Genomic DNA, 70,216 nt, shown 5'->3' with positions numbered 1-70,216 from the left:
GGTCTTACGCATTATTATGAATGACTAAGGGAATTTGGCCTGTGTGTTACCTCATATTTATACCCCTGTGAAACAGGAAGTCAGGCTTGAACAATTTCATGTTCCTAGTCACCCTACAAAAAATATATATATATATATCAATGGGAATATACTGTATAGGAAATATATTCTTCTCATATGAATTCATAAAGGTGCCAATAACTGTTGCCCACCAATCTTTACCAAATATTTGTCTTGATAAACCTGTGTTGTGTTTGCGGTTGTTTGATATCCATGAGGGCAGAGTATTTTAGTGACTTTTTTTTTTTTAACAATAGATCAAAAGATTGAACAATAAAGACATTTTTTCACAGCCTTCTTTGATCATATTTACCAAGGGTGTCAATTAGTGGAAAGCACTGTACTCCTTTTTAGTCAGCATTTCTGATGAACAGTTCAGCTTTCGGTACTTTATGCTGATGAATCATAACTTGTTCTACAACAAGTCTTGTTTTTCATGTTCCACTAATTCCTGGTGTGACGGTATAAAGTATAAAGGTCACCTTCTCCACAGGGTAGAAAGATTTAACAAATCATTTACCGATACACTTCAGGGTCACCACTGTGTTCGTCTGGCATCTCGCACTGGAAGGAGAAACAATCAATAAATTTGTTTTACCAAGAAATAAAGCATTTTTTATTGTATTTTATGTATTTTACATGTAATTTACAGTCGCGTAATTACCGTAACTGTTTACTGTATTACTTGATTTGTTGCTGTATGCAATACTTTTTTTTATATATAATATTCATTTATAATATCAAACCATTCTAAAACAAGTAAATAGATGCAACAATGCAATAAATACATAAACACAACTTCATAATACATTAATAAATAAGTAATATAGGACAACCAGGTGAATCTAGATTATTAAAGCACTTGTCTAACGTCTATTTCCTTTTCGTAGTTCTTGGGTCTGTATTTGGTCAAATAGATGGTTCCGGATGTGTAGTAACGGTCATCGATTTATAATTGATTAATTATACAAAATATAGCTAACAGTACATTATATCATTCTAAACGAAAATGAATATAGATTTGCAGTCGCTCCAGGATTTTGCGATCGCAGAAATGAACACGAAATCAGGCAAACGCCGCAATGTTCCGAGGGGCTCGCCGTTTTTTCTAAAACTACGCAGATTTTCTGCAGATTTGGGCCGAGACTTGTCATGTGACATCATCACAACGCACATTCAGCCAAAGCTCCCTTCGATTCACGTGTGTCGAACGTAAGAACGGTTGAAAGGTCTCATTTACCGACAAACACCACTGCGAAAGACAATTCCATGCAATTATGCCAATTCAAAGACTTTTTAAATAGGAGCAAGGAAACTCAGGGAAATCCTGTACGGACTGGATATGGACAGTTGGTCTTTGTTGTTATAATTTATGAATGAACATTGAATAAATTCCCCAGTGACCCTTTTTTGATTCAGTGTTTTTCAGTGTTCCTAGGGAATAGTGGTTGGGCTAACAGACCACGCCCACTTCTGGTTAAAATCCAAATATTAAAAAAATATATTTTAAGCATTAAACCGACACAGAAAGAACAGGGCATGGCCAAATCTCGTTTTAACAAATTAGTTAAGTGAATTATGACTTTTACTCCAACAACAAAAAAAGAATAAAGTATAAGAGTAATTAGAGTTTAAACTGTGAAACAGACCTGTTCGAGAGAGAGCTATGTACAGGCTCAGAGCTGAGTACGTTTGAGTAATCAGATTTGAGGGTCATGTAGCCGTCTCCTGCGCTGGAACCTGGATCTATTGTCCCATAACTAACATAGTCAGAACTGAAACAAGAACAAAAACAATTACACGTCCAAGGAGTCATTCCTAAAGATTTTTCATGACCGAGGCTCCTATCAGATTTCTGAAGACTTCAGACAGGCCATTATTTTATTCATGTTTAGAGATTTTCTCACCTGGAATATCCGATCTCCTTACAAGCTTGCTTCCCAGTGTTGTCGTTCCACCTGTCTGAACACACTACCTTCCATTTTTGGTCTTCGTTTGAAAAACTCTGCAGCATGGAATTAGGACCGTAGAAACGAACTGGAAAAAAAACAAACAAACCGCAGCGCTTATCATTTTTGGAAATTGCCTCCAGATATAACTATTATTCAGTGTTGAATATGAAAATGTGTCCTACAGCACTGGGCCTCGTCCTCGCCTGCTGGACAATCCGTCCGTCCATCACACCACTGCGACGAGCGCACACACGTGCTGCTCTGACCACACGTCCGGCCCGTCACGCACGCTCCGGCTACTGTTTTAAACACACAGACGCCCGTTCAGACAGACTCGGGACTTCTGGAAAAAGTTCGTTCTTACTGACGTGACGACTCGTTACTTACAGAAGTACCAGAGCAACACGGCCGCTATTGCCAGGATGACGAAGACGAAGATAACTGCTGCTGTTATGCACAGACATCGATTTCTGCTGACTTGTATAAGAAAGAAAGTGCAATGAAATATTACACTGGGGACCCATTTTCGGTTTACGCTTTATATGTTTGGCTCGGTCGATCTGATGGACACGAGCGGCCATTTTAAACCATTTTCAAGTCATTCATAATGATATGGGAGATAAAAGGGTTAAAAATGATGGGATTCTGTCATTTAAAACCAAAAAGGTGCAAAAAAAAAAAAAAATGATAAAAATATACAACAACGTTGGTGTTTTGTTTTGGTTTTTTTGAGTTTTCAAGCATTTATTTCTAGAAAGAAGCTAATTTGGCTATAGAATGAGAAAGCTTCCTAATAGTACATAAAAATATACGGCATTAGACTCGGTTACCTTTGCGTGCCGCTGGGGTATGAGGAAACCCGGATGTGACGGTGTAGTGTGTGTTGATGGGTGCAGGTGCTGCGTTCGAGTACAGAGGTACGGTGGGATAAATCGGCGGTGGATATCCAGGCGCTTGTGCGGGAGGTCTTTCTTCTCCATAATGAAATCCGTAGTTTATATGAGAGGGGTTGTTATGCATCTGGAAGACGAGACATGAGAATGAGTCAGCATACGTTTCAACAAACGGTGCCCCCGTCCCAACTTTTTTGAGACGTGTTGCGGCCATCGAATTCAAAATGACCTTATTTTTTTCCTTAAAATGGTACATTTACTCTGTTGAAACATTTGATATGGTTTCTATGTTCTATTGTGAATACCATACAGGTTTGTGAGATATGCAAATCATTGCATTCTGTTTTTATTTACGTTGTACACAGCGTCCCGACTTTTTTTTTTTTGTAAAACAACAATAGGAAGAAACATATAAATGCATCATCAATGAATGGAAACTGAATAAACAGGTGTTTCTTGTTGACCAGGTTCAAACATTTAAAAGCTTGGAATGTCTACTCTTGGTTTGAGCCCTGGGTTTCACCTGTGAACTACTTTGTTGTTTAAAAAAAAAAAAAAAAGATAAACCAACATGAAGACCAGAGAGCTGTCTGTAGGAGAAAAGCAAGCCATTTTGAAGCTGAGAAAAGAGGGAAAATCCATCAGAGCCATTGCACAAGCATCGGGCATAGCCAATACAACAATGTGGAATGTCCTGAAAAAAGCTATACTTATAAAGTCAGCTATATCAATTCTGTTACATCATAGAAATTATAAGTAAAGACAACATCTAATACTTCGAATGCATCGTAGGTATGAATGTTCATTATCCATATGACCTTTGTAAATGTTACCCTGTACTCTTTTATCTTGGATTTATTATTTCTTTATTTTAAATTATTTATTGCTTTTTGAGTTAAAATATATATATATATATATATATATATATATATATATATATATATATATATATATATATATATATATATATATTTTTTTTTTTTAACTGATTTGTCTGTTAATTATTTATTTTTATTTCATTTATTTATTTATTTTTACCTCTAGAGGTATGGACTGACAAACCATACACACTGAAGAATGTGACATTCCCTCACACACAACAATTAAATCATCATTTTGGGTACGTGAAACCACAAGGTAACTACTGAAACCACAGCATGAGTCATTACACAGGAATATGGTGTTATTACCAACCCTGTAATAATATTTAATAATAATATAAACAAAGCCCAGGGCATTATTTAACTAAAATAATTACTTACTATTTTCACCCATGATTTTGCATCTGCGTTGTTAATGGATTAGTCATGAACTTTTACGGTAATAGTTTAATGTAATAATACTGTTCGCCGATACATTAGTTTGGTCTGTAAATATGACTGTTTGTGCTAGGTTAGTTATATTAAAATATTATAATCTTATATATGCTTGGACTCCTGACCATCACACCCATATGTGGTTCTTCAATAAACGGTTACCACAAGATTTGAAGTAAACAAGTGTCTAGAATGAACATTTACGCTGTGATGGCCAGGACGACAGTTGCTATGATAGCTTTCGGCCTGCAGTTACCACAAACAGTTCTCCGTTAGTGAACAGTGGAGAAGTTCAACAAGACAGACTTCATGTAAAAAGTGTAAGGAATTTTCCTGGTTACACAACTGCACTATTTGAGCATGTAGCATCACCCAGATGAGGACGGGTTCCCTTTTGAGTCTGGCTCCTCTCAAGGTTTCTTCCTTATATCGCCTCAGCGAGTTTTTCCTCGCCATCGTCACCACCGGCCCGCTCATTAGGGACAAATTCATACATTTAAATGTATATCCTGAATTTATATATTTCTGTAAAGCTGCTTTGGGGCAATGTCTATTTTTAAAAGTGCTATACAAATAAAGCTGAATTGAATTGAATGGAATGTTTTTGTATGATGTAGCATCGTAGCCTTCAATTGAATCAAACCTGTTCCAGCATGACTACACCTTTGCGCACAAAGCAAGCGCTAATAAAGCATGTATGGCTTGCCAAGAATGTGTGGAAGTACTTAAGTGTTTGTTTTTCAAGAGTCCTGAACTCCTTTGACATGAATTGGGCACCTGCTCTTCTTGAGTAACATCAGTGCCTGACTTCGCTAATGCTCTTGTGGTTGAATTCCCATAACCATGGTCCAAAATCTAGTGGAAAGCCTTCCCAGAGGAGTAGAAACTGTTATAGCAGCAAAAAAAAACAAAAAAAAAAACAACAATTCCATATTAGTTTTGGAATGGGACGCTCAGCAAGTACATACGTGTTTAATAGTAAGGTGTCCACATACTTTTGGTCAAGCTCTAAGTAATTTTATACGGATTAACAAATCGGGACGTTACCTGTGGTATTAATTTTGAGTTAATCCCAAAAATTGTTTACACTCTGACGTCAATTTCGGCCAACAGACTTCTCATTTGTCAAAAACCCAAATTATTTTTTTCATAGCAGAAAAGAACACAACGCAATGACGTATGTTGTGTCCGCTGTTTATGTTTACGTGCCGTGCCAACTTCAGAAGGCAGCTATGATGGGTTTGTCGTTCATTTCATTGCCTTCGTGGCCGAGTTGAAGCCATTATGCACTACTGCCAGGAACTAATAGTAATAAAGACTGTTTGTAATCCTGTAACATACACGTTTGCTTCTTAAATTTTCGCACTGGAGTTGAAAGACTGATGTACCAAACAGAAATTACAGAAGTCAATGACATTTTCCATAAAAAGATGGCTCCATGAACAACGAGTAGCTTGTAAAAAGGTTACGTATTACTTGATTGTCCATATTGAAAAGAAACTAAAAAGCTCCTATTGTCCTGAAAACCAATGAACACTCAGCTCTTTTAAACCAGGCATTACTATTATCTATTATACAAACAAAACATGGATTTTCATGCTATAGGGTTACTGGGACAGCCATCTTGAAAACCCAGAATCTCCGTTTGGCTGTTTGTAAAAAAAAATACAGTGTGTTAGTAAGATGTTGAGCCATGGCGAGCCACCAGAACAGCTTCAATGATCTTTAACTGTAGCCGTTAGAGCGATGAACACGGTTCTTCCAAAGGATCTTCCTAATATTCCCAATTGGTGTGATGGAGAGCAGTGTGCTGTGTAACACATGTTCAGCTGGGTTGAGATGAAGGCCATATGATTTACATTAAATTTATATTACATGTAAATTCATCAGAGAGCACTCGTGCCCTGTGGTTTAAGTCGGGGAGTTCTGGGGGTTGAAGGTGTGGAGTCTTCCTTCGTGGTCAAGAAGAACTTTGTATTGATTTGCAGTGACGCTTCAGTCTAAGGTAATGAGTGGACCCCCACCCCCACCCCAAACCCCAAACCCCAAACAATGACAATACAAAGCCACAGGTTTTTCCTTTTATTCTTTACGTGTCTAGATTTTACGTCCACACAAGATCGACTTTTATGACTTGTCAGCTAGAATAAGCCAGTAGCTTCGGTGCAAAATAAGGAAACAAACCGACAGTGTCTCGGACGATCAAGGACATTTGGTGGACAATTTTTCCAATTTAGTATTCCTTTAAGAATTCATGTAGTCTGGTGTTCCTAAACAACTGGTATACATATACACCCTGAGCTGCCAGTTTCACATACATCTCCTAACGAATAAAATAGTAAAATGGTAGAAGAGTGTAGTTTACAGTGTAACACTCCTACACCTGAGTCATATTCTGTTTCGGTATGTAATATATAATATATACACACCAGGTGTATAAAAATCAGCAAACGGATAAAAGCTGTCTATAAAGAACTTACCTCTGAGTCCTGTTGCTTCTGTTGAGTCCTGATCACCTCTGTCTGTTTCTCTCTGCCTTTCTAACTCCGTGTGTACACCTTTCCTGTATTACTGGTCATGAACAGCCACGGGCCACACCTTTTCCCAGTGCAAGTGCCGGCCTATTAGGCCTCGTACTTCACTTATCGCCTCAGAATAAACATTACAATTTCCTGACTTACACAGCTCAGAAAATGAACACAGCGACCGGAGTCATATAACGACACAAGTGTGAAAATGGCAGTATGGTTGTGTTTGCATTTCTGGCTTTCCTCATACATGCATGTGCTTCTTCATGTGCATTTGATATTCAAATTACATTAGACTGATAGAGTGAGAGAGAGAAAGATTCGCAGGCATATTATAGGATTTCTGCCTGTCGGGAATCCATACATGTCTTTCTGAATTTAATATAAGCATTCTTCTGGAGGGTTGCCAGGTTCATGGTTTTCCATCCCTGCTGAAATATACAGCAGAAACCTTCATAGAATTTGTAATGCTTTTAATGGTTAATTGTACAGGTTTTAATGGAAACTGTAATGGTCCGTGTGGGTCTCTACTGGTCATTTGTTGCATTCGATTGGCGGCATGTTATATCTAGTGGATCCCATTAAGGACCAATAATGGTAATGGTTTTAATGGTTAGCAGATGGTTTGTAATGGTATTTGTAGTGGAAACAATTAGAATGTTTGTGATGGTTTCTAATGTTTGTTGTTGTTTTTTTTTTCCCCCAGCAGGTATGTTACTTGTTTTATTGGATTTTAATTAAAATTATTATTTAATTTACTTCAGTTTTAATTATTTTTTTTAACTTCTGTTTAAATTGAAATTTATTGTCATTTATTTCTTTTATACATTTAAGAAAAACGCCAAGTACAAAATCCCACACTGTATTTCCTTCTTCCCATCATACACAAGGAACGGTGTTATTTATAGTAAACAGTTCCGTGTATGTGGTTAAGCTCGCTTGGTTAAACAGTCTCAAATTGCACTCCTGAGCTCTGCATTTTAGTGGACTTTATCGAGTCAAACCCATATCCATTAACACTAGAATGATACAGAAGAAATAAACACCACGCATTAATCATTCATCAGATTTTACACTGGGCTGCGAGTTTATGAGTTACTAGCTCGGTATGTTTGCATACGCACAGAGTGTATTGCGTATAACAACAGAAACGGAACAAGGTTGTTTTTGGTTTTTTTTCAACACAAACTAGATGTAATATAATCAGGGGCGAAAAAAAATCTTTATCACTCTACTTAAGCACTCAATGTATTTGTTTTACAGTTAATACTCAAGCTGTCTATGAGTCTTATCTACAGGCTGAACGACTTTACCGCTAAAACTCTGAGTCATTCATCTGACAGTGAGCGGTGAATACGTTGCGCTTATTCTTCTTCTTCTTATTCTTCTTCGTTCAGGAAGTGTTGATTCGTTTTCTAGAAACGATATTAACACGCCCATTCGTTATCGGAATACGTGACAAAAAACGTTGGCGTTTTCTGTCGGATGATGTTTGTTTAATATTTATGGAAGGAGTCTCCAGTGCGAGCGCTTCGCATCAGTCAGAGGTAAAGCGGCAACTTCCAAAGACAACTTGAGGACGGAGAAGTTTACGCTTTCCGGGTTTCTCTGCTAAATGCTCATATTTTCTCTGAGACTTATGAGTCACTGAGGGAAGTGTTAGTGCTAGCGTTAGCGTTAGCGGTAGTGTTAGGAACTTGTTTAAGAACAAAACACCCAAAACGGAAAAACACAGCAAAAGGGCTTGGCTTTGTTTAAGAAACTCACAAATCCTGCGTGCTGTATCATGCACACACATACACATACAGACGCTCAAAAGCTCTGACACGCCAGAATTAGGTTCAGGAAATTCAATCCTATTACATGTACAAGTCAAGTGCAGACGTTTGTGTATCCGATAAATATTATCTGCGATCTATCTATATATATATATATATATATATACTGTAAAAACAGAGCGCCTTTCTAAAATCTCCTCATTAATTAGTGTCGGAAATTGTGGCATTCCTTACTTTACCTAATAATCCCTTTCTGCTTTAACTCCGCCCCTTTTCTCCCTATTTTAATATACAGAGGCTACTTAATAGTTGTCTATGGGAACATTTGTTCTGGGTCACAGCCCGTTTTGGGTGCGAGGTCTGTTAAAAGTTGTTGCGAATGGAAGCGTTGGTGTCTGCGCGGGTTACGTGCAATCCGTTTTAATACAAACAAGGTTCCCTCTAGTAACAGCAATATTTCTCCGTCAGTCAAAACAGAGGAAAATGACCAGATTATAAATCAATTTTTTTTTTTTAAAAAAAAAATCAACATTTTAAAGTTTGTACAGTGGTGCTTGAAAGTTTGCGCACCATGGTCTGTATTTCTGCATAAATATGACCTAAAACATCGTCCGATTTTCACACGAGATATGTAATTGGATCGTTCTCCTCAATAAATAAATGAGCGAGTATAATATTTTGTCCCTTTGTTTAATTGGGTTCTCTTTGTCTACGTTTAGGACTCGAGAAATATACGCTCGAAAAGGGTTCGCAAACTTTTAAGCACCATTGTAGTTTTATCGTGTCCCGTTTTGCGGGGTGTTACGCTCAAAACAGCTGCAGCTTTATTCCCAAGCGTCGAATTTCCCCACAATCAGGCGTGATGTGCATCACCCGAAAGTACTCGCGGAGTACTCTTCTACGATAATCCAACATGGCGGATCGCAAGCGTTTTAACAATCTTTGATGTTTGTGTCCTGAATATTTTCAAACTTCCATCCATACATCCATCTTCTATACAGCTTATCCTTTTCAGGGTCGCGGGGAACCTGGAGTCTATCCCAGAGAGCATGGGGCACAAGGCGGGGTACACCCTGGACAGGGTGCCAATCCATTGCAGGGTACAAGATGTTATCTTTGGACCCATATATCTGATGAGAATTTCAGCGTAACAGTGGGAGTGTTCTTCAAAAGGCCTTTTTCTGGAATTTTACCCTCATGGCACAGTTTTCATGGAGTGACCCATGCTTTTTGTTATTCTTTGTGATTCAGGCAGGAACCATTAGGAGAAAGGAGTCAAAGTTCATTTAGATAATGGTTGAAATGTAATCAGAGTCTGGTGTTAATCTGTATCGTATAATTTAGCCGTTTTGTAAAAGTGCAGTTAGAGCGTAGAGACCGTAGATAAGTCGCCGTGGAACAAAAAAAAAAGCTTCTCTGCTTAGTAATCTTGTGTCTTTGAGTCAGGGAACTCTCAGTATGTTCACGCCCTGTTAGTGTTTGACGTGTGTGTGCGTCCTTTACGTGACTAAGAGACAGAACCGTAACAGATGGACGATAGGAAACATGAGTTTGGCCAACATTTTTAGCATCACGTGCATGGATAAAGCACACGGATCCTGATAGAGTAAATAATTTCGTGTGACACTCCCCTTTGAATGACTTGCATGTCTGGAGGATTTGGCAATACAGGAATTCTTGCAGTAATAGAAACTCGAGCTTCCAGTTTTTGGTTCCTGCTCGAGATAATAATTAAGCTTATTCATGAGGGGTGGGGTTAGCAACATTGCTTGTTGCTGATTGGCTGTGTATACTACATCACACCTGTGATTCTTATACACAAGCATTGCATCTACTGTTTATCTCGAATCACGTACGACAAAATCACCATGTTACTTACGTGAACTGTGGTTATTCTTATGCTAGCTATGGTAAACCGTAACACTACTACGGGTTTACTACAGTGTTTAGGTTAAACCGTGCTATTGACAGATACTAGATCGGTCATTCATTCATCTTCAGTAATCACTTTATAGTAGAGTCCACCTACCTGTGTGATTTGCACACGTGATGGGAGGAAACCAGAAAACTCAGAGGAAACCCACACAGACATGGGGAGAACGTGCACAGACATTAAACCAAGCTCAGGATCAAACCCCGGGTCCTGGAGCTGTGATGCGACAACACTACCCACTGCAGAACGGCTCTTTCCTTAACTAAAACATGTTTACTATTAGGATTAGCAAGGGCACGAACACACTTAATGATACAATAATGAAAGGATAGCAGTTACTTTTACCTGTTTAACTCAGGGGAAATAAACAATCTTTAAACATCTCCTTTCTGGTTTTCTCAGTAGGCTGGACACTGAGAACTTCCTGTTCTGTAAAGGTCAAGCTCAGGTTCTCTAAAGTCAAGCGCTGGATCTCAATACACCGTTGAATCACACTGCATGTTCATGCTTTAATTTTTAAGTGCTTCTGATTCTCCAGGTCAACACTGCTCACAAATGATCCCTAGTTCAAAATTCTCAAGAGCTGCACTGAAACACAAAACTGTAGCGCTTTACTTTGATCAAAAGCTGCACCTGTTCCGAATGAATGATGAGACTGAGTTGCATGGCGATGGCGCCCTCTGCTGGTCATTGTGTGGAACTTCAAGAAACAGACCGTTCCGTCCAAGGGACTAGTTAAGTGATGGGAATTCCGGATCTTTTCCGCGAGTCAGATCATTTAGCTCACCAGTAAGAGCCGACTCACCAACAAGGGTCGACTCAGCAATAAGAACCGGCAATTTTAGCTACCATTGCTTTTGAGCAAATGAAACAGAACAAAGATTACAATATGTTCGATACCAGTTATCATTCTTCTTTGTTGAAATTGTGAAATATTACTCGTGAATCAGATCATTCGGCTCGAGTCGATTCACCAGAAACAGCTGATACTTTCAGCAGCCAAACGGCTCTTTCACCTTTTTATAAAACTATATAAATTTTACAATATTAATGATACCAGTTATTGTTCTTTCCTGTCTAACTATGGCTAAAATTGTGAAATATTACTCGTGAATTAGATCATTCAGCCCACCAACAGGAGCCGAATCACAAACAAGAGTCGATTCACCAGTAAGAGCTGATTCTTTCGGCTGCCAAATGGCTCTTTCACATTTTCTATAAGTCAAATAAATATATACATTATTTACAATATCAGTTATTGTTCTTTACTGTCTAACTACGGAATTGTGAAATATTACTCATGAATCAGATCATTTGACTCACCAATAAAAGGTGACTCGCCAACAAGAACAATGACACAGAGGGGCCAAAAACAATAACTCAGGAATTACAAGTCGACTCTAATTGGCGGTCAACTTTTGGGCAATTCACAATTCGGCAGTTGTCATTACCTGAAGATGATGCAGGATTGTCGGTAGACACTTATCACACTTTGCAAGCTTTCACACATTGCCATTTTGTTTATTAGATAAAAATGGCTGATTGCAGTGGTTTATCTAATCCTCATAATTCCCATTTGGAAGATTGGAACACCATCTACACCACGAACGAGTGCACCATGTAACCTTAGTTTTTCCTCAAGTCACTTTAAATAAAAGCTTCTACCAAAAGAAATAAACGTAAATGTTTAATATTACTGACTAAACACAAACCAACTAAAATGACTGGTGACCTCTTTTACTGTAACTTCAGCATTTTTTTTAAATAACCTCCACACTGGAAAACACAAATCAGAAGAAACTTTAAATAATGCTAAACATAATCATAAATATGCAATTTGATAAACATTTAAGGTGTTCAACGACGACAGCACAAAAAAAAAAAAGGACAAATTAAGGGAGTGACCTATTCTGGAGTGACTGTAACCACAAATTGTGAGTTGCGGTCGTGGAGTTGTACTGTCTGGTAATTTGACCTTAGAGATGTTAGCTTAAAAATTCGACATTAACAAGCAGTCTACAATTTCTGGATGAGAACAGACGAGGCTCCGCCCCCACCATTGCAGATGCCTGCCAGGCCGTATTGCCCGGGCTGCAGATGGTGCACCATGTGTCCGACGATCCTCGTCCCAGACATTCTGGAGGAAAAAACGAAAACAATCATGAATCAGGAAGCAAGTAAACTGCAGTTATGAACCTGAGACAATATTTTTTATAATAGTGTGACTGCACTGTCCACCGAGATGAATAATGACAACATATATGAACTGAGCTGCTTTCTATTAAATGATCCTTACCCGATAGGATGGCCGAGAGACACCGCTCCACCGTTGACGTTCACTTTGCTTGGGTCGATGTCCAGCATCTTAACGTTGGCCAGAACAACCACACTGAAGGCCTCGTTTATTTCCCACATGGCCACGTCCTCTTTCTTCACTCCGGCCGCGCCGAGCACCTACACCAGAACAAGACTCAATCCAGAGCTCAGAAACACGTTATCACGACTCTCTGACTGAAAAACAAACAGCGGCTCACCTTGGGCACGGCGAAAGCTGGAGCTATCGGGAAGTCGATAGGAGCCACGGCAGCATCGGCAAACGCTAAGCATTAAATAAAGATGGGTTTAATAAAAGAAATGCAGTGCGGTAAAACGATATATAAAAGAAAAACAATTCGACAGATGGTAACCATTACATCCGGTTAATAAGATCATTCATGTTAGGTTAAGATACTTGAAATCCCTCACCTACAATCCTCGCCAGTGGCGTGACGTTAAGTCTCTTTGCTGCGTCTGCCGTCATGAGGACAACCGCAGCCGCGCCGTCGTTCAGAGTGCTAGCGTTAGCCGCCGTCACCGTGCCTGCAAGTCTCACACACACACACACACACACACACACACAATTAGCATTTGCATATCAACTGCACGATATAAAACATTTTTCAGACAATAAAATCACTACATTTTGTCTGGTATAAAAATGAAAAATAGAAAAACTTCATTCGCTTTATAATTTTAACGGGACAATCTGGACAAAATTCAAATTCAAACAATTTTTCCTCAAATGGAAATAATCAGCCAAGACTCGTTTGGTGTCCTAAGAGTTCAACTATAAGGATAATAATAATTAAGAAGGAGTAAGGACAAGGAATGGAAGCTTATGATGAACAGATCAACGGTCTTATGGGTTTGGAACGACAGGAGGGTGAGTAATTGGTGACAGAATTGTCATTTTTGGGTGAATTATCCCTTTAAACCAGAGGTTGAGAACCTTTTCAGCTAGCAGAGCCATAAAAGCAAAATAAAAATAAAAATAAAAATAATAATTTTTTTTAAAAAAAGGAGATTTTTTTTCTTTAAGGAGCCGGATAAAAGTTACCATATTTTTTCGATGTTTTCATATTCATATTATTATTATAATCTTTACTATTATTGCATAATCATAAAAAGGCCAGTTCACATTTTGCGTGATTTTGACCTAATAGCCTGCACTTCACCAAATAGGCCTGTAGGTGGCATTGGACTTTACTTAATTCAATACAAGATGTAGTATGTACTTGAACACTACAGTACTTACTATTAATACGATTTCCATTCCACCTTTGTTTAAAAAACTGAAAAGACTGGCTGTGTAGTTCTCAACCGATTTATGAGTTAGACCGGGAAATTACCCTGCTCCATATTGAAATTTGAGCTTGTTACCTCACATCGTGATTGGTCGGTGTATACATGACAAATGTGCATCAATTACGAATTATGTAATAATCTAAAATATGTAGAGTTTTGTTTCAGTCGACACACTAGCCTTTGTGATTTGTGATTGTTTTTACTTATTTTTCCCCCCCATCGTTCAGCCACGGGTTCCCGACCCCTGCTTTAAGCATTATAAACAGCAATTGTTGAGGCACATTAGTAGTAAGGGGAATTCTATATGAATTTCATACTTAGCAAAGTTATTTTCCTAAATGTTACAGACATTAGTTTTAACCCCCAGTCACTGCTGCTACGATTTTTACTTCCTCTACCAAAGCTATCAGACACTCAAGGTCACGTTAGTGTCAAACTTATAGTACCCTACTGTGACTTTCCTATAACAGCTGAGGAGCACAGCTAACATAAAACACCTACAAATCACTATATTATAATTAATGTAATGCAAAAAAAAAAAAAAACGAGTTCTTACCGTTCTCTTTCTGAAAGACGGCCTTCAGTTTGGGCACTTTGCTAAAATCCACCTTCCTCCACTCTTCGTCCTCCTTAACCACAACGTCTGGCTTGCCTGGATGAAAACATACAATGTCACACCGTTCACATGGACCGGTTACCTTAAAGGTGCAGTCTGCAATTTTTTTTTAAAGAAGTGATTATGTTTAAAGGTATGTGATAATCACAGAACTTCATCTTCAATGAAAATACTCATTTGCAATTAAAGAATAAGGATTTTGTTGGTGGTGATTCGAGCTTTTGTAAATATCTTTCTGGCCCGGAAATGAGCTCCTTAGCTCCACCCCAAGCCACAGAGTGTCTGAACTTGTGCTCCTTTTAGAATTGTAAGGAACTTCCGAGATGTATATAGTTTCAACTGATGGGTCGGTCGTGAATGCAGTTCAACTGATAGGGCTAAAAAAAAAAAATCTACCAAAGTAAAAAATAAAAAAAAATCTAAATTACAATCTGCACCTTTAATGCCATTCCACGTATCTGGAGATGTCTATGAAACATAAACAGGCGGTCTAAACTGGTCTAATCGAAATTTTAATAAGCAAGTCAGCTTCTAATTTAAGCAAGTAATAAATCGATGTTTACTGGAGACTAAAGACTCTCTGATTTCAAGTATATGAAAGTATCCTCATAAAGTTGTGGTGCAGTAATAAGCAGTATGACCTTTTTGTGGGATGCTGACTGGAACCACCTCTTTGGCCAGGATTCCTGACTCCCATGCTGCTTTGCTGCGCGTGTACGAGTTAATGGCGTAGGCGTCCTGCTCCTCTCTGGAAAAGCCGCTTTTCTTGGCTGTGTTTTCTGCGCAGTTCCCCTTAAACACCAAACGCAGAGGTCATGAAGGATATGTATCGAAGTTAAACTCAATAAACCAGGAAGGAAAATACCATGTGAAATTTGTTGTAGACATCCGTAAGGCCGTCCTTCACGATGAGATCCTCCAACTTCACCCCGCCATAGGGAGGCGTCTCTCTCGCCATCACATAAGGAACCTGAGACATGCTCTCCATGCCACCTGCTACCATCACGTCCTAAAAACGACATTACCCGAATAAACCTTTCTGGTTATTCTGGTAGTAATTCTGTTGAGACGATTACGTCAGTGTGTTTTGGACGAGGATAATCATTTAGTTAATATGGACTGGTTTTAGGACGGGTTACCTGGTGCCCACACATCAGACTCTGTGCGGCCATCATGATGGACTTCATTCCGGAGGCACAGACTTTGTTAATCGTCGTTGCTGGAGTGGACAGAGGCAGACCTGCAAGGTGAGGAGCAAAGAAATTATCATCAAGTTCACGTATTGCGCGGAGGATAAAAAATAAATAAATAAATAAAATTGTATTTTATGATTTCAATCTTACGTATTTCATGCCACCTTGCTGTAACTGTGTTTTTGTGATTTATTTTTCAAGTTCGCATGATGATTGTTAGAATCCTCATAAAACCATTCTACAAATCAAGATCTTTAATACATAAATGGTCTATCAAGATTTTGGAAAGAAGGTTAAGGAATTATTAATATGTTCTTAACATGTTATAGAACACAGATATTTTACACCAAAATATTAATTAAAAGTATTAACATTCATCTGCTTTGACTTATACCATACTTACTTTATACTTTACTTATACCATATAAACCCGACGTCTTAGACTCTCTGGCAGCTAAACGATGTTATTGTTATTAGCATGAGATTAAACCAATAAAAGGCTGTAGAGAGTTCAAAGACTTGACGTGTGTGTGTGTGTTAGCTGTTTTGCGATGTCCTTTTGCATATCAGTCGTACCGGCGCCTAGAAGAGCTTGTCGCGTTGGAGCTTGCCCTTCACCTGCCTGCAGCACGTTGCCCATGTACACCTCCTTCACCTCCTCAGGTGGGATTCCTGCAACCGGAAGACGACAAATCTCTACCTCAGCCTACTCTACAGGAGTACGGATCATTCACGTGCGACTTCGGAACAAACACTACGCAAAACACGTCCTTGTCCCATTACTCATTTGGTGAAAATAAGCAGTGCTAACAGGTGTTAGATTTCACTAGGTCTTTACCTGCCTGCTCGATCGCTCCTTTAATGGCAATGGAGCCCAGCTTGGTCGCAGGAAGCGCAGAGAGGCTGCCCTTAAACGACCCCATAGGGGTGCGGACTGCACTGACAATGACAACTTCCTATCGGGGTGCAAAAATATAATATTTCTTTAACATCTTTCCTTATACAGAAGATAAAAAGGTGCAGTTCTGTGACTTCTTCATGCACAAAAAACAAAGTTTGAATCCAATTATTTTTGGTAAATCACATGACAATCAAGACACAACTGTGCTTAACAGCAATGTGTGTATTGGTTTTAACAAAATATGTATGTATTACAAAATATAGACATTATATAAAAAGGTATTTAGTCAATAATATTACAAAATGTATAATGTAATATAGTTTGTTTTTCCTTTAAGGTCACTAAATCGCTGATGCTATTTAGGCGGATAACGAGTACGTCACTTCCGTACAAATAAAAACTGCTACCGGAAGTTTATGTGATGTTATTAATATTGAGATTTTTTTTTTAATAATATGTATATTCTTGTCCATACAAAAACTAGAAAAAAATATTTACAGTGTATATACACATTATTGTTTTGTTGTTGTTTTTAAACCGCATATATTAGCTGTGTTGCCATGGTAATTTAATGCAAGTATTTGATTGGACAATTGCAAAACCGGAATTTTACTTAATATTTGCAGCTCACGTTAAAATATACTTGGAATACCGAAATACTCCCCCACCACATAAAAAAGCAAATATTTATAAATAATTTATACATTCATATTCAGGAACTCACATTGAGAGTCGGGCGTGAGGTGTAGGTCCTGGACACATACTTGTGTGCCTGTAAAAACATTCCATATTCCGTATTCCAAAATATTTATGAAAAAAAAGCATGCTTTGGTGATGAAAGCTATCATCTATCACGTTTGTGCATTAAATGGGAATTCAACAATTCACTCATACAAAGCTACAACTGAAATAAAACTTCAGTTAGAAAGCTAGAGGCCTGAAATGCTATCAAACACAGGCTGCATCCCAAACCGCGCCTTCCTGTATACATAGTGCACTCCGTATAGTGCACGCGCCATTTCTTCCTCCGCGTATGAAGTGCACTTAATCAGGCAGCACAGTGCCGTTTGGGATACAGCTCCGGCTAATATGGACCTGATTTAACTGTGGAATAAACGCTCATGCTAGCTGACTATACACTCTCCTGTTGACTAAGGGGGACCAAAACAAAGTTCAGAAATCGACTGAACTTGTACCACTGTTTAATTTTTTACTTACCAGCCGTCGGCAGAGGTGACTGTGTGTGCTGAAGAGTGACATCGCGGTTAGAAATCGCGTTTCACCTTCACCTCGGCGGAAAAAAAACGCTTTCAGAGAGAACAACCAATCATATTGGGAGGTGTGGTTGTGTCACGCCTCCTCACAAGAACTGTGGGTAGTGTAGTTTTATTTGTGCTTTGGCTTTGTAGTCATACAAGCCTGCGTTTCTTGTATTAGTGTATTTCCCCCTGCGCGTGCGCGTGTGTGTTTATTACATCATTAAAGACGTTGGAATGTTTAAAATGAATTTTATTTTGTATTTTTTTCACTTACAGAAAGTTTTATTTAGAAAAAATATATATTTTAGAGGTGCATTGTGTAATGTTGAAAAAATATATATATATATATATATTTATACATGTAATACTCATATACTGTCTTTAGAAAAAAAAAAAAAAAACCTTTGAAAATTTAATTCCAAAATGAATTAGAACGCACATGTTTAGTGTCTTCATTTCAGGATTTATGGTTTTTCTGGCCCGGAAATGAGCCCCACCCATGCAGGAACACAGCTGCTTGGCTCCACCCCTTTATTTAAATCAAGACAACTCCACTATTCCATAGAAATATATCTTTAAAGGGATTATAGGTCTTTACGTTTGTTTGCTTTTTTTTTTTTTTGCTTTTTGAAGTGGAATATTGCAACAATTCCACAAAAAAAAAATGCTCCAAGTCAGTTCCATAATTTTCTTCATCTTCAGCTGTCTAACAGAGGTCTGCAAGTTTTTGTGCCAAAATAGACTGGTATTTGGAGCTATCCATGATCCCGTCTATCTTAACTAGAGTCCCAGTCCCAGCTGAAGAGAAGCAGCTCCATAGCATGATGCTGCCACCACCATGCTTTACTTTACACCATGCATGGTGTACTCTGGGTGTTTTTGTGCCAAACATATCTTATAGAATGATGCATAACAAGTTCTACCTCGGTCTTATCAGAGCGTGACACATTTTGTCACATGGCTTTTTATTATTATTATTATTATTATTATTATTATTATTATTATTATTATCTAATCATCCTATCCAATAGCTCAGATATGTGAAGAATGTTAGAAATCGCCAGATATTCCTGCAGCTCCTATAACGTTGCTGTAGGTCTCTTGGCAGCCTCCCTGCCTGATAAGTTTTCTTCTTGTCCTTTCATCAATTTTGAAGCAACATCTTGTTCCTAGTGATGTCACCGTAGGGCGCGATTTTCTCAGTGGGGTCGAGTTCAGGGCTCTGTGCAGGACACTCGAGTTCTTCCACTCCAACCTTAACTCTAACACGCCATGTCTTCATGGAGCTGGCTTTGTGCACACTTTGTGATACTGGACCAGGTTTGAGCCTCTTAGTTCCAGTGAAGGGAAACTGTGATGCTACAGCATACAGATGCGTTCTAACGCCTACAACTGTAGGCAAATGAACCCATTCGTATGTAAAGTCACAAATATTTAACAGATGGGGTTAGACGTCATCTTGAAGGACAATCAGTCTTGACAACGTCTTTATATACACAATGTCCTGGAACTCTCCTGTAGAGAATTTATACATGTCGAATACCTACATTTGTAAACATGTGTTATAAAGTATAAAGTCGTTAGTAAAATGTCAAGTGAGGCTGCACCAAGAGGAATGTATAACTCCACCTCAGGGGGACAAAAGCAAAATTCAGAATTTTTTTTATTTACAGTAGGAAAAAAAAATAGCTTAGTTTAGAAATGAAAACATAAGAAAATTAGTATTCGTATACAATACATATGGTTTGTTTATGGTTTAGGATTAACCTTTTTCTGGCCCAGAAATGAATTTTGTCCACACGGAAACACAACTGCTCAGCTCCATCCGGTTTTCTTTCAAGGCAACTCCAAAATGTCTGAAATGGTGCCCTGCTAACTATTCTATACAAATATATCTTTAACTGTGTTAAAGTGCATTATGGGTGCATTGTAAATATTCTGTATCTGTTTGTATCTGTTAACGACAGTAACATATTACAGGGCATTATGGGAATTCATACATTCACTATGCTGTTGGAATATAAAATGGCAAAACTCCAATATAGTGCACTATGTAGTCAATAGGGTGTGGTCTCAGACACCGAAGAGAGGGACTGAAAATTACATACTGCCCCTTTAAGGCCCACTGATTTTATGAACATTATGATAACAAAATATCCTCATATCGCTCATACATTTAGGTACGGATCTATAGATGTACAGTTATGAAATATTTATATCAAAATCATAAAATGAATATTTAATTCATGACATTTCGCTCAGTAGCAGTTCAGCCATCCGTAGTTCAGAAGCACGCGATTCACAGTTCTGGTCCTGTACTTGTATTCTGTTTGTCTGGCTCCATCAGAGAAATACAGGAAACCTGCAGAGTAAAAGGAAAACGCTTTAAAAACAAATGACATGAGCCTGTATTTGTACAGATTAAAACATGCATATGATCCAGGGCTAGTTTTAATTCCATCCCATCCAACCATTTTGCCTATCCAGGGGATTTCGGTGCACAGGGCATGGCACACACATTCACACACTATGGGCAATTTGGAAATGCCAATCAGACTACAGTGCATGTCTTTGGACTGGGGGAGGACAACAGGGTACCTGGAGGAAGCCCTGAAGCATGGGGAGATCGTGCAAACTCTACCCCCAATTCCGGAGGTGTGAGGTGCTAACCACTAAGCCACCGATCCCCCTGTAATTTTAATAAAGAAGAGCGTGTGTTTACCGTAGTTTTCAAAAGCAGCGTCCACTTTGGAGCCGATACCCGGGAAATCTACGTGAATGGGTTTGGGGAAACCAGCGTCCATCTTTCCAGTGTTCTCATTAAAACTGAACAAAAAAATGGCATTAATTATTTTTTTTAATGCATCAATTAATCAATTAACTCACATACTTTTGTATAATAATAATAATAATAATAATAATAATAATAATAATAAATCTTAATATGTTATTATTATTATATAAATTACCTCCAATATTTATCACCAATAAAGAACAGAGTGCGCTTCGTCGAATCCACGTGCACCGCAGAGTCGATCTTCGTGACTGACGCCGGAAAGCCGAACTGTGAAATGTGCTTCGGATATCCGGCTAAAATGGAGGTCGCTGTCACGCCCCAGTAGTACTGACCTGCACGATGGCACACACACACACACACATTTACACTCCATGAATATCTGCTGTGTGAATGCGAGAGTGTTTAAGGTGTGATAGATTGAAAGTCGAACCGTTGAAAAAGAAGCTGATGCGTTTTGCCCTGAGCTCGTAAGCTGCACTGACAGACGTGATGGAGGGCCACGTGGATCTGATTAGAGTCTGTGGAATTCCTTTCTGTAGGCTGCTTTTCTTCCAGTAATAGCTTGTAAGAAGAGAAGATAAACTTTAGTGAACAAATCTCTCTATCTATCTATCTATCTATCTAACTAACTACAGACAACTCCAGAAATTCCATAGGAATTTGTTTTAAACAATCTTTTCGATTTAAAACAACAAACATGCATGGCAAAATTATTGACACCCCTAAACTATGTTTACGCAAACAGTGGTGTGCAGATTGATCGCATTTTGCAAGCTTACTATGTATTGAATACAAAAGAAGCTTGATTGCATCTGCCAGGAGGTGAGGAGTGGCCTTAAGTAGTTTGTTTAAATTATTATTATTATTATTATTATTATTATTATTATTATTGTGTCCACAAATATACCTCCAAACCTCAGTGTCGACATCTGAACCCTGAAAAATTGCATTAGATTACAACTATAGAGCATCCCCCATATATTTAAGCTGTGATTATGAAGGGTGCCAATAATTATAAAGATGGCTGTAGCTATCATTCAATACTGTCTTACTTATTCTTGAAGAAGTAAAGCTCTCCTCTTATGCTGGTTGCGGCATCAAACACCAAGTCCCGATTGCATGGCGCTGGTGGTTGTGCTCCTGGTTGTGGATTTGGTTGAGGCTGTGGTTTGGGTTGAGGTTGAGGCTGTGGTTTGGGTTGTGGTTGAGGATTTGGGGATTTACGAGCACCTAAGAAATCAAGTAAAAGGAAATTGTAAGAACGTCTACTGTATTGATATTCCTCCCCGTGATCTTGTCTGATCTGCTATTATACGCACCATAGAGCGCCTGGATTCCTTGTTTATCGTCCAGAGGCAGCTGATATCCCTGAGTGTTGACGTATTTGTATGTAGGGTACATGAGAGCGGAGGGATCTTGTGAGTGATCCAGTCCTAGCGCATGGCCGAACTCATGGGCAGCCACCAAGAGCAAGTTCACACCTGAAGCACAATGTGTTTAAACATTTGAGTATATTTGACATCTGTGTATCTGTGACTGGACTCTATGGGCTCTAGGAAACAACCTACAACAGACACTTAAAAAGTAAGACCGCATTGCTCTTTCCTTGGAGTGAATCTTCCATTTATTTCCACTATGAATGCTATGTATCTATCTGCTTTACCTGCTGAGCTCAGAGTCCATTTCTCATCCTCATCAAAGTGCGCATCGCCTCCGTCATTAGGACCAGGAGACATGGCGTGAGCCAGGACACCGCCCTGCCCATCGAATGGGTAAAAATCTCCATGATCTGGAGAAAAAAAACAAATGAAGCTTATAGAATTCCAGGAATATGTCCTAAACTTCACTGCATAGGCCATGTGTTATTATCAAATGGCATTTCAGGATTCAAAATAAAGAACTGACTGCAAAGAAAATAGTGCACTATCTAGGAACTAGGGTGTGTTTTGCTGTTTTGGAGAACACCTACTTCGGGCTTTGAAGAGAATCATGATGTCGGCCGTGCCGCCGTAGATCTGCTTAAAGTCGAGCAGAGTAACGTCGCTGTAGAGCTTGAACGCTTGAGCGATCGTGCCATCCACTTCCCTCTGGCTCAGATCTGGCGTGTACTGGGTTATTCTAAAATGTGAGCAAAAGAAAAACAGTGTGACATGTGGGAACAATAATGAATGCCATCGCTCTCTATTGTGATCTATTATTTCTGGAAATTTGGGTCGTTGATGGCTAATATGTACTTCCTCCAAAGACATTTACAGCCAGACGCATCTTTTCAAACTACTGCTCATGCAAGAAGAGTTGCCAGGGTTACGGCTTTTACGCCAAATTGGGCTGGTTTTGGAACAGAGAGAAAAGAGCAGGTCTACAGGGCAAATCAGAAATGTGTGTGCATTACAGTGAACTTGTTTCCAGGTAAAGGCAAACTGAAGAAAGTTGGGTCTTTAACGCTTGATAGTGGGATCGTAGGGTTAGACGGTTGCCCCTGCTCCTCCATTTTTCATGATATCATCATGTAACTGAGATCAACAGCAAAACATGAACATTAGCCTATAACGTCTTCAGATTTCGTTAGCACGGTGTACTCTAATTCCAGCTTATCTCCACGCCCCTAAACCGCTAGACTCCATCAAAAGCAGTCTGTACCTGTATGTAATGGTCTTCTTATCCCATTTGGGCTTGCCATTGAAATGTCTGAAGTTGGAAACGTCGGAAACACCGCAGCGTGGCTTCTTCATCACCTCGATGGTGTTCGTGTCTAGCTTTCCCGTCACCTGGAGCCCAAAAAACTCCTGCATTTTCTTCAGGATGGTCTCAAAGTCCTGCACTTTCACTCGTCTCCCGCTGATGGACGGAGCGTTGGGATCCGAGTAGAACTGCTTCAGATATTCCTGAAGAAACAAGACAGAAAATCATCAAAGCGGAGAAGCAGAGAAGCCACGTAGGGATGAGCTTCACCCATTTTTAACTGGGACTAACAGGAAAAGATGTTGTTGTTGTTGTTGTTGTTGTTGTTTTAATGATACAAGCAACTAAAAGAGATTATTAGTGGTGTTTGGTTCATGTGGAGGAAAGACAGAATGGCAAGCTGATGTCTTAAATTATAGAGACCACCCATGGTATGTCAGACTTTATATATTCGTAACGGTTTACCTCAGCTTTCTCCTGATCCACTGTGGACGTCGCAGGGGCGCCACTGCAAAGCGCCAGACATGCTGTGAGCACCAGCACGAGAACAGCTGTGTCCCTCATTTCCAAGCTGTCTTCTTCTGGAGTCCTGGAGGGTTGATGGTGAGTTTATATCTGCTCCATCAACCCACGCCCACCCTCTTATTTACAGCCACTCTGCTTGCCTTTTCCTCAAAGCAGAGAGCAGAATTCTGGGAAAGATGAATCGTATCTTGACAACCGTGTAATCCGAATAAAACAGGGGCTTTTAGTTTGCGACGCAGTCCAAAGAAGACCATGCACGTGTAGACAAGTTATGTCCTTGATATGGAACGTGAGATAAAAGATACATGGATTTGAATGTATTTTGAATCAGAAATGTGGAAAATAAGCCGGTCTTGCCACCTTTGAACAGCATTTGTTATGCTTTACATCTGACATCTGTCCAATCTTTAGATTAAAGGTCAAATCCTCTATGTAGAGAGTCTTAGAAAAGACAGTAGGTGACAGCAGAGCGGGCGGGGGGGGGGGTATTTAATTACGCAAAGAGTGAAAACAAACCTAACCAAACGGCAAACAAAGCAAGTATTAATTTTGCTCTGTGCTCAGGACATAAACTAATAAGTGTCAAAGTGCTCTACGTGGTCCGGTTTCTATTCCAAGGGTTCAAATCCCAGCCTTCACCTGCATAGCTCTGGTTTGATTGGGTTTTACTTCATTTTGTAAGCTACTTTTAACTATTAAAACTATTTAGGTTGTACTTTTAAACTGAGCAGTCGCTTTCAGAAGTGATACGGCTCGTATGTAAATTCACAAATTCTTAACCAGTAAGGGTTAAAGGTCATCTTGTAGGACAGTCAAAGCAAAGCTTTCAGGTCTGATGTCTATGTAATGGTCCTTTAAAATGGGCGATTTCTATGCTAATGACATGAACCAAAAGCCCATGTAGAAATGTAAATTGGCACAAATGTTACAAATGTCAAATGTAAATGTAGATGTAAATGACCATACTGGGGTTAGAGACTGAGTGCTATTTGTCTTTATATAATGACTGTAAGCGATAGAACAATCTGGAGCATTAAATAGAAATATACATTTTGGACACAATGTCCTGGAATTTTCCTAAATAGGTTTTTACAGGAATTAAATACTTCGACTCATAAGCAGATATGTTCTTGATTTGTCAGTAAGGGTCTTAATTTACGTCAACTGGTGCTGCTCTAACAGGAATGTACTGTATAACTGAAACTTACACACACACACACACACACACACACACACACACACATACATACAGCTGACATGTTCCAGCATGCTGGAGATACAGATGTATGGGGGTTTTTTTTTGTTCATATAAGGTCATGAGCTCCATTTCAGAAGTACTGAAGGCCCAGTATCTACTGAATACTGTCACTAATTCAATCATTTTAGTTTCTATTGTTACGATCCATCATTTATTCTTTTACGTTGATTTCTCTCTTTAATCTGAATATGATTGCCAAAACACGGGCATTTTATTCGATTTGAGATGTTTGTTATGTTTGACATAGAACCTTAAAAGGTCAAAGGACAAATGACATTTTTCTGTGCGATCTTTATTCTTCATTAAACAACAACAGATCTCAAAAACGAATTCTTATGATAGTAAAGATAAATAAATACAATAATACAGTAAACTATACATAAATGTAATTTGTTATATGATCAATTAAGGATTATATTCTCCATAGCCCAGATCCAACATTGGGCACTGGGTCCAAAAAAAAACAAAAAAGGAAAGAACCACTAGCACTTCAAGAAGTAGTTGTTATTTAGCGTACGCAACACCTTCTTGGTAGAAGTGCTGTACTCAAAAACATTCGTACCGCTGAAGAGGTAGGTGAAACCTGAAACAAAGGATTGACATAATATCAAACCCAGCAAACCTTTATATAATTGTAGAGCAATTAAGAAGATCACAATATTCAAAAGGATAACTGTGTTTATAAAAATACTGACCCCTGTACTGGAAGGCAGCAGTGATTTTCCCAGTGATCCCCGGGAAGCCACGTTCGACCAGTTTGGGGTATCCGGTGTCCATCTTCCTCTTGTTTTCATCATAACTGAGATAATATTCGAGTTGGTTAGTTCCTCAGAAACCCTTATTAATGGTCAATATTTATATTACTACAGCACTGTTAATGCTTAAATCTACCACGCTATTTGTTTTCTTGGCAACATGACAAGCTAATCAATTAGTCTAAAATGGTTAGACTTATAAATTCCTCATGAATGAATTATGAATTCCTCCAACTGATTGTTGTAGCTGTGCCATCTGTATATTTAATGCCAATCTAGCAATGCCATGTACTTCCTACCTGTAGTAATTGTTGTCCACGAAGTACAACGTCTTGCCAGTGCTTTGGTCGTAAAATGCAGCGCTGACCTTCACCTGGGCAGGCAGACCCAAGCTGCTAAGGCTCTTGGGAAATCCACTCACAAGGTCATAAGCACTGAAAGCCCAGACTGTCTGATCTAAAGAGCACAAGTTCACATGGTTATCTCAAGCTGCTTTATGATTAATGGCATTACAAATGATCATTTAAAAGCGATTATGAAAGTTCAATCACCTTTGATGAGGTACAGTCTGTCTTGCACAGTGTTCTCAAATGCAGCATCGATATTATCTGGAGCCTCGGGCCAGAAGCGCTTGATCAGCTGCTGCTGGACCGAGTTGGTTCCAAATAAGCGCCAGAAGAAGCTAAAGGAGACAAATACATGGTCAAGAAGTGAAAATGATATCTCAGTGGGAGTTTTAACGTAGCTTATGGAAAGTTTTTTTTTTTTTTTTAAATCAGTGTGTACCCATCCTTGAAGAAGAGCCTCTCTCCACGCAGGGTTGCCACAGCGTCGAGGACCAGCGTGCGGTCACAGGCGCTCGGGGTGACTGGAGGTGGATTGGGGTTACCTGTATTTGGGCCTGGTGACATGTTTGTAAAGCAAATGTTAGAAAAATGAGATATATTCTGCAAATAAAAGGAGGCATTTGAGCTGTTCTCACAGTTTGAAGAAGCAGTGTGGGAGTGTGTGTGTGTGTGTGTGTGTGTGTGTGTGTGTGGAATTCTAGGAAAATATTTACAGTACTGGAAAATTACATAATGCATTTGAGTATTTCCGAAGAACTTATTATACAGTTAGCGTAACACTCATTAAATTTTACTTCATGTTGGCTTTTTTCCATTTTGTGTCTAAAATTTTGACAATAATATTAGCAAACGAGGGTAAGCAGAACCATTTTCAAATTCAAATTGATTCTTATAGATGGCAACACTAGCTACCAAACTAGCTACTCGGGAATAGCGATGTGAATTGAGTCAGATCATATGAATCAGCTAATCAGGCAGAGCCGACTCTTTTGGCTTCTAAACGGCTCGTTGCCGTTTTTGTTCAAGACCAGATAGTTTGCGTTATTTTGAGCACCGAGAATTAAAATAAATTAATAAATTAATAAATTACACTAGCAGTTTAACGGTGTACGCTTACAACATAAAAGAAGAAGAAAAGAAAATGGCTAATCCAGGCAATCGGCTCTCAACGTTCACCTAAAAGAGCCGGTTGAACGAACCGAATCATTCACAAACGACACATTACTACTCTTTTTACTTAATTGATTGAATTTAAAACGCAGTGTATATTTGGTAATAAATAGTTAAAACACCAATGTAAGTGTAGTGTTTTTATGGCAATATAAGTTACTATATTCTGTTTAAAAATATGGTGCAATATGCTACTGTAAACAAGTGTTACATTATCAGCGTTACATTATTATATAATTGAAATGTATTCATTTAAATAATTCAAATGTATAATTTAAATGTAAATTAACTGGTATTTTCTCCCCGTGTGTGCTTACCATAGAGAGACTGAATGCCTTTGACGTCATCTGCAGACAGAACAAATGTGTTTGGGTTTCTGTAGCTGTACGTCGGGTACATGAGGGCACCGGGGTCGCTGGAGTGAGACAGACCCAGAGAGTGACCAAACTCATGGGCGGCCACCAGGAACAAAACAAATCCTGAAGAAAGAAGACATGGTCAGTCTTCATGGTTAAGCTGTATGACTTAGGTTTATTACAGTGTTATAGTTTCAGTGTCTCACCACTGGTAGAGGTGAAGGTGAAGCTTTCATCTTCATCAAAATGTGCGTCTCCACCAATGCCACTAGATGGGGCAAAGGCATGAGCCAGCGTGCCAGATGTTCCATCAAACGGGTAGGCATCACCATGGGCTATGAGAAAGAGCCGGGTTTTAATGCATGCATTACATAGTTTAACACAATATTTCGAATATTTCAGGAGCATGTGTGCTGAAATTCTTGCATGTCTAGTCAACAGCCTTAACCCCTGCTAGCGTAAACAGGATTGGTCAAACTTTCTGAAGGAACTTACATCCTCTCCCGAAGGAGATCATGATGTCGGCTATACCGCTGTAGATGCGGGTGAACCTCAGAGGAGTGACGCGAGCCCAGACTTGCAGCGCTCTCTCGATAGAGTCGTCCACTTCAGCCACAGACATGTCGGGAGTGTAATTCTCAATCCTAGCAGAGAAAAACAACATTAACTTTAATCAGGCTTACGTATGGAAGGATTTGCAGCGACGCCTTTACTGAGATCTCTGCATTCCATGACACACTTTGTTGTGGTTCTCACCTGTAGGTCAGCTGGCTTGTTTGCCATTTAGCGTCTCCGCCGAACGTGGAGTACGCACCTACATCGACAACTCCACACCGTGGCTTCTTCATCACCTCCAAGGTTTCGGTGTCCATTGTCCCTGTCACGGTGAGTCCAAAAAACTTCTGCATGGCAGCTAGCTTGAGACTCATCTCACTGAATCTTCCTTTATTAGTGGGTGTCGAAGTGAGGTTGTAGAATTTCTTCAGGTAAGCCTACAGACAGAAATGAAATAAAAGTGAATAGTGTTGTAAACAGATCCCTGGGCATTGTGGAATGTAGAATAAAGATACATTACCTCCGCAAAAGCATCATCTTGCTCTGCTTTCTTTGGTATTGGACCTGACTGAACGGCAATCAGAAGAGCAACGAGAAAGCAGGTTGTGTAGTACATCTTCATGTTTGTCTCCTCCTCGAGGATCTTCACCACGCTGGTTTGCACTCGGAGGCTGAGAGGTTTATATACTCTTCAGATGCAGACATATTGCGTAACGGATTTAATCACTGGCTTAATAGATCGTGCAGGAAGAATCCGGATTTAACAGGAACGTTTACACCCAAATCAGTAAACAAGGCAATCTTCCTTATTCCTTATTCTTTCTTTATTCTGCCTGCTTTCATTTTTTTTATTTTTATACTACAATTATTGATAGTTGTCCTTGCAGCCACGCATACATACATACATACATACATACATACATACATATGTACATACATACATTAAAGATTAGAGGCAGATTAGAGGCAGATTAGAGAATGAATAAGGAAGGAAGATTGCCTTGTTTAATGATTTGGGTGTAAACATATCCATCAAATCCATATGTATGTATGTATGCCCATAAGGACAATTATAAGTAATTATAGTATTTTAAAAAAAAAATTTTTTTAATGAAAGCAGGTAGATTGAAGAAAGAATAAGGAAGGCAGATTGCCTTGTTTAATAATTTGGGTGTAAACATTTCCGTCAAATCTGAATTTTTCCTGCTTGATCCATTACGCCAGTGATTAAATCAATTGCGCAATAAGTCAGCACATGCGTGTTTTCTTATGTGTGTATAAATGTGTTTACACTGGAATGTGCATATGTATATATATTCTCCTTATCATTCTTCCTGTGTTCCTGTGCTTTTGTGTTATTGTAACGTTTTTATTACTGTTAAACGCACGTATGTATCGCTATCTAACTAGGAAAACGCTTTTATCTTTAATGCTGTGATATTCATAGTCATTGTGACCTACTGATATTAATCTGATAAACTGTATAATCATTTTTGTATTCCTGTGACTTCTTGGGTTCTGCATTTCTGTTCAATTCGTATTGATAAAATTCATCTCTGTGTGATGATTTTCTTTTTTTTCTATTTGTTCCCATAAATCAAGAATTTCTTTAATAATTGTTTTTTTTTGTTAAATAATAATTGTCTTTAATAAAACTTTTGTTACTCATAGTTAAATTCTGTCAAATCGATTTTAGTATTTTACACCAGTAGAGTTCTGGTAATGGGTGACACACACACACACACACACACACACACACACACACACACACACACACACACACACACACACACACACACACTAAACTACGTATGTATAAACAGATAAATTATTATTGTTGCATTATTTGTCCATTTTTAAGTTTTGTGTTGTGTGACCAAAAAAAAACAAATTGTTCTGATGAAATATCTCAATATTATTTAGAAATATATTACAAATTATATAAAATGTATATACAATTATCTTTTTTAAAATAAATAAATAAATGAACAATTACAGTAAAGGACACGTTTGTCTCCATTGTGTCAGTATTTCTTTGCATTGATTGGGTTTTGAATTTAAAAAAAAAAAATGATCTGCACATTTTACAAGTTAAGTGATTTTAATATTTGTGTATATGTGCATTAATGTTCAAATTAAGTCGATATTTAAACCTACACATTACAGGTCTAGATAAGAATAGTTTCATGTCATTTACTGCTAATAAATCATGAATGATATGGATTTATGTTATTAATATTACGACTAAAAAGGAAACATTTAAAATGTATTAATAAAGGAAAATAAAGGGAAATACAAATCATTTGTATTTCTAAAGTAAAACGCATGTCCCAACAGTTGCCACAAATAATAATAATAAAAAATGTATTAAAAAAAAAAAAAAAAAAAAAATCAATTATTACATGAAGTCTATTAGAAGCCAATTATCATGACTTAATATAATGGTGAAGATTGGTAACAGTAGACGTGCTGCAGTCTTATTGAAACATGTTGAAAGTATGCACGCAAGCCCGTGCATGTCCGAGCTGCACGTTCAGGGAAATGACACAGATGTTTTCGGAAATGCTATACCTGAGTCACAACTGTCTCTCACAATTGCCATACACACAACAAATCATCGATGACGTGTGTGTCGGGTTTGTAGTGGATATAGAGTAAAGGGCCAGGATTCCTCTCTAGAGGAAGTGACCTTTTTTGGTCTTCTCAGCACCAGAGGATGAGGTGAAAGAAGCTTTCAGTAGAATTATATTCATTTCATTTAACATTTTATTTTAATCTTCGGTTGATTATTTTTCATAGAAATGTGAATTTTTTGGAAATGAGGGATATAACACAATACCGCTCCCTGTATCTGTATCTGTTTAGAGCACACTATCTGGCCATTCTGAATAATATTTTCGTACTCGGTTACATCCGTATTGCAAAGTTGCAATCGTGAGGTTGTGTCTCCTCATTGTAAAAAAAAAACAACCTGGTAAATTTACAGGAACTGAGCATCTGCAGATTTTGTACTTTGTATATTATATAATGTATAGTACTGGAAAAATAAATAAATAAATAAATCTAGCTTTACCACCAGGGCAACATGGCACATACCATACTTTGTTTAAATTATGGATGCACTGATACTGGTATCGGGTGTGATACCGTCCTCATTTATCCGTACTCATAAAAAATCCTCCAATACTGTCAAATATTTTCCCAGAATACCAAACAGGCTGCAGTATCAAACATCCCTACAGTATTATAGCTACACTAAACACAGTTTACACCGTATTTTATTCTAGAAATTCTTCACAGTGTGAAATTTCCCGTTCGAGCAGGTTCTATACTAGTCTGTGTAGCCAGTTCAATTCATCGGTTATTCATCAACAATGTGTATCGAAGACGTTTTGTCACATGTCGTAAACAAAGGGAAGTTCCCCAGCATTTAAACACGTGTGTGATTCAGCTCCGTGACGTTTTAAGGTGACACTTGGATCTGAAAGTGTAAAACTGTCAGGGAGGACATGTCAGGACAGCTTTGGAGGTTATAGTTTCCAAACCGTATAGCAAAGACATTTTCTGCCCCAGAGCTCAACGCATCATCGCAAAAGGAACAAAGGTCTGAAAAACAGAAAATCCTCTAGTCATCAGGATTAAATCCTCATCTGACGCTGTCGTGACACAGAATCATAACACCGTTCACACAGGAGCAGCTCATCTTTCTTCTAGATAGTTAAATAAACACTTATACTTTGGTGTCTGGGTGAAAAGATTAAAAAATGCACCTCTAGTCGACAGTCAAAATGCCATTGAATTATTTCATTTCTACCGAAAATCTATAGCACGGCCTAAACATTACTGAATCATGTCGATTAGTCAACTTAAAAGGATTGCGGCCCTGTTTGCATTTTAAGTTATAAATTTTAAGTCATCATAATTACCAATAACAACATAATAGGCCTACAGCAGCACTTAAATAATACAACCAGCCAAGCAATTGTGTAATGTTGTAATACTGAATATTAACAATACTGAATCATCTCGATTAGTAAGCTTAAAAGGATTGTTTGCTTTTTCGTTGTTCCCTGTTTGCATTTTAAGTTAACTGTTTTAAAACTGAAATGAGAATAACAGTCAGAAATAACAGAAAATGTGAACCTTTTAGAGAGCTGGGAAAGGGATAAATAGAAGAATAAAAGTATGAAGGATAAGTATAAGAAGTATAAGAAAGATACTGTTGCCGTTAATGAAATAGACACAAAGTCACGATGAAAGAGTAAAGAAAAAAAAACAACAACTGAGAAACAAAAGAAACTGCTAGACAAATTTGCAAAAAATCCAAAAGCAAGACCAAGACTATGTTTATATTACATTTTTTAAAATATCATCTGGTTGTTTCTGCATTAACAGTAGTGAATTACTTATAATTTTGGCTCCAGGAATCTTGGATTTTATTGGAGTTTTATTTTTGTTTGTTTGTTGGTTTGTTTTGCCGTTATAGCTTAGCGGTTAGCATGACTGCGCCTCACACCTCCAGGGCTGGGGGTTCGATTCCCGCCTCCACCGTTACATTTTCTCCCTGTGCTTCGGGGGTTTCCTCAGGGTACTCCGGTTTCCTCCCCCAGTCCAAAGACATGCGTCGTAGGCTGATTGGCATCTCTAAATTGTCCATTGTGTGTGAATGGTTGTGTGAATGTGTGCGCAATTGTGCCCTGTGACGAGCTGGCAGTCCCCTGGGATAGGCTCCAGGCTCCCCGTGACCCTGTGTAGGATAAGCGGTACAGAAAAATGGATGGACGGATAGATGTTTTGGGATTAAAATGGCAAATTTAATCAACCTACAAGATTGCGCTCTTTAGTTTCCTTCCTCTTTCCTTCCTACAGCTCCTGGTGAAGACAGTGTAGATGATGTAAACCATATAAACTACATTTGAACAGAATTTCAAGGCATCTCTCCAGACAGCCATCTTCCCTGCACGTGCAATGGGCATGTCGCTCTGGGCCAATCAGGACTCGGCAATACAAAATTATGTAAATATTTTATCTTGTTTATCTTGCTCAGTTCAACTGATTTACATAGAGTTTTATGTTTTTGCGGAGATAGAATAACAATAACAACATCATAGGTCTACAACAGCAGTTAAATTTACAACCAGCCAAGCAGTTGTGTAATATAGTGAGTCATGCTGTTACACTAATTGGTAGTATTTTTAACTATGTTTATGTATGCGCATGCGCTGTAAGACTGTCTGAGTCCTTGTATTAGAGTGCCATCTAGTGACTTTAACTGGTATTGCTAGCTGCTCTCTACGTGTGCTGTAGTACCTGTACAGGAATGGATACAGGTTGAGGGGCAGGGACGAAACAATTCCAAAAGGCAGGACCAGATGGCACTTCATCTTATTTTCTCTCATATAGGAGCACCTATAGGGCACTGCATTTCATTTTCTCCACTTCTCCACTTTTCTCCATTTCTCCACTGCACCCGTTAGGGTATTTCATGATGTTTCTTTGCATGTCGCAGAACCCTTTAGGGCATCGTATTACCTATTCTACATTGGACGGGCATTCAAAAGGGCATTTCATTGTGCTTTCTGGCATGTAGCGGCACCATAGAGGGCATTTCATCATGTTTTCACCACTGCAAGCGCACCCTTGAGGGCAGCCTAGGTTGCACTTTCACTGCCTTTTTTTTTTTAATACTGTGGGGTCCTATATAGAAAATTAACACTTTCTGACCAATCAGATTTGAGAATTCAGCAGCACTTTGGTATAAATGTTCTTAGCAGCCTAATGAGGTTCTACCTGATATGAAAAGACTAATTTGTGAGGTTCAACAATGAATTTAAGGGTCAAAACAGGGGGTTCTAGTTCTAGTAACATTTTCTTCTTCTTCCTCAAGGATCGTTGTCTTGTGCACAGAGCGCCACACTTTTCAGCACCGGAGAAACATCAGCTATCATCACCACCAAACGGATATGAAGCCTCTGCATTTTAATGCGTTTCATTACTATAACGAAACGTCCGGACATATGTCTAATTAACCAGTAGCATCTCACGGTAGCATTTACATTGCATCCGAAGTTTATTTTGAAAGTATGACATCAGGATTGCAATTGCCCAAAAAGAACCAAAAGAATCAGATTAAATAGTCAACACTTTGATTTAATAAATAGTTTCCACTATAAAGAATGTTTGCACGTTCTGCACTTTCACTCATGACAGATAAATATAAAAGGCATCAAAGGCTAGCACTGCAAGAAGTAGTTGTTTCCCAGCACGCGCATCAGCACTGTTTCACTAAACTCGAATATGCTTGTTCCACTGAAAAGGTAGGTGAAACCTGAAAAGCATGAGGCGAACAAAATCAGTATAGAAAAAATAAATAACTAGGCTGAAATTAGTCCAGACGATTAAGAAACGTTTAGTAATGTATTAAATACTGACTACTGTACTGGTAGGCTGCAGTAACATTTCCTGTCATTCCTGGGAATCTCTTTTCCACCAGTTTAGGGTAACCCTTGTCCATCTTCTTCTTGTTTGTGTCATAGCTTTAAAATATTTCCATTCGTTAAAGTAAAAAAGGAAATATCATCTCGTCTTCTTTCATTGGTATTTCTTTTAAATAACAATGCACTGTGACATACCTGTAGTATGATTTCCCGACAAAGAACAACGTCTTCCCAGTAGATTCATCATAAACGGCAGCGTTGATCTTCTTCACTTTAGCCGGCAACCTGAAGCTACTGAGATTCATGCGATTCACGACGTCATAACCACTGAGGGCCCAGACCTTCTGACCTAAAGATCATGAGCATGAGTTAACGCAAATTCTTATGTAATGACTCTAGAAGTTGAAAAAATACAGCGTTTTACCTTTAAAGATGTACACCAAGTCAGCTGATGGATCCTCAAAAGCAGCATCGATATCATCTGGAAGCTCGGGCCAGAAGCTCTTTATCAGAAATTGTTCCTTTTGAGGGATCTGAGGGTGGTGGCGCCAGAAAAATCTGAACAGATTGATATGCATTAAATGGTTAGAACCCTTAAAAACAGTCATTTAGAAGGTTTTAGAAGATTTTTTATATTCATGCATACTTATTTTTGAAGAAGTACGTCTCTCCACGCAGGGTCATAACGGCATCCAGGACCAGACTGGGGTCACAGGCATTAGGAGTGGACGGAGGTGTGGGCTCGGGCTTATCGGGTATTTCAGGGTTTGAGCCTGTTGAATTCATTTAACTTTGTTTTAACGGCTTTTCTAGACAACTTGTCACAAAATGCCTAATTCCAGAAGCTTACCATAGAGAGCCTGAATTTTCCTGACGTCGTCTCGGGGAAGGACGAAGCTGTCGACATCTCTGTAGGTGTACCTTGCGTTCATGAGAGCTCCCGGATCGGTGGAATGGTCAAGGCCCAGGGCGTGTCCAAATTCATGCGCAGCCACCAAGAACAAGTTGTATCCTGTGGTTCCTCGATAAAGATAAATGTGCATGGTTTTTTATTTATTTATTTGCATCGTGCATACTGCATCGTCGTATCTTTCAAGTTTGATGAAATATTTACCATTCGGAGATTTGAAAGTGAAGGTCTCGTCGTCATCAAAATGAGTATCTCCGCCGAGGCCATCAGCGGGGCCAAATGCATGAGCCAAGAGATTATTAGGTCCATCAAATGGGGAGCCATCACCATGATCTAGAAACGGAAAACGTATTCTATTAACATCAATATAAACTGTAGCATTTTTTTTTTTCCAGTTTATACCAGGCTTTGAGTTCTGAAGACTGCAGTACACTGAAGGGCTCATGGTAAAACCTGAAACAGCTAACTGCCTGGCATAAAGGTTCACTAAAGTCTACATAATCTCTTGATCACTCATTGACAGTATTTCTGAATGGTGCCTTATGAAATTATTCAAATGCTGTCTTTCATCATTTCTAACTTACCCAGTCAATAAGAACATGTTCAACATTATATATAAATTCTACAGGAAAGACTTCAAGGCAGGCTGTGTCAATCAGAAAATGGTACCAATGCCACTTGATGAAGTGAGAACCTCACCTCCGACAGCAAACGAGATCATGATGTCGGCTATCCCGCTGTAGATGCGTGTGAACTTCAGAGGAGTGACTCGAGCCCAGACTTGCAGCGCTCTCTCGATAGAGTCATCCACTTCAGCCACAGACATATCGGGAGTGTAATTCTCAATCCTGACGAATAAAATAACACTTAAAGCGTAACTAAATTTGTTACGTTTGTTTGGTTTTAAACAAGAAGCTAGAATACGTTAAGTACCTGTAGGTCAAGTTCTTTGTAGACCATTTGTAATTTAAAACTCTGTCTTTGTATGAAGCGACATCTGGAACGCCACAGCAAGGCTTCTTCATCATCTCCATCGTTTCAGTGTCCAGAGTTCCTGTCACGTTTAACTTTAAAAAGTCCTGCATCTCACTGACCTTGCGCCCAGAGGACGGCGTGTTGTCCTCGTCCATTCTGGATAATCTCTTCAAGTAATTCTGGTTAAATAGAAACAATCTACAGTTAGAAACCCGGCTAAATAAAATCCAGTGGTAATTTTAAGTTGCACAATGGAATGCCATTCCTACCGTTGCTAATTCTTCATGATCCTTCCCAGTAGATGACAGTATTGGACCTGAGTGAACCCTGAACGTCAGGGCAATGAGGACACAAAACTGGTAGTAAGTCTTCATCTTGCTTCTCCTCCAAGAAACTGATGCAGTTTGGGTTTTACTGCCTACTTTTATATATGGTAAGGGATGGCATATTGAGCAACAACCTGAGTCATGTGATAGTTAATAACAGAGATCCAGTGCATCAGCCACATGTATAGTTCATCGGGAAATAGCGATAGTAATCTTGTATTCTGAAGTTTCATTTGGTTTGTCACTCTGTGGAACAAATGTAGAACACCCAACTAAGGTTTTATTTTCAGAACTATTAGTAGAGCCATTAACTCATCTAAATGATCTTTGACGAACTCCCCTTTTTTAAGCGTATCAATTTCAAAATGTAATTTTATAGACACAAAACAATCCCACAACATAACGGCCTTCCATTTTACAAGATCCCCAGTTTTGTTTTTTTTTTATTGCTATAAATTATGATGGACAATGCTTTCAACATAACTTAAGTAGTATTGGTCAGATAATACAAAGTCAAGTTGATTTTCTCTTGTCCTATGCACAACATATATTAATAGCAAACATAAATTAATATTTCAGTGTCAAATATGAATGTTACTAATCCTTATATTTTTCCAGCTTATTTTCCGTTCCCAACGTGACATGGCTAAAATTTCAAATAACATATCGATTTATGTTGCCTTGGATCATTTTCTAATGAGATATGCAGTAGGTTTTGAAAGTGTTCCATTCCAATCCCATTCAGTTTCAGTTCAATTCAGCACATTTTACTGTGTTACAGATTTGATTTCAAATGGATTGAACCCAATAGCCACGCTAACAGAGCTTCAGAAGTTCGATGCAGGGGTAGAACCTGCCAGAAGGACAACCGTCTTAGAAACCCTCCATCGATCAAGCCTTCATGGTGGCATGACTAGACGTAAGCCAAAGAGGGATATTGGAGGCACTGTAAGAGTAAGAGTAATTTGTCGGGCACATAAAGCACTTTAAGGGGAGCATTATGAAATAGATTATCTGGTCTTATTATAGCCTACGAAAATCGATCTCTTTGGGTTCTTTGTGCTACGTGCGCTGAAAACCAGGTACTACGCTTGAACTGGTAATACCATCCCTAAGGTGAAGCATGGTGGTGGCAGCATTGTTCTTAGTGGCAGGGACTGGGAGACTGGTCAGAATTGAGGTAAGAATGAATGCAGCAAAATACAGAGAAGAAAGCATGCTCTAGAGTGCACACGGACTCAGACTGGAGCAAAGGTTCACCTTTCAGCACATCAAACCGAAGCAGTGGAGTGGCTTCAATACAATGTCGTTGAGTGGCTCAGCCAAAGCCCAGAACTCCATATAGAACATCTGTGGAGGCACCTAAAGATGGCAGACTCTCCCCATCCAATCTGACTGAGCTTGAGAGAATCTGCCAGGAAGAATGGGAGAAACAGCCTAAATCCAGGTGTGCAAAGATTTTAGAGGCTGACTCAAGAAGGCTCGAAGCTGTAATCGCTGCCGAAGATGTGTCTACACCGTACTGATCTGAATACTTACCTAAATAAGGGATTTCGTTTGATTTTTGATTTTTGAAACTCAGGGAAAATGTCTGCAAACTTGTTTTCAATTTTGTCGTTACGGGTTATTGTGTGTAGGTTCATGACCAAAAAAAAAAATCATTTCATTTTATATAAAATCTACAGTATGACCAAATGTGCAATACCTGACGGGGTTCGAACTCCCTGTACAGCACTTGATCCATTTGGCTGTTGTAGGGTTGTATTTAAAACAATTTTATGATTTGTTTTAGATGGAAAAAGTCCAGCAAACAGTCTGTGTGGGTTTTTTTTTTTTTTTTTTTTTTCGTGAAGTGTTATTGGATGACTTCTTGCTGACCGATTCATGATGATTTAAATAGACACTTCCCCAGCTGATGTTCAGCCATATGCTTTACTAAATGACTGCTCCATCCAAACCAAGCCACGTAATACCTTTTAAGGCAGGATGTTGACAAATACCGTTAGCATTATTTCCACTGAATCTCCAGGAAAAACGGTTTGCATTCTTGTGCAGTTTGGTTTCCATTAAAGGTAAATGATCTGTAAAAAAGCAGTCAAATTCAGACATGTTCCTTGTGCTCTATCTGCCATCTTCAAGGCTGCTGTATTTCAGTACTAATAACCTGTATCAGATAACACAGTCGATTCAATGAAAATATCTGGGTGAACTGTCGGTTTCTTGTAGTGGCAAGTTACTTTGTAATTTGTAATTTTGCTTGAATAATGCCATTCTTACGGATAAAGCATCCTGCACTAGCATTTATTATGATCTGCCTCTCACGATTCACCAGAATCCATTACTTATGACTCATTGCCTGCTGTACAAATAAATATCCTCTGTTTACTGCAAACACTTCCAAAAAACTATTTACGCCTTTGATTCATCTTCCAGCTTCACTGGTTCTCAAGAAGTAACAGTTTTCTAGAAACTGTCCTGCTTCCAGGATTCTGGCCCACAGTCACACTCACGCCATTTCTGTTGTTCTTTCCAAGTAATCATTACGGATGTACAAAAGCAAGGTTTTCTGCAGGTTCAGTAATGGAATAGGATTATTTACAGTATGCCAGCTGTTAGGAGTTTGGGAGGACAAATGCGTCTAACGTAATCAAAAATATAACATACAAATTATTTTGAATCTAGTAACTAGTTTATTCATTTGTTTGTGTGTGTGTGTGTGTGTGTGTGTGTGTGTGTTCCACACTGGTGGAATCCTCACCTGTCAGGATTGGCATCTGGAGAAATTATCTGAGGAAACCCTTGAGATAAGACTCGCTACAAGTCAGATTAATGACTGTGTAGTAAATATTTTATTGTTGAATATCATTATCATGAGCTTTTTAACGGAATTTGAATAGCTAATTCTTTTTTTCGCACTAATTCAACTGTCTAAAAACAAATTATATATTCACACTGGGTGTTTACTTCTGAGAGAACCACGACATTTTAGAAAACAGATTCTGCTTTGCTGTTCAAATCCACTACCCATTTTCACAATGTTTTTGCAACCACAGCTGACATCAGAGGGATGTGTCACGACCGACACGTCACTGCTCAGGAAATCTAGTGAAATCACTTGACGGCTTTATTCAATGGATTTTATCAAAAGTTTCGGTAGGATTCTCGCCTAAAATGTTTTAAATGTATATCTGGCAATACAGGAGTGAAATTCGCAGTGTAACGGTAAAGTTCCAATGGTGATGTTGATTGTAATATACTGTTAACAATATGCAGTACTTTTTGCACTCTATTTCAAATACATTTCAATATACCATTACTGCTATAAATACTGTATTAACTGCAGTGAATACCTGGCAACTCTGCATGTCATTTTGATACTGTAGATGTACAGGGTAGTTTTTCACAGTGTGTGTATGTGTGTGTGTGTGCTCACTACAGAGCATCTGAATGACATTTACATCAAATGACGGCAAAACAGATGTGTTCGGGACTCTGGAACTTACTCCTCGGAAAAAATTGGCAGCCACCGGGAACAAAAACACTCCTTTCTTAAGAAAGAAGACGCATTCCTGGTGGATAAGCTGTAGGATGTAGGTTTATTATATTATAGGTTCAGGGTCTATTTTGTCTCGCCACTAGAGGTGAAGCGTTCATCTTCATCAAAATGTGCATCTCCACTAGTCCCACTAGATGGGGAAAAAGCATTAGCCAGAGTGCCAGATGGTCCAACAAATGGGTAGGTCTTGTCATGGGCTCTGAGAAAGCGCAATAAATTTTAGCAGGTAACAGAGTGAGTTAGAGAAACCTGGGCATTTCTGAAAATTATTACTATGCACAAATTTTCCCTATAGATTCATTTCACCCTTCTTCTTGTTGTTTCATAAAGGTGTTGTTTCATAAAGGTGTATAGAGGAAAACAATTAGTGGTTAAAGATGAAATAAAGTGCTGATCTGCATTAAAATTAAACATCAAATGCCTAAGGAAAAACACACACACACACACACACACACACACCCACACACACACACCATAAAAGAGCATTTATAAAATTTTTTTTTTTTTTTTAATGTAAAACTGTGACATTTTATATATAATATAATATGTAAGAAATAAACCACTTGGGGGCATGCTGTTATAGTGAAATAATATATGGTATGATTATGTTCGTATAACAGCAGGAGTGAAAATATTTCTTTCAGAGCATGTTTTTTTTTCAGTCAGTCAAGTGACATCATCAGTTCTCCTAAATATGAAAGGGAAAGGAAGTTCCCCAGCATTTAAACACGTGTACGATCCACCCCTGTGACGTCTTAAACTTAACGTGACACTTGGATCTGAAAGCGTGAAACTGTCGGCCTAAACGCGTCAGGACAGCTTTGTAGGTTATAGTTTCCAAATATTATAATAATAGGAAATTTTCTGCCAAGGAGCTCAAACAAAGCATCATCAACAAAAGCAAATAGGCGGTAAATCCTCTAGACTAGAGGTTAACAAACTTTTCCAGGGCAAGGCCCCTCAAATGGCATTAACATTTGACCGAGGCCCCCCTTTTGCAAGATGTCTTTAAAACACATTAAAAATACAGACTTCTGAATATATCCCCCCTTTTTTTTATTAATAATTACTTCTTTCAATTTACATTACATTACCCTAGGAATTGATTGTGTGTGTGTGTGTGTGTGTGTGTGTGTGTGTGTGTGTGGTTGCCTGAGAGTGAGAATCATGTATTTATTTATTTTTCACACCAAGTTGTTGAGACCCCCCGGGCGCCCCCTGGCGGCCCCCACTTTCATAACCACCGCTCTAGATATCCGGATTAAATCCTCACATGACTCTTTCGTGCAAACACACAGCCCGCATTTCGTCTAGACGATTAAATAACCACTTGTAAATTTTAGGGGGAAATGTACCTCGTGTTCACATTCTATCTACAAAACAAAATTCCACATTCATTCATTTATTTATTTATTTTCCCATTGAAAATCTGTTTACTTTATGGGTGACATATTACATAAGCTAAAATTGCATTCCGATTACCCCGCTATACTTAAATATTTATTTGAATCTGCTTCTTTAAGGCATCTAATGTGTTATCAGTGTAACAAACTGCTTTGAGTCTAAATTTCGACACACAATGAACAGTGGCGTAAATACACAGCATGATGTAAGGACACCACTGTGTACTGAAATAATGATATGGTTTTTTTTTGTTTGTTTGTTTGTTTTTTTCACTCTTGTGAGTGTGATTATTCCTAGTTAGTTCTCATGTTACTGGACAATGAACTTCATCTGGAAGCCCAAGTTCTGTTTGGGTTCCGCTCTTGATGGTTATTGTTTCTAAATGTGGAAAAGAAACCCCTTAAAATACAATAATGGTAGAGATGTACCCTGTTACTTCACATCATCACCAAACAAACAGAAGGATGTGGGTTGTGTTTCATTTGCTGTAGCCTGTTCGTTTCCAATAACGAAGCATCTTGAGTCTTGTCTAATAAAAGAGTAGCTTTCAATTAGCATGAGAATTTTTATTGAGGAAGTACAACTTAAGGAATAACAGTTTCTCAGAAAATTTCCTTGCAAATTAAATAACAATTTACTCTTTGATTCGTTACACAGTTTACAGTATTATCGGCATGTTCACTGTCTGCACGACAGATAAATATAAAAGGCATAAAAGGCTAGCATTGCAAGAAGTGTTTGTTTCCCAGCACGCGCATCAGCGTTGATTCGTTAAACTCGAATACGCGTGGTCCACTGAAGAGGTAGGTGAAACCTGCAGAAACATGCGGTGTGAATAAAGTCAGCGTTTTCATACAGCTAGGTCCAAATTAGCCCAGATTGTTCAGGAAATGTATTAATTGATTAAATACTAACCGTTGTTCTGGAAGGCGGCAGTCACTTTTCCTGTCATTCCTGGGAATCTCTCTTCCACCTGTTTAGGGTAACCCTTGTCCATCTTCTTGTTGTTCGTGTCAAAGCTTTAAAAAAAAATACATTTTTATTAGTAAATACCTTGAAAAAGAATGAGCATCCTGTCTTCTTTCTTTTTCTTTAAACATAAGGAAACACTAAGATGTACCTGTAGTATGATTTCCCAACAAAGAACAACATCTTTCCAGTAGACTCATCATAAACGGCAGCGTTGATCTTCTTCACTGTAGCCGGCAACCTGAAGCTACTGAGACTCTTGCGATTCACGACGTCATAACCATTGAGGGCCCAGACCTTCTGACCTAAAGATCATAAACACAAGTACACACCAGATCATATGTCAATTATGTAGATTTTATATTGTTATTGGTATTGTTAATCACAATATATTACAATTCAATCAATACATAGTTGAAAGTATTTTTACCTTTAAAGATGTACACCAAGTCAGCTGATGGATCCTCCAAAGCAGCATCGATATCACCTGGAAGCTCGGGCCAGAAGCTCTTTATCAGAAATTGTTCTGTTTGAGGCATCTGAGGGTGGCTGCGCCAGAAAAATCTGAACAACGGAATTAGGCATGAAACGGTTAGAACCGTAAAAGACACTCGAAAATGTTTTGGTTTTTTTTACATTTATTTAGGTTTTAGAAGATTTTTTATATTCATGCATACTTATTTTTGAAGAAGTACGTCTCTCCACGCAGGCCCGTAACGGCATCCAGGACCAGTCTGGGGTCACAGGCATTAGGAGTGGGCGGAGGTGTGGGCTCGGGCTTATCGGGTATTTCAGGGTTTGAGCCTGTTGAATTCATTTAACTTTGTTTTAACGGCTTTTCTAGACAACTTGTCACAAAATGCCTAATCGCAGAAGCTTACCATAGAGAGCCTGAATTTTCCTGACGTCGTCTCGAGGAAGGACGAAGCTGTCGACATCTCTGTAGGTGTACCTTGCGTTCATGAGAGCTCCAGGATCGGTGGAATGGTCAAGGCCCAGGGCGTGTCCAAATTCATGCGCAGCCACCAAGAACAAGTTGTATCCTGTGGTTCCCCGATAAAGATAAATGTGCATGGTTTTTATTTTTGTATCCTCCACACTGCTTTGTGTATGTTTCAAGTTTGATGAAATATGAGAATATTTACCATTGGACGATTTGAAAGTGAAGGTCTCGTCGTCATCAAAATGAGTATCTCCGCCGAGGCCATCAGCGGGGCCAAATGCATGAGCCAAGAAACCATTGGGTCCATCAAATGGGGAGCCATCACCATGATCTGGGAATAAGAAACATGCATACGCATAGCTTAGTATTGCCGAATACTCGATTAGCATCGGAATACATTTGAAAGATTTTCAGTCGAAATCAGGCTTTGAGTTGTGAAGCCTGGAGAACACCGTTTTCAGTTGAGCTCATGTCATAAATGTGCATGTGCTGACCGTTAACAGTGTTTCTGAATGGTGCTGTGCGCTATGATATGTTCAAATGCTGGTTTTCACAACCGCTAATCTACCCCATCAACAAAAAAACTGTTCAACATCAAGGACAGGGTTCTGTGTTAATTAGGAAATGATACTAATGCCACTGGATAAAGTGAGAACCTCACCTCCGACAGCAAACGAGATCATGATGTCGGCTATACCGCTGTAGATGCGTGTGAACTTCAGAGGAGTGACTCGAGCCCAGACTTGCAGCGCTCTCTGGATAGAGTCGTCCACTTCAGCCACAGACATATCGGGAGTGTAATTCTCAATCCTGACGAATAAAAATAACGCGTGTGACCTACTAAATCAGTTCATGCGTTTGATACATAAAGCGATAGGCTAAGACCAGTATGCTGCTCGTACCTGTAGGTCAATTTGTTGGTGGGCCATTTGTTACTTGAAGAGTCAGCCCTGTACGCAGCCACATCTGGAACGCCGCAGCGAGGTTGCTTCATCATCTCCAGCGTTTCAGCGTCCAGAGTTCCTGTCACCTTTAACCCGAAAAACTCCTGCATCTCACTCAGCTTCAAGCTCATCTCACTGACCTTGCGCCCAAAGGACGGCGTGTTGTCCTCTTGCATGGCGTACAGTTCCTTCAAGTAATTCTGGTTAAATAGACAAAAAAAAAATGCACAGTTAGAAACTTGTCTAAATAAAATAAAATAATATAAAAGCAAAATAAAGAAATCCTGCAATGCAATGGCATTCTTACCTTCGCAAATTCTTCATCGCTCATGTCAGTAGACAGTGGTACTGAGCGAACCCTGAACACCAGGGCAATGAGAATGCACAACCGGTAGTAAGTCTTCATTTTACTTCTCTTCTAATGAACTGATGTAGTTTGGGATTTACTCCCAGCCTTTATAGGTAAAAGGAAAGGATATTGAGCAACAATGTACGTCAGTAGACGATGAAAGATTACAGACCTAGGAAATCAAGGATGACACTATATCCTAAATTACCACAACCCCCCAACCCCCATATATATATATATATATATATATATATATATATATATATATATATATATATATAAAAGTGTATGATCAGTCAAATGCTTCAAATATGTTAGCTCCATTAGGCTGTTATGGAATGGTATCTTTGAATCACGTTAATGATATGTCTTTAGTTAGAATCAGCGTAGATTCTGTGGTTTGTGTGTGTGTGTGTGTGTGTGTGTGTATGTGTGTGTGTGGTGTTACTGATGAGAAATTACAGGCAGATTCCTGCTCTCTTCTGCTTTAAACTGGGTCTTCGCCAGATGTTGAGCCATTCACTATAAAACGCTTGCTCAAGGCAAAACAAGCCACACTGCATCTCTAAAGGCAGGATGTTGACAAATATTACTGATGTGGGTTTTTCAGCTTGATTGTGTATCTGTTGATATCATCATCCATTTCCCTTCAACGATTGTCTAATTTTGTCAACCTGAGGAAATTGGTTTACATTCTTGAGCAGTTTGGTTCCCATTCAAGTTAAAGCCATCTCCAAAAAAAAAAAAAAATCCCAGACTGTCCAATTCTGGAAAATTGCTTGTGTAGGATAGGTGCTTTCCAGATATTCCAAAGCTTGGGCATTCCAGTACTAAGAGCTAGTTTCATGTATGAATAAGATAGTAGTCTTTCGTTCAAACTGCCTGAATTGTTGTTAGCTTGTTGCAGTGGAAATATAGTTGATGTATAACAGCCTTACCCGTTAAAAATACCATGCTGTTGCAGATGCTCTCATAGGCAACATCCATGTCTATAATGTTTAAAAAAAAAAAAAGTGTATTATTTCAGGGCTTTTTATTATTATTATTATTATTTTTTTTAAACATACTTGATTTCAAGATGTATCAACAGATACAGTCTTTTAATCAACGGCTGACTTTTTCAGTAGCTTGGTGTCACGATTGGGAGGCGGAAACGGTTGCAAGTGCAGATTTTCAGTTTTAAGTAATACCAAAACAAAACAAGAACTATGAATAGGAAGTTAAACACTAAGGCAAAGAATGACCGTGAAACAAAGTCCATAAACACAGCAACAGCAACGAAAGACAAACACAAGACAACCAGTGTGGTGCAAACTGTGGCTATAAATACCAGTAAGTGCTCGTTAACACGAATGAGCTTCAGGAGCAGGTGAACACGTGGCAAGCTGTTAAAAAGTAGCTACATTATTTACATGTGCACATTAAGATGTTGCCTGTTTATTAGAGCCATAGAACCCATGGAACCCATTTTTGATCAAAATTGTTGCTAGATTCAGAATTGCCATAATAATAAACCTTGAGATCGTTTGTAAATCGTCACCTAGCTGCTAAACTCGTACTTGCAGAGGAACCACATACATAGCATATTTCAGTCATATATATTGATATATATTGACTATATATATTTTAGTACAGTACTGAAACAGCACTGGGTAAAGTAGTAAATTACATATGCCTTCCACCTGATTATCTTTCTTCTCAGTGCAGGTTTTGCTACCATATGTCACAATATTCCTCTAGAGGAACTAAAAAGTGTGAAGAGCCCTTGCTTGGCACAGATCCTATCTATCTAACTGCCATTTATTCGTTTGTAAAAGGTCATGGTGACTCCTCTATGCGTACCAAAGTAAAGTTTGATGTCGGCTCATATCTGGCTTAGATCTGATCTGCTCCTGTAATACCTAATAATCTATTCTGTCTGTCAAGCTGTCCAATGTGATGCTGGTGCCAGATTCTGTCATGCTTTTGTAGGCCAAAGTGTTTCAAACACCTCATGCACCTGAGAAAAGTTCTGGAGGCACTGCATACAGCTGGACTGACTAGCAGTTCAAAGACGTGACAAGTCAGTCGTAGGAAATTGAAGCCCGCAACAAAATGTATGTGACTATTCTATACCATAATATTTAACTTTCTCAACCAACTGATGCAGAGTGCTGTCACTGAGCCAAATGACGAAGGGCCTAACCTCTGATCTAGAACTTCTATGGTCACACTGGGGCTGGGAGAAATCCTCGCTTACCCTTTCATATCTTCAGTGTGAAAGACGAAAACTACGTCGTCGCTATGCAGTTACAGTTACATATTCCACATACTGTATTATATTACTTCACAAGACTTGACCAACTTTCTTTGTTAATATTTCTTAACATTTCTTGCATACTGTCACTGCCGTGAGAATATATTAGCGGCTGGACATGAAGCAATGTCTTTTCCTTCTCCAGAAACCCTCAGCGGCATTTTCATCATCGTTTGCTTGTGATATTTTGATATTTCGACAGGACCTCTAGCACCTCTGAAACACACAACAATGACCCAATCTATGTATGTAAACCACATAGACGATACTATGGCTTTTTATGCTTGGTAAATTGATCCCTTTCAGTTGTTATTACAATAGCAGCTAGAAAAACTCTACTGACATATATTTTGATTATTTGAACATGGAGAGCTTCTGTGTACGTAAGTTCTCTCCATATCCGTGTAGGTTCCTGAGAGTGGATTCAAGTTGCCAGCGAGACAAAACAAGCAAAGTTTGAGGAACTTTGTGGAGCAAAGTTGGATGAAATTGGATTTGATTGAACAGTTTGGGGTACATCTCGATGCCGGATCTAGCTAAAGGCTGGTGTTCCCTGAAACTGTATGCTAAGTGGATTATGGCAGTACCACATCCTACTCCATCCTACATGGAGTGCCTGCAATTTTCCAGTGGTTCGTGAATTTCTTAGTTTAATTTCAAATACCTCATACACCTGAGAAAGGTGTATGAGGTGTTGGAGGCAGTGCACAGGGTTGGACTGACTGCTAACGCTTTGAATTGACTTCCCTGCAGGTCTTTACCTTTCCAGCATCATTCCAGGATCTTAAAGAGTGGCTCTTAAAGAAGACTGTTGCTACTATTTCTCTGATATGTACATTGTACTATGTGTACTAAGCATGTGGGGCAATATCAATGTCTTCTGTGGAAACGTCCACCACAGAAACCTCAACCACCATGGTGAAACACAACAATGACACAACCAATATATTTTCAATCTACTGAAGTTTTGAAACTGTACAGACCTTATTATGGGATTTTATGGTTAGTAAATTTGTCCTGAGTATTACAATGGAAGTTAGAGGTCCAAGAAACAAATGTAATCGGGTTACCCTAAAAAAGGTTATTTACATACAGTAGTGATATATATTTAATCCCTTGTTTCATATCACCTCCAAACAGATTGCTGTGTACTCTTGTCTTAGCTTGTTTACTGCCTTTCATTTGCAAATACACTATGTGGCCAAAATTTTGTGGACACCTGACCATTACATTCATATGTGCTTTTTGAACATCCCATTCCAGATTAAGTCCCCCTTTGCTATTATGATAAGCTCCACTCTTCTGGGAAGGCTTTCCACAGGATTTTGGAGCGTGGCTGTGGGGATTTGGGGTTGAGGTTAGATTTCTGTGCAGATCACTCAATTTCTTGCACTCCGAACTTGGCAAACCAGGTTTTTAAGTGCACAGGGGTGCTGTCATGCTGGAACTGGTTTGGGCTTCTTAAATCCAGTAAAGGGAAATTGTAAGGCTACTGCATACAAAGATATTCCATACACTTGTGTGCTTCTATCTTTGTGGCAACAGATCGGGGACGAACTACATATGGGTGTGATGGTCATGTGTCCACAAACTTTTGTCCATATACTGTACATCTAGACAACGGTCTAGTAAAGCAAAATCTCGTAGAAGGTTTAGATAACCATGGATTGTTTCATTTTAAATTAAATAGCTTCGAAAAGATTAACAAATCTAACTGGAAGAATTTTTCAAATAACCAGGCCATTTTAATCCATGTTGGCGAATTAGATTTTTCATGGGTTTCTTTGTATTTATTAAATACTTCTGTCCGTGAAAGCCGCAGTAACTTTTCCTGTCATTTATTCGATGCTCTGTCTCACAAGGTTGGGTTAACCTTAGTCCATTTTCTTGTTAGGTTTGGTTTTTTGTTTTTTTTTTTTTCTTCAATAAATCCATTTTTTGTAATGCATTTTTTTTTTTATCAGTTTAATGTAACTGGCACAAATTCCTCCTCTCAGACGATGGGTGGGGTTCAAAACTTCTTTACTGTACCATTTGTCTTTGTTTTAATTCTGGTCCTGTCTTAGCCTCTGACCTGTCGTTGGTCTGTTCCCTAATGTGTGTGCCTGTTAATTAGTTTGTTCATTTATACCCCGTTGTGTCTTTGTTTTGCTGCCAGGCCTTAATGTGCCTATCTGTGTCCAAGTCTTCTTTTTAGTTCCAGTTCTGTGTGTAGTATTTCCTGGTTTTGATCCTCACCTGTATCCCTCATTTATGATTACGGATTGTCTCCATGTTCCTTGACCAACTCTATGGACTATGACAATGATTTGTGGCTTGCCCATGATAAATATCCTGCTGCTTGCATCCAGCATCCATATGACCACAAATTACAGTAACAGTACACTATGACTTATTATGTAGGCTTTGTTTTGCCCTTTACGAGCTTACGAGCTCTATTTGCTAACTATCTCGCCGGAAGTTTTTGAACCGCTACTGCTTATATTTCTACATTTGTAACAGTGTAAAAAAAAAAAAAAAAGTTCATTGTTCTTTCGTTGTTGGCGGATTTCACCATGTCTCACTTAGTGTCTTTAATTTCCAATTGCATAGACATTTTTAACAAACACATTTAGATATAGCATGTGTCTAATGAAGCAGCATCACAATCGGCTGAAATTGCTAGAAAAAGATTTTATTTCAAAAACACAACTTCAAAAAATGACAGTAACTCACAAAAATCCAAACAATTACAAGCGCAATAAAACATGAGAAAGAAGTTACTAAAAACATTAATACTACTCAGTTATAATGCTTTGTAAATTATTAAATAAATCTCCACGAGGTCCATGAGGCAGGGAAATATGAAAAACTAGCACCGCAAGAAGAAGTTGTTTTTCAGCACATTCACCAGCCTTCCACTGTTGTACTGGAAAACATTTGGACCACTGAAGAGATAGGTATTACCTGCAAAACATACAGTGTGTCACTTTAGTCAAAATTGAAGACTCGTATTACTCAGGAATTTTGAAATCTATTTTAAATACTGACCATTTTCCTGCAAAGCTGCAGTCACTCTTCTTGTCATTCCTGGGAAGCTTTGTTCCACTCGTTTCGGGAAACCCCGGTCCATCACCTTCCCGTTCACGTCATAGCTTAAAAAAATGGTACAAGTTACTTTACACCTTGAAAAAGAAAGAGTATGTATTTAATGACTTTAATATAGCTACGCAATAAGAATTACCTGTAGTAAGACCTGCCAAGGAAAAACAATGCCTTTTCAGTATTCACGTCATAAACGGCAGCGTCAATCTTCTTCACTGTATCTGGCAACCCGAAGCTACTGAGACTCATGCGTTGCACGATGTCGTAACCGCTGAGAGCCCAGACCTTCTGACCTAAGGATCATAAGCACAAGTTAACACCAATTTAATATATAATACCACTAGTAGATAATAGGTATTGTTTGCGACGTAAAGCTATGTTTTACCTTTAATGATGTACACCAAATCATCTGATGGATTCTCAAAAGCAGCATCAATATTATCGGGAAGCTCTGGCCAAAAGAACTTGATCAGATATTGATCGGTTTCGGTGAGCTGTGGGTGGCTGCGCCAGAAAAACCTAAACAACAGATATCAGTATTAGATGATCAGAGCTCTAGGAAATGGATTCGAGAAAAGGTTAATGAGATTAATGTTACTTTAGGGTCCATGTGTACCTGTTCTTGAAGAAGAGCTTCTCTCCACGCAGAGTTGTAACAGCATCCAGGGCCAGATTGGGGTCACAGGCATTAGGGTTGACTGGAGGTGTGGGCTCGGGCTTATCGGGGTTAATGGGTTTGTCCGTGTTTGAGCCTGTTGAAGTCATTTCACTTTGTAAATTACAAGCTGGCGAATTTACAGAAAGCTTTTCTACACTTGTCAATAAAGTATTCCGGGAACGTACCATACAGAGCCCGAATTCTATTAACATCATCTCTGGGCAGAACGAACGTGTCAGGATTGGTGTAGCTGTACGTTGGGTACATCAGAGCACCAGGTACGTTGGAATGCTCAAGGCCTAAAGAGTGTCCGAATTCATGAGCAGCCACCAAGAACAAGTTGTATCCTGTGGAAGAATATGACGTTGTTTATTTTGCCGATTTCATATTGTATCGTGTATGTTCTTTTAATGAAATGTGAGCATAATCACCCCTAGTGGATCTGAAGCTGAACGTCTCATCGTCATCGAAATGAGCGTCTCCACCGATGCCAACACCGGGGAAAAATGCATGAGCCAAGAAACCATTAGGTCCATCAAATGGAGAGCCATCACCATGATCTGGAAATGGAAATTCACAATTTATGTGTTTATAATGCTAAAACTTTCGATTTTATCCAGCTACATAAAATTCTTAATAAAGGTCCTAACAGGTACCTTTACATGCATATTCATTAGTGATGAGTTTATGGCTATAAACTTGACGATTTGAAGCGGTTATGTTTTGTCTATCATGTTACAACCGGTGTGACTAGAGGCAGGGATTCATGATGATCATTAGCTCATGGCTAAACCTGAAGAAGTCAACTGCCTGTCACACGGGTTCTCTATGTGTTGACCATCTCTAATCTACATGGTCAACAAGAACCTTTTCAATATTCTGCAGGAAAGACGTTTCGGTACAGGGTTCTGTGTTAATTAGGAAATGGTACCAATGATCTCAATAAAGTGAGAAACTCACCTCTGACAACAAAAGAGATCATGATGTCGGCTATACCGCTGTAGATGCGTGTGAACTTCAGAGGAGTGACACGAGCCCAGACTTGCAGCGCTCTCTGGATAGAGTCGTCCACTTCAGCCACAGAAATGTCGGGAGTGTAATTCTCAATCCTGACGAATAAAAATAACAAGTGTTAATTTTGTTCTAAATTTAAAATCTATTCGACTGTTTGTTTCGTGAAATTAGAAAGGGTTCACTTAATGCGATACACTGCTCTGGTACCTGTAGGTCAAGCTGTTTGTAGTCCATTTGTAAGTTAAAGCTCTGGCTTTTAATGCCGCTACATCTGGAACTCCACAGCGAGGCTTCTTCATCATCTCCATCGTTTCAGCGTCCAGAGTTCCTGTCACCTTTAACCCGAAAAACTCCTGCATCTCAACCAGCTTCAAGCTCATCTCATTGACCTTGCGCCCAGAGGACGGCGTGTTGTCCTCCTCCATGTTGTACAGTTTTTTCAAGTAATTCTGGTTAAACAGAAACAATCTAGAGTTAGGAACCTGGATACGTTTAGGGTAAGATCCTGTGTAATTTTATGCTGCACAATGCAACGCCGTCCTTACCTTTGCAAACTCATGATCATCCGTCTCAGATGGTGCGACAGGACCTGAGTGAGCCCTGAACACCAGGCCGATGAGGATGCTGGTAGTAAGGAACTGGTAGTAAGTCTTCATCTTGCTTCTCCTTCAAGAAACTTGTGTAGTTTGGGCTTCACTACCTGCTTTTATATAGGATAAAGGATGAAGTATTGAGCAACATCTTGAGTCATGGACTGGTGACATAAGATAAGGAAGGAAATTACGGATGACTCCATGTGGTGAATTTACATTATCTAGAGCTGAAAATACTTGGACCACAGAATTTGATCTAATCATGAATGTTTTATGCCTGGAAATGTTTGAAAAGTTTTACATTATAATGGTGTCACAAGAGACATTAACCAAAGAGATTTATTTCTCTTATCTTATGTCAATGATCAACGTAGATGACTCATTTAATGAAACGTTAATATAAACATCATATTTTTTATCTTTTCCTTCCAGTCTATTTAAACAAACTGTCCTGCAATTGATCGTGTTCCGATGACGCGGAAATCACACGGTACATTAGGTTGTTTTTGGTGTTGTGTGTAGGATTCTAGTTATGAATCATATTAATGACGTGTGTGTGTGTGTGTACATCCTGTGTGTGTGTTTTAGTTGATGATGTAATCATGGCCATGTCTATTATTCTGGCATGTCTGGAAGAAAAACTGACCAATATACGATTACTCAACACGCGATGATTAACATCACGTCTAGAAGGACAGGATATTAAACAATACCACTATTTCAACTACCCCTGTCCCACATACCGCTATATCAGGTACCACTGTCTCATATACAGCTACCACGCATATCATTGTATAAACTATCCCTGTCCCAAGTATTCCTTTATGAATTACCACTGTACCAAATACCACTATCTTAAATATCACTGTACTAAATACCACTGTACCTAATTCCACTGTCTTAAATACCACCATCCTAAATACAACTGTCCAGTGTACCACTGTATCAAATACCACTGCCCCAAAATATTACTGTTACATACTACTGTCCCAGATAGCACTGCCTAAATGCCACCATCCCAAATACATCTGTGTCAAATACCGCTGTCTGAGGTACAGTACCACTCTATTAAATACAACTGTTCCAAATACTACTGCCTGACATACCACTCTACCAAATACTGTACCACTGTCCCAAATTCTACTGGCCCAAGTATCACGCTATCAAATACCACTGTTCCGAATATTACTGAATCCAGTACTACTGTTCCAAATATTACCGTCCTAAAATATCACTGTCTCAAATATATGCTCCAGGAGCAGATGAATATGAGAGACCTAAGGCATGTCTGAACTTGTGAAAAGCATTATGAAACTTGTGAAAATTATAGCCTTCAGGAAAAAAGGGGTGGGGGGGGGGACTCAGTGTAGTGAAGTGTAGTTACATCTCATTCAATATCCTCTCTTAAAATACCTTTATTTAAACACCTGCTTTACGCCTGTTCTTGACAACGTGAGGCAAAAAATAAACTCCAAACGAATTGGATTAACTTGATCTGTATGTGATTATTATTTTGAAAATCATGCCAAATTTAGCTTGTCCAGGGGTTTAGTAGTATGTGCCTTGATCAAGATACTTTAATTTAAAAATGTGCATTTTTTTTTTTTTTCCAACTGCAATTGGAAAAAAATTTTCCAAACATTTCCAAGACAGGGCGAAATCTGTTGGATATTACTTTTACAAAAATCTAGAAACGTGACCCATGCTGACTCTGATCTTCACCCTATGCTTAGTTTCCATAACCTTAACTAAATGTTATAGGAATTCTCAGTCGTGAAACCGTGCTCAAAGTTAATGGCATGCAGAGTTGGACATTTACAAAGAATTCCTCAGAATTGTCGGATACCCGTTCATCAATGAACCAAGTTGAGTCATTTCAAACCGAAAACCAAGCAGAATCGTTTAATACCGGTAGAACGTACTGTGTCTATAGTATAGGTCTAATTGCGAAGAGATCAATTTGCAGTACATACACTAATACACTAATACACTAACTAAACTAATTCTGTTCAAATTGACTTCTTCTACTTGCCACTACAACAGGCTGCCTGTTATCTAAAACAAAGCTCCAAACTACAATTTCTAGACGCACAAAGCGAACAAAACATGTGCAAATGTAATGCGCAAGTTGTAGTAAAGCCAAATGCGTTTAATATGAAGGTGTATAAACCATCTGGCAAACAGACAGCATCTGAGCAAATCCCTTACAGCATTTGCAAGTCATTGTATATAAACATAGCTTTGTGAATACTTGGAACTTCCATATGGCGACACAAAACCACAAACCATTCTTGCATTGTCTGCTTATGCAAGTTTTGGTGACTTCCTTTTATTTACACATTAATATGTGTGTCAACAGTTACTATGTGATTTGATAATTATTGATAGGTTGTATCCCACACTGGTTTCTTCGAATGATCATGAGTCTAACGGATCAGAAATTGTACTCTTCAATTATAAGTGTGAACCACACATGATACCACACATTTGAACCACGCATAAAACTATAAAAGCATTCCCAAAGCAAAGCGTCTTCAAGATGCATCACTGAAACCTCATGATAATAGGATATGGAGTAGGCTTAGTAGGTTTATGATTACGTGAACGAGTGCAGGAATATATCCAGATAAAAGCTGAGTAAACAGAATGGATCAACTGAAACCGAAACACAATGTTTGGAGTATGTGCTAGAAATAATCCATCCATCCATCCATCCATCCATCCATCCATCTTCTATACCGCTTTATCCTTCTCAGGGTCACGGGGAAACCTGGAGCCTATCCCAGGGAGCATCGGGTACAAGGTGGGGTACACTCTGGACAGGGTGCCGATGCTAGAATAATAATAATAATAATAGCAAAATTGGGAAATCAGACGTTTTGTGAAAACAAGGAGATTTAAAGCAGTCCTTCATGATGTAAACCACACACAGCTGATGAAGAACTTGCACCTGAAACATCCGGTTACTCAAGAACCTTTTTAGCGCAACAGCAGATTTTTTATTTTCCCAGCCTTTCCGGTTCTCTCTACAGTATTTTAAGAGCAACAATAACAAGTAAGGAATAAAACACTTCAGGACATGCTATTATAGCAAACTAATCAACAATGCGATGGTGTGATGCTAGTATTTCTTATCAATGCATTATGTCTTTAGAACGAGTTTTATTTTGCATGTACTATACGTTTGCTACATCCTGGAACACTTAACTCTCTTCCTTTTCATTGTTTTTTCCCTCCCTAACGGCTCTAAACAATGATTTACTCTATGAACTCCATTCCTTCTGCTCATACACAGCCCACTTCTGACCATGTAAGGCAATGTCATTGCACCGAAAGCCCAAGCGTGAGAAATCTGAAGTTCCGTTCATGAATATTACAGCGCTTCTCCTTTATGAACTTCTCAAATATTTCTAGTGTTCCTTCATAACGTATTTCGTCTTGCATAGGCTGTTATTGCATAAAATTTCCACAGAAGATTCAAATCTCTTTCTTGAGCATTAGCTACTGATGGTGAAAGAGTTTGTTTTTATCATTTAAAAAAATATATATATACATTATTCGGTACTAATAATGCAAAATATTCATGCATTAAGATGATTAAGGGGAACAAAATGGTGATGAACGTGAGAGTAAATGAAGCCAAATGAATTTGGCTACGTGCTTGGTCTACCCCTTCCATACTTAATACAATACTTATATGATAACGTCAATGCACGTTGAATAATACGCTCGAATCGAAATTTGGTCAGAAAGCATCGATTCATTTCCCATAACAACACAGCTGTATTTCCAGCTGCAAGGTAAATCCCAAGGACATATTTTATAACGCCAGTAATAACAGTAATAACGCCCTGTCTCAACAGCAGATTGTGTCACGTAGTATTATCCTTTCGTGGAGAATTTGCTTATGCTTTTCGAACATAAAAATCCTCCAATTTTGGCAACAACTAAATCAACAAATCTCCGAAAAAAAAACAAAAAAAACAATATGTCTCTAAATCTACGTTTAACAGCCGCTCTAAAGAAGTATGCAAGAAAGCATTGCAGCAGTTCCCTGTTCATCTTTGCTCAGCACTATCTCTTGATTTATCTTCCTGAGCACGTCCGAGCGTGTGAAGCGTAAACCGAACGTCACGACGGTTTATCAGGGAATGTGGTTTCAGTCGATCTGTTAGTTTAATGAATCGTCAATCAATCAGTAAAACAAAAGGCACAAATCAAATACAAAGCCATTTATGTTTTTTTCCTCAATAAATTCGTTTTTTTTTTTTTTATAAAAAAAAAACATTAAAAAATTCAATCATGTGAATGCTCTTCTATCATGTGAAAGAACTATAAACCAAAAAACTTTTAACATTCAAGTATGAAATATTTAATACTGATGATTAAAATTATACAAAATATAATTATTGAACAAAATATAGCAATATTCTTACGGATGGTGCAGTAAAAATTTATTTGAAGTTTTTTGTTTTAGGTAAAGTATTAATTGGAGTCTGGGACAAAAATATTTTTTTTAATTTCATTTGGGATTGAGAAAGATACATTTACATACATATATTTATATATATACATATATATATATATATCAACAGAAATGTTATGTTCAGTTCTAAATGATACATTAAATTGTAGTAGCGTCTCAGTAAAATCCATATGTGTGTATGAGAGGCTTGAACGTTCGAACACATTTCTCAAAACTATACAACTATACACACATACTATACATACACACATATTCTTATCTATTGTGAGAACCACCGTCTCTCTGCTAAATGCAATATTCACGTTGAAATGCCACAAGACGTTTTGTGTGCTGCTGAATTTTATTTGCGTAGAAATTGAATGAGCTATTTATTGTTTGAAGACGTATGCATTTATTTTAGCTTTAAGGTTTTCGAGGAAGAACACATAACGGGAACACCTCTAACATTTTTAGAATTGCATGTAAGAGTTTATCACTAAACTTTGTGCATAGAATCAAAGCACCGTGGGAAGTGTTTTGGGAGAATGACATTAATTTGGGGTGAGATTTTTATTTTTTTTCCCCAACAGCTGCTTTCGAAAAAGGGAACCGAGCTTTCAGGCGTTGAGAAATCTCCCAGCAGCATGCAACGCCCGTGTGTGTGCATCACTGTAAAAACGCATACTCTTGAATTAGCATCTACGTCAAAGCAGACGAGTCTTTTAAAGGAGAAAGACATCTCTGGACAGTTTTTGTAAGGTATATTATCAGGAACCGCGTTAAAAAAAAAAAAAAAACGTTGGTTGCAAAATGTATAATACTCATTCCTATTTGTTACGTTCTTCCTGGTAGGTCATGTGCAATGACTGTGAGAAAAACAAAACATAAATACTGTGTATGAACCACTTTATCCTGGTTATGATGATGGTCCTGGGAACTCCAGATGTCAGGCAGTATATGCTAATATTTAGACTGATTTATATTTTCATTCACCTTACACGCTTGAAACTCTTTTTAATACGATAACAACTAAATCTGATTTCACCTTATGATGTCAGAAAATACTCCACCACATAGGTGCGCCAAAACTGTACCGGGAAAGAATGGGAAAAAGGTCACCTGGTCTTTTTCCAATTATCAAATGTCCAGTTGCTACGAGTTTCTGCCGACTATAGCCTCGGATTCCTGATCTTGGCTGACAGGAGTGGAACCTGATGTGATCGTCTGCTCTTGTAGCCCATCCACCTCAAGTTTTAATGTATCGATATGCATTTCAGCTCACCACGGTTGTAAAGCGTGCTTAATTTGAATTACCGTAGCCTTCCTGTGAGCTCGAACCAGTCTGACAGTCTTTTCCTCTCATCATCAAGACGTTTCTGCTCACTGGATGTTTTTTGTTTGTTTGTTTGTTTGGTTTTCAGACCATTCTGTGTAAACTTGAGACTCTAGAGATCGTGCGCCTATTTCTCTGAAATACTCAGACCAACTCGTCTGGCACCAACAACCATACCACGATCAAAGTCACGATCACCGCGATGGCATTTTTGTCCTCTTTCTGGTGTTTGATGTGAATACGAACTGAACCCGTATCTGCGTGGCTCCTACAAGACAATTGCACGAATGAGCACGTGCGCAGGTATACCTATTAAACTGGCCAGTGAGCGTACATATATTTATTTATTATTTTCACGTACAGCTTGACTCGAATGGAAAAACATCTCAGCATCTTATCTTTTAACAATCCACTGAAGGCTAAAAGAGGATCCAAGCTCAGACGTGTCGCTACAGGCCTGGTGTTGATTTACCTTAGGAGTGTGTGCAGTCAGAAAGCGTGGGTGTCAAGAGATTTTCCCGAAACTGGTCATCCAGAGGACTGACTCAGGTGACTACACACGTCTGCAGTGCCATTCCCAGTGCTATACCTGATTATAGCGTTTTATCTGTGTTATGTAACGTCCACAAAGCAACCTAGTTACTGTTATCACTTACATCATAGCAAATATAAACAGCCACTCCTTCACCAGCCTCCTATTTTTTCTGGTTCTTGAAATTAATAAGACCAAATAAAATGCAGTTTGTCATCTTAACAAGACACCGGAAAGCCTCCTGAAAACGTTTCCATGGCGGAAGAATTTACAGCTTTACGTCCGACTGTTACAAAGCGCTGACACTGGAGACTCCTTAGAAAATGTTAAGTAAAAGGTGTTTAGAGAAAACGTCACCATATCAACGATTTCTAATCCATTTACGTGGAGCTGTACTCGTCTCCGTGAGCGAGTTGTTACTATAGAAACAATAGCGTATTAGAACCAGCGCATTAATATAAACCTGCACTACTGTCAGAGCTTCTGTTACAGAAAATGAATCAACACCTTCTGACCAATCAGAATTCAGAATTTAACTGAAATTAAAAAAAAAGAAAAAATTTATTCCAGTGCATCACTATGTGGATATGATGTAAAAAAAATTTTATTTTTTTTTTTTTTAAAACATCTGCAGTTGATGTTGTGTACGTTGAGTTCAGGAACTGAGCAACTTTATGAGATTTTATGTTGGGAAAAATAGTTCAGGCTAGTTATAATGATAATAAATACAGCATGTACCAAACAAAATACTGTGTCGTTTTAAAATCCACATGCTGGGTTCATGTGGGAATTTTGGACTCATCTGAGCTGAAATGATTTCCTTGTTTAATAAAAAAAAAATCTCTTGATTTTATGTGGACTGAAGCTGCAGCTCACACCCTGATGATGTAGGAAGGTAAACTGTGTTACTGTGACTTATTAATCTTTAGAGAAGTGACTCATATTTGTCAGCAGTGTAGGTGGTAGTGTAGACCCGGTTCCTGAATGAACTCCCTGTGAAAAGATGTGTACACTGTTACAATTACACAATTACACCGCACCCTGGTGTTCAGATGTGTAACTGCAGCTCAATGTACGCGACGTTCTGTGTAAAGTGTAGAGTAAATGGCGCACTTATATAGTGCTTTTACACACTCACACACCAATGGTAGCAGAGCTACCATGCAAGGCGCTAACTTACCATCGAGAGCAACTTGGGGTTCAGTGTCTTGCCTTCGGTATGTGGAGTCACGTGGGCTGGGAATCAAACCACCAACCCTACGATGAGTGGACAACCCGCTCTACCAACTGAGCCACAGCCGCCTGTGTAGGGAATGCTCTGTGGGCCCGGTTGCATAAAAACCCTTAAGTGATGTGACTTAAAGGTGCCCCTAAGGGGAAACAAATCCCTGCGGCAAGAGATTTCTTTAAGAGCGTTGCAACAAACGTCTTAACTGTCACCCTTACCAAAGTGTTTACACTAAGCATTTTGCGATAGTTTCTGTCAAGGCACGGCAAGTGTTTTAGGGTGAAATGGTTACTAAGGACTTCGTAACGCGAAGCAATGCGAAACAGAACTCAAAGGAACACTTAAGAAATCAAGCGGAAATACTTAACGACGGCCTTAAAGTAACTTAAGTGGACCCTTAGGGTTGTTCTTGCAAACCATGTCTCATTAAGGATATCCTTAACCTTATAATTTAGGGTTTGTTGCAACCGGGCACAGAACAATCAGCAAATCTGCCGATACTCAAATCATCCCGTTTGATTAGCACGCTTGCATCGTACCTCCGGGGTCAGGGGCTCGAATCCGCCTCCACCCTGTGTGTACATAGATTACACGTTCTCCCTGTGCTTCAGAGGTTTCCTCCCCCAGTCCAAAGACATGTGCTGTAGGCTGATTAGCATTTCCAGATTGTCCGTAGTGTGTGCGAATGTGTCTACGATTGTGCGATGGGTTGCCACGCCGTCCAGGGTGCCGAGTTCCCTGGGATAGGCTCAAGGCTCCCTCGTGACCCTGTACAGGTACGAATAAGCGGTATGGAAAACGGATGAATGGATGGATGTTTGTGAGCATTCAGTGAAGCTCTCTGAATGACCACATTTTTGGCTGATTGGATAACTGCATTAACGAGCAGGGGTACAGGTGTTCCTACGGGTCAGTCTATCTCGAAATATATTGCTTTTGCACATGGGTTTTACTTTGATGTGTTTGTGCTTGTGTCTAGAAGGTTGGGAAATGAAAGGACTGCAAAACAACCATCGTCTTTAAACCCTCTAAAGCACTCCGTACTTAATGCGTATATTTCTTTATACCCTAAATGAACATCAGGCCGTTGTGAAGAGAATTGTAAAACATGACATTGAAAACAAATGAATCGCAAATAGTCCAACTACACCCACTTTAATTACATCGTTCTGAAATGACTCAACGTTCGGCAGTTGAAGGGAACGCGTACTGCTTCCCGAGAGGAACTTGTGCAGTGGTTTCAACGTGATACGTTCAGAGATTTCACAGAAGGAAACGAGGTGGTCGAGCCATGCTGTCACATGATGGCACAGGAACAGTACTGGCGGTAATTCACCACCAGGAGGAGGTGGAGCATAACACGTTCGGAAACTAACGTCCGACATCCGAGACATCAAAGCAAGGTAATATGTGGTAATATCGAGTCCTAATGGTAATATACAGTTCCACTAGGACTACATCTAAGGCACCCATAATATCAGCAGGTCCACTCTAACCAAAGCAGCATTTCAGTTGGAATACATGTTAGACTGCAGCTTCATATAGTGACATAGTGATGCAGAGATGAATACATGTAACACAGCATGGTAACAACAACATTCACTGGACGAGTACAAAAACGTGTGTGTACGATTTCCATGATTCACACTGCTCGTTCAAGTAACTGAACATGATTTCAGCAGGAGGTAACCTGGTTGGAGATGAACAGGCACCGTACAGAAGCTCCGTGCTACTCAGGAAAGTGAGATTAAGCGGGATTCCCAAAATGTCAAAAATAACAAATGACGTTTGTGCATAGAGTCGAGAACTGACGACGGACAAATGACTGGCGTCCTGAACGACTTTCCGAATTAGTATCGATCACTCCTTAGCGTTTATCGGAATGACGAAACGGATAGATTACGTCATTCGTCTGCTTTACCCGCGGCAATTACACGTCACTTCACTGGCGACCGTTCCTTCATAAAATACTTCCTTGCCTCAGAAGGAGGACAAAAACCTTTCATTTATACGTGTATATAAATTAAACATAATAATAATAATAATAACTACAGAAAAATGAATGCCATCACAGGTTAGAAACAAAAAAACATCATAGGCTGAAATTAGGGATGCATCGATACCTTTTATTTCGTTTTTTTTTTTTTTGAGTTTAAAGTTTGAGGATGCGATGGCGTTTTAAATCATTCCATGAACGCGTGGTGATTCAAAATCACCGAGTGCTGTAAACCGCACCTTGAGCGAGGGAAAAGGGGGCGTGTCTCCGTGCTCGCAGAAATGAAGTGAGTATCTTCCAACGCGCTCATTTTAAACCACCGCGTGGGCTGATTTTTTTACGCATAATTTATCTCTGACTGATATCGGTATCGATGCATCCTTAATATTGAAATAAAACAAAAGCCCTTACATTCAGTAAACACATGAAACACTACCAATGTAGTTTACAGTATTTCTGCACAGTAGCACAATGTGAAATTAATGCATTCAGTCACGTCCTTCAAAGATGCGGATCCAGTACACATAAGAAACAGGCTAATTTTGTTTCGTTTTTTAAAATAATAAATAACCCCAAAAAAAAAAAAATACATCAATCAATTCCAGTTGATTTCCAGATTTCAATCTGATTTCTTTTCCATATGATTACCATCAAGCTATCCCCAATCTCAAGCCCCGTTCACTTTGACCCTTTTAAAAAAAAAACAAGCAAATCTTTTTTTTTTTTTTTTTAAAATAGCGACACACATTGACGATGATGCAGTGATATCAGCTGAATTGATCCGAAACAGATATTAGTGATTAGGCGGATAACGATTAGATATGGTTCGTAATCAATGTCGATCAGGATCAGGTTTTTACATCATTCCTAGGTAGATATTTTTGAAAAAATAAATAAATTTAAAAAAAAAATAATAAAGTCACACACCGACGTCTCTATCCGCTACACACTGATTCTAGGTTCACGCTAGCAAGCAACAAGCCTCTTTAGTCCTGACGAGAAACAATAAGATGCCAAAATAAATCATCGCTTTTGTTTGAAATGTTTTGAAGTTTGAGTTACATGTTACATGATAAGCTTTGTAGTAGATTAGCAAAGCGAGCTAAGTGCACTAGGAACGTTACAAGCTGGATTTTATGCGTGATGTCTGTATATGCATTGGTATGTAGAAAATAGTCGGCCACTGGTTTGTCGCTTGCTAGTGTGAAAGTAGGGTTAGTCTCTCATATGAGAGAGAGAGAGAGAGAGAGAGAGAGTGTATGTTGCAGCGAATGGTAACGTACGGCAGCGGTGTGCAAAAATAAAGTGTGTGCAGTCTCCTTCCACAAAGGTCTGACACAACCGGAGCCTTTTTTCCGCAGCAGGGAAAGTCTCTCCAAGCTATACTCAGCAAAGTGAAGTAGGGGATCGTGGGTACGTCCGGCTGCTGCTCACGTCCCCGACTGGGCTGGAGGCGAGCGGCTGGGCTTCACTGGGCGTCGGAGCCGTGTGATCCGCCGCCGTGTTCACCCCGTCACCGCGCCTTCAACTCGTCTTCTGGGACTCGACGCATAGCACGGGCCAAACGCCGCACAGAAACTGCAACGGAAAAGAACAAGATGATGGGCTGAAGCTCTACCGAGGACAGAGACAGATTACCAGAAAAACAGACAGGCACAAACGGTTAAATTATAGATCACTGTATTAGACGGGCGATCGGTAGACAGAAAGAACTGCAGAACAGCAGACAGACAGTTAAAAAAAAGAGACAGACAGACACTTAAAACTATAAGTAGACAGACAGACAGAACCTATCGCTTAAATGAGAAGACAAACAGACAAAAGGTCAAACATATCAGTTAAATAAACAGACGGCGCGAGAGACAGACAAACAGTTAAACAAAGAGACAGACAAATGGTCAACAAAACTGCTTAAGTAGATCGACGTAAAGACAGACAGACAAAATCTGTTAAGTACACTAACACAGAGACAGACAATCAGTTGAATGAAGAGACAGACAAAAGGTCAAAATTATCACTTAAATAGACAGACAGACAGACAGACAGATAGAGACAATAACTTAAATGAAGATATAGACCGACACAGAGACAGACAGCTGGTCAAAAAATCAGTCACGCAGACAGACAGACATATAGACACACAGTTAAATGCAGACAGACAGATTTTCAGATAGACAGAAGATCATGCAGGCAAACAGTTAAGTAGACAGACAGGTAGGTGTGTAGATAATCAGATAATCAAGCCATTAAACAAGAGATACAGACATAACTAGTAAGCAAAGAAGGGTGCATAAGTACAACAGAAACGGCAGTGTGACTAAAGTCCGATCCGGCGCGCGATAAAGAACACCCTGAATCATCTTTTCTCTTTAGTTAGAGAAACCGTGCATTCAGTCTGCAAACACACCGATAGTGAAGTCTGGATCCACAGGAGGCGAGCGGTACAGTCACCAGGAACGGTGTCCCTCAACACACGCACCGTATCGATACCCGAATCCTCCATTAGTTAACAAAGCGACGAAGCAGTACTCACCTTTACTTTCGGTCTGTACTTGAGGTAGGTTGTCCGAATCTGGAGGCTGCATCGTCAGAGGAAGAATAAAATTAAGAACAGTCCGAGCAATCGGTAATGGCGTCATGATTCACTGGGCTGAAACGAGACCCGCGGAGTACCTGAGGAGTATGTGCAGGTAGGAGCCGAGTCCCGTCAGAATGTGCCACCACGCGTGGAGCTGTGTCACTGCTCCGACTACAGGAGGCAGCTTCTGTCGCGTGGCTCTGAAAGAACGAACGCAAACGCGGTGTCCGTTATTTAAAGCGCGCCGAGACGTAAATACGGCTGCGAGAATCTATAACTCGATTACCTTAAAGAGTCGCAGGCTATATTATCAACGTTCCATAAAACAAATCCCAACAGGAAGACGGATAATGACGTGTAGCACAGCGCTCTCAGCCACGGATACACCCTGGAGCAAGAGGAAGAAAGTCACGTCTCAATCAGAAATTCAAACATTTTTCACATAATACAGTCCACTGAGCAACAGACACCAAATGAATGAACTGGACTTCCAATCGTTTCAGAAGGGAATGTAATACCAGGCTTGTTGAGGGTTCCTCAGCTTTTAGGGGGTTAATAATGGTTAATAAGAATCATCCCCAATACATATACTCACCATGTGACAATGAAAACAGACCGGAACACTAAGAAAGCCACCAGCACCGCATACATGACCTTGAGAAAACAATACAAAGGTCAGCCGGTAATGTATTCACTGTACACACATCATCGTCTATGTGGCACCCAGGAGAGTGTGTTTGGATTGTTCACGCCCTCCTAGGCACCCAAAACTAAACAAAACACTAGTTCTCAAAGTGATTAAGCGCCTACGTGCTCGGGTGTCAGACATTTTTTGTTTTTTATCAGAGGAAGCGTTGGCCACATGCCCTCAGACATAACCGGCTCTGCAACGTCATCGAGTCTTTTTATTTTTTGTTTGGGTGCAACACTTTTGCCCTCGAGCGTTTTTTAAGAGCACGGTGTATCGAGCAGTAGGAATGAAAGCGTCACGTCCACACTGACGCAAACGTGACAGGACGGAAGCTGTCCGTTTTCAGGGATGCTGGGAGATTTTTTACGGTTATGCTACCACCACGGTAACTCTAGTACACTTCCGTTTAGCTTTAGCTTTCCGTATGAACGGCATGTTTACCTGATGAAATACGGGCTCCTTCCACAGCAAATACACCTACGTGTGAAACAGCATGAAAAAGGGATGAGATTATAATCTATAAATTATTTACAGGGTTTACATACTTACACGCGTACACAAGTATACTGTATAAAAAAAAACGAAAAGATAAGAGCGGCCTTACCACACTGACTATAATACTGAAGAAGAGGAGGAGTGCAACTGGCAAATAGTTAACTGCGCTGTCTTGCTTGAAGCATTCATATCTGCAAAATACAAAACTTTTGCATTATTATTTAGATTAATATTATTATTAATAATGCTTGAACGTGCAGTACACTTCCAAGTCTTCCTATGCTGGGCCTTTTAGTTGTTTTCTTCCACACACACACACACTACAGAAGACAGATTCCCTTTTGTAAACTGTATTATTTTGAGATTAAACAATTACTCCTTACTCAGTATGAATAAAAAACAAAATGCTATAGAAATGAGAACGTAAATATAAAAAAATATTTTTTTTAAAGACAGCATAACACTTAAACAACTTTGTTGATTTTACAAATCAGATCAACTCTATATTACACTAACCTGCAGTACTGCTACGCTATATGTAAATAAATAAATACATACATACATTTTACAATCCACGAGCACGAGACTGACTTACAAGCAGTACACAAAGACACAGCAGCTGTAGATCATCGGCAGCTCGTCTAGCAACTGAAAAGATAAAACGTGATAAAGGGACGCGTGTGAAGATTCACTTTATAATCACTAAGGCTCTCTGTAGAGCTAAAAGCATATTATATATTATAAATCTAATTAGATATCGATTGGGTAAAAAGCTCATCTCACCTGCATTTCATACTGTAGTGTCATGTGGAAGCACCAAGAACCAACGCCAACAGCTGGATAACAGAAAAGAAAACATTCTCACTTTATATTCATTAACACTCGTGCGTATTCGCCTGCGTTCCTGCACCGTCTTTAAACACGCCCTCGGGGAGCTGCACACTCCGGAGCAGAAATTACACGCTAGGTGAAACCGTTCAAAACAAACAAAGCGTATAAATATACGCCAAGATAATCCCGTCGACTACATTGTTCTGGCTGCCAGGCCCGAGCGCGTGTACCCTCCTTGCGTTGTTCTGCACGTGCACGCCTGTATGACGTACGTGATACGGAGAGGGCTTGTCGACAGACAGTGCTGAAACACAGAGAACGGAGTCCACTCGCTTTCGCTTAAGTTGTTAGAGACAAAGCGAGAAGAAGCGTATGTTATAGGGAAATAATACGTGACAAGGCGTCACGTTGCTGTCAGAACACCAAAGTTGATTATGTTCAGATAACAGCACGAACTGAACCGCTTACAGCAATTTGGACATGGTTACTACTTAACGACGTGTTCTAGTTTTTATCCGTTTATAGTTACATTTAATGTCAGTTCCCGGGATCGCTTAAACAGGCGGTCGCTAATAAGCCTCACACTTTACAAGAAGTTACAAAGATCTTGAGAATTCGACAGCGCTGTGGTGTAAGCGTTTATAAAGACTCTATAACTTCCTTAAGAGCTTTAGTGTTTTGTTCGTGCTTACCCGCAAGTCCTAAAAAGGACAACACGTAGCGGACCTCGAGTCCGTTCTTAAGCGTTTGTAACGCCCCGTAAATGGGAGGAAGGATCATTATCAGGTTACTGACTGTGTTCCCTGAAAAGAGAGAAAAAAAGCAGAGCATTTTCTAACATTTACAGTCGTTCTTTCACGGTATCGGCATGCAACTGTTGGCTACTGTGCCTTTTGAAAATGAAAGCATACCGAGAGCCAGCTCATACAAAGCAATGCAGAGTACCAATGCTTTTTAGCCTTTTGTCTCTGTCCCGCTCTACACGGCCAATTTTACCGAGCAGAGCACATTCCAGCAAGAAAAGTGCCCTGTTTGACTCTACACCACTGACATTGACTAGAACCTCAATCACTGAATTTACGTTGTTACCTAAGAAGCTAATGGAAGATCATGAAATGGCTTGAGTCGTGATTCAATTCCATCCATTGATGTATTTCTATTTTCAACAGTAAGATTGCGTGTTTGAGTGTGTGAACGATTTACATAACAACCAATAGCGTTCGAGATACACATCCTCACCCCTGGTCGAATGGAAACGGTCTAAAAAGCCTTTTTCGGCTGTGGAGGGTTTCTCACCGCTGCCTTCACCTACACCTGTCCACTTTATCAAGGACGATATCGTAGACGACGAGATGCCGTGTGTCTGTGTGTTAGTTAAGCCGTACATGTTTGAGCTGAGGCCGATCGTCAGCGTTGGCGGAGAGCCAACTGCATTAGCGATCAATTGCAGGTGATCAAAACGCTCCTCCAATAACGCTCCGGTCTCCTAACCACCAACATGCACAAATTCCTTCTTCTTCCAAATCAGTGATGTTGGAAACGGGAATAATGTGGTATAATAACTAGGAGTTGCTGCTAATGACCTGCTAGCTTAGAGCAAGACACGCCCACAGGCGTGGGGCGGGGCATATATATTCATTACAGCATTTTATTGGACGAACACAAAACTTGTACAGGATGAGTCATCAAAATATGTTAACAGAATTTCCGTCACGGATGAGCTATAAAATTAAAATGAGAGTTTTTGTTTTTTTTTTTACACCTAGATATTATATTGTCCTATTCGTGTCCATAACACTTAGGGACAGGTACAAACAGAAAAAAAAAAAAGTTCTTAAACACTATAATGCACTTTAATGAAAATTAATCAATTATCAAAAGTAATTAAACAATTTAATTGTATATATTCAATTATTATTATTACACATGGTCTGAACAGTGATCCCAAATAGCTCTCCAACTCGCTATACAAGTACGCTACATAGAATAGGAAATAATGGTTATGTACCCTATCTAGTGCCCTAGGTTTAACATAAGACTTGTTTTGAGATTCAACCGCTAATATTAACCGTTTAATATGGAAACGTCTTGAGCGAGACATTCTTCGTCGTTTGTACACCGTGTCACGCTATTAAAATCAAATTGAACCTTTCGTGGCTTGAGTATTTGTTTACAGTTTGAGTATTTGTTTACCGTTTGAGCATTTGTTTACAGTTTGAGCTTGTATGCTATCGGTGAGCTGTCATTGCTGTCAGTGCGCGAGCGGACGCCCTACCTCTCTCCGGCTACAAGCTAGCTAACATATTCAGCATTCGTGGCTACAACAACAACAACAAAACTAACAAACACTGACAGCGGGTAGTTCGTGTTGTACTTACAGAATTCCGCGATATAAAACGAGACGACATAGTTCTCTTCGCACCAGTCCAACGTTGAAGTCGGAGCACCCCAGAAACCCTGCCTGTCCGCCGCAGGAGCCATGATGGGAAAGAGGGCGGGGCTTCCGCGTGCAAAGGGGAGGGGCGGGTCCTAACGGACTCGGGAGAGTAGCCAATCAGAAAGCCGTAAATTTCGAACCGGCGAGATAACAGTGCAGCTGGACATTATACAAAACACAATGCAAAGTGCACACTAGAGGACTGGAATAAAGCTGGTTTGACGTTGCACGTTCGATATTCGACTGGAATAAAGTTGGTTTGATGTTGGACGTTCGATATTCGACTGGAATAAAGTTTTGATCAAAAATCTAAAAGGTGTGCCTCGTACCTGACACCTAGCTGAACACTTTACAGTTTTATAGTTTTGTGACTGTAAGTCATTCCCTTCAAATGCTATTGAGCTTTAAATAATGGCATATTTTGTGTATGGGCCCATTCTGTAGTGAAATACATGGCAATATTTATATATGATTTAATAGCTTATTTTGATAAATATCACAAATCTAAGAGGTGTCCATTATAGCTGACACCTAGATGAGCACTATACAGTCGGTTATATCAGGGGTTCCCAAACTTTTCCAGGGCAAGGCCCCCCCAAATGGCATTAACATTTGACCGAGGCCCCCCTTTTGCGAGATGTCTTTAAAACACATTAACTTCTGAATATATCCCC

The 70,216-nt window shown here is 39.2% G+C and overlaps 7 protein-coding genes across 9 annotated transcripts in view; all 7 read right to left on the bottom strand.

Annotated features, from left to right (window-relative positions):
• The window catches only part of tmprss2 (transmembrane serine protease 2), a 12,070-nt gene extending 5,140 nt beyond the window's left edge, over positions 1-6,930 (bottom strand). Inside the window, exons 1-7 of one of the 2 annotated variants that reach the window (XM_053645821.1) lie at positions 6,702-6,930; positions 2,843-3,032; positions 2,400-2,489; positions 2,195-2,311; positions 1,968-2,097; positions 1,710-1,835; positions 581-624 (exon numbers count right to left, since the gene is read on the bottom strand). In XM_053645821.1, the coding sequence (XP_053501796.1) occupies positions 581-624; positions 1,710-1,835; positions 1,968-2,097; positions 2,195-2,311; positions 2,400-2,489; positions 2,843-3,032 (697 nt within the window). In that variant the 5' untranslated portion in view covers positions 6,702-6,930. Of the gene's footprint in view, positions 1-580; positions 625-1,709; positions 1,836-1,967; positions 2,098-2,194; positions 2,312-2,399; positions 2,490-2,842; positions 3,033-4,998; positions 5,779-6,701 lie in introns of those variants that run through there. The other variant, XM_053645822.1, reaches the window with a different exon arrangement.
• Positions 6,931-12,134: 5,204 nt separating this feature from the next.
• Positions 12,135-18,161, bottom strand: acat1 (acetyl-CoA acetyltransferase 1). Its single transcript, XM_053645590.1, has 12 exons — positions 18,013-18,161; positions 17,519-17,566; positions 16,732-16,849; positions 16,470-16,565; positions 15,840-15,940; positions 15,566-15,709; positions 15,342-15,492; positions 14,641-14,736; positions 13,206-13,319; positions 12,995-13,059; positions 12,757-12,914; positions 12,135-12,597 (listed from the first exon to the last, which is right to left on the bottom strand). Exons 1-12 carry the CDS (start codon positions 18,052-18,054, stop codon positions 12,477-12,479), a joined length of 1,254 nt encoding a protein of 417 aa, XP_053501565.1. The 5' UTR covers positions 18,055-18,161; the 3' UTR covers positions 12,135-12,476.
• Positions 18,162-19,742: 1,581 nt separating this feature from the next.
• On the bottom strand, positions 19,743-29,147 carry LOC128620638 (uncharacterized). The gene is made up of 19 exons (XM_053645851.1): positions 29,019-29,147; positions 28,700-28,935; positions 28,439-28,587; positions 28,150-28,278; positions 27,905-28,066; positions 26,857-26,971; positions 26,622-26,752; positions 26,370-26,526; positions 26,011-26,114; positions 25,805-25,898; positions 23,998-24,142; positions 23,491-23,735; positions 22,820-22,968; positions 22,514-22,639; positions 22,170-22,331; positions 21,903-22,080; positions 21,281-21,411; positions 21,023-21,182; positions 19,743-20,879 (listed from the first exon to the last, which is right to left on the bottom strand). The coding sequence occupies exons 1-19, from the start codon at positions 29,118-29,120 to the stop codon at positions 20,726-20,728; spliced, it is 2,829 nt and encodes a 942-aa protein (XP_053501826.1). The 5' UTR covers positions 29,121-29,147; the 3' UTR covers positions 19,743-20,725.
• Positions 29,148-34,327: 5,180 nt separating this feature from the next.
• On the bottom strand, positions 34,328-37,199 carry LOC128620870 (collagenase 3-like). The gene is made up of 10 exons (XM_053646220.1): positions 37,090-37,199; positions 36,779-36,999; positions 36,545-36,693; positions 36,050-36,178; positions 35,786-35,947; positions 35,582-35,708; positions 35,360-35,493; positions 35,131-35,284; positions 34,931-35,034; positions 34,328-34,826 (listed from the first exon to the last, which is right to left on the bottom strand). Exons 1-10 carry the CDS (start codon positions 37,192-37,194, stop codon positions 34,732-34,734), a joined length of 1,380 nt encoding a protein of 459 aa, XP_053502195.1. The 5' UTR covers positions 37,195-37,199; the 3' UTR covers positions 34,328-34,731.
• A 5,458-nt stretch (positions 37,200-42,657) lies between these two features.
• LOC128620326 (collagenase 3) lies at positions 42,658-45,525 on the bottom strand. Its single transcript, XM_053645224.1, has 10 exons — positions 45,270-45,525; positions 44,921-45,162; positions 44,680-44,828; positions 44,221-44,349; positions 43,957-44,118; positions 43,753-43,879; positions 43,506-43,639; positions 43,227-43,380; positions 43,022-43,125; positions 42,658-42,920 (listed from the first exon to the last, which is right to left on the bottom strand). Exons 1-10 carry the CDS (start codon positions 45,366-45,368, stop codon positions 42,826-42,828), a joined length of 1,395 nt encoding a protein of 464 aa, XP_053501199.1. The 5' UTR covers positions 45,369-45,525; the 3' UTR covers positions 42,658-42,825.
• Positions 45,526-50,260: 4,735 nt separating this feature from the next.
• On the bottom strand, positions 50,261-53,046 carry LOC128620325 (collagenase 3). The gene is made up of 10 exons (XM_053645222.1): positions 52,909-53,046; positions 52,571-52,812; positions 52,310-52,458; positions 51,781-51,909; positions 51,535-51,696; positions 51,308-51,443; positions 51,077-51,210; positions 50,831-50,984; positions 50,638-50,741; positions 50,261-50,553 (listed from the first exon to the last, which is right to left on the bottom strand). Exons 1-10 carry the CDS (start codon positions 53,017-53,019, stop codon positions 50,459-50,461), a joined length of 1,416 nt encoding a protein of 471 aa, XP_053501197.1. The 5' UTR covers positions 53,020-53,046; the 3' UTR covers positions 50,261-50,458.
• Positions 53,047-62,501: 9,455 nt separating this feature from the next.
• On the bottom strand, positions 62,502-69,831 carry acer3 (alkaline ceramidase 3). Of its 2 annotated transcripts, XM_053645225.1 has the most exons (11): positions 69,484-69,828; positions 67,798-67,908; positions 67,058-67,110; positions 66,870-66,922; positions 66,384-66,465; positions 66,221-66,256; positions 65,684-65,742; positions 65,375-65,476; positions 65,184-65,288; positions 65,044-65,089; positions 62,502-64,088 (listed from the first exon to the last, which is right to left on the bottom strand). In XM_053645225.1, exons 1-11 carry the CDS (start codon positions 69,584-69,586, stop codon positions 64,035-64,037), a joined length of 804 nt encoding a protein of 267 aa, XP_053501200.1. In that variant the 5' UTR covers positions 69,587-69,828; the 3' UTR covers positions 62,502-64,034. The 2 variants fall into 2 exon arrangements, with proteins under 2 accessions (XP_053501200.1, XP_053501201.1); XM_053645226.1 differs by lacking the exon at positions 67,798-67,908 and having other exon boundaries at positions 69,484-69,831.
• Between the last annotated feature and the right edge of the window lie 385 nt (positions 69,832-70,216).

This window comes from Ictalurus furcatus, chromosome 16, assembly GCF_023375685.1.
Source record: "Ictalurus furcatus strain D&B chromosome 16, Billie_1.0, whole genome shotgun sequence".
In the NCBI taxonomy this organism is placed as follows: Eukaryota; Metazoa; Chordata; class Actinopteri; order Siluriformes; family Ictaluridae; genus Ictalurus; species Ictalurus furcatus.
The sequence above is the reverse complement of the archived record's forward strand: the minus strand, read 5'-3'. Positions and strand labels throughout refer to the sequence as shown.

Bases quoted from the DNA above. Each gene is read 5' to 3' on its own strand.
- acer3 (XM_053645225.1), bottom strand. From the start codon at position 69,586: ATGGCTCCTGCGGCGGACAGGCAGGGTTTCTGGGGTGCTCCGACTTCA. The intron at 67,909-69,483 runs GTAAGTACAACA...CTCTCTTTTCAG, and splicing joins GTTTTATATCGCGGAATTCT to GGAACACAGTCAGTAACCTG. The intron at 64,089-65,043 runs GTGAGTACTGCT...TTTCCGTTGCAG, and splicing joins AGTACAGACCGAAAGTAAAG to TTTCTGTGCGGCGTTTGGCC.
- LOC128620325 (XM_053645222.1), bottom strand. From the start codon at position 53,019: ATGAAGACTTACTACCAGTTCCTTACTACCAGCATCCTCATCGGCCTG. The intron at 50,985-51,076 runs GTAAAACATAGC...TATGATCCTTAG, and splicing joins TTTGGTGTACATCATTAAAG to GTCAGAAGGTCTGGGCTCTC. The intron at 50,554-50,637 runs GTCAGTATTTAA...TATGTTTTGCAG, and splicing joins TGCAGCTTTGCAGGAAAATG to GTAATACCTATCTCTTCAGT.
- acat1 (XM_053645590.1), bottom strand. From the start codon at position 18,054: ATGTCACTCTTCAGCACACACAGTCACCTCTGCCGACGGCTG. The intron at 16,566-16,731 runs GTAAAGACCTAG...TTCCGGTTGCAG, and splicing joins AGGAGCGATCGAGCAGGCAG to GAATCCCACCTGAGGAGGTG. The intron at 12,598-12,756 runs GTAAGGATCATT...TTTTTCCTCCAG, and splicing joins TCTCTCGGCCATCCTATCGG to AATGTCTGGGACGAGGATCG.
- LOC128620638 (XM_053645851.1), bottom strand. From the start codon at position 29,120: ATGAAGATGTACTACACAACCTGCTTTCTCGTTGCTCTTCTGATTGCC. The intron at 28,067-28,149 runs GTGAGACACTGA...TTCTTTCTTCAG, and splicing joins CACCTTCACCTCTACCAGTG to GATTTGTTTTGTTCCTGGTG. The intron at 26,115-26,369 runs GTAGGAAGTACA...ATATTATCTCAG, and splicing joins GTGGACAACAATTACTACAG to TTATGATGAAAACAAGAGGA.
- LOC128620870 (XM_053646220.1), bottom strand. From the start codon at position 37,194: ATGAAGACTTACTACCAGTTTTGTGTCCTCATTGCCCTGACGTTCAGG. The intron at 35,285-35,359 runs GTAAAACGCTGT...CATGATCTTTAG, and splicing joins CTTGGTGTACATCTTTAAAG to GTCAGAAGGTCTGGGCCCTC. The intron at 34,827-34,930 runs GTCAGTATTTAA...CATGCTTTTCAG, and splicing joins TGCAGCCTACCAGTACAGTA to GTTTCACCTACCTTTTCAGT.
- LOC128620326 (XM_053645224.1), bottom strand. From the start codon at position 45,368: ATGAAGACTTACTACCGGTTGTGCATTCTCATTGCCCTGGTGTTCAGG. The intron at 43,880-43,956 runs GTAAGCTTCTGC...TGAATTCAACAG, and splicing joins GAAAATTCAGGCTCTCTATG to GCTCAAACCCTGAAATACCC. The intron at 43,640-43,752 runs GTATGCATGAAT...TCCGTTGTTCAG, and splicing joins ACGTACTTCTTCAAAAATAA to ATTTTTCTGGCGCAGCCACC.